The 72,089-nt window shown below is 45.3% G+C and overlaps 2 protein-coding genes and 1 long non-coding RNA gene across 3 annotated transcripts; 1 reads left to right on the top strand and 2 right to left on the bottom strand.

Moving 5' to 3' along the window:
* Nucleotides 1-11,426: 11,426 nt before the first annotated feature.
* Nucleotides 11,427-33,123, bottom strand: LOC132386360 (NACHT, LRR and PYD domains-containing protein 3-like; the record flags this gene model as incomplete). The annotated part of the gene is made up of 8 exons (XM_059958615.1): nt 33,089-33,123; nt 29,809-29,975; nt 24,718-24,889; nt 24,554-24,619; nt 13,230-14,997; nt 12,071-12,169; nt 11,745-11,915; nt 11,427-11,589 (listed from the first exon to the last, which is right to left on the bottom strand). Coding segments are annotated over exons 1-8 (2,616 nt in total), but the record flags the coding sequence as incomplete, so codon positions are not given.
* A 21,535-nt stretch (nt 33,124-54,658) lies between these two features.
* LOC132386361 (uncharacterized) lies at nt 54,659-60,229 on the top strand. The gene is made up of 3 exons (XR_009509500.1): nt 54,659-54,793; nt 57,997-58,263; nt 60,101-60,229. It is a non-coding gene; the product is annotated as an uncharacterized LOC132386361 (long non-coding RNA).
* A 3,065-nt stretch (nt 60,230-63,294) lies between these two features.
* LOC132386362 (zinc finger protein 239-like) lies at nt 63,295-71,198 on the bottom strand. The gene is made up of 2 exons (XM_059958616.1): nt 70,354-71,198; nt 63,295-64,367 (listed from the first exon to the last, which is right to left on the bottom strand). Exon 2 carries the CDS (start codon nt 63,916-63,918, stop codon nt 63,403-63,405), a length of 516 nt encoding a protein of 171 aa, XP_059814599.1. The 5' UTR covers nt 63,919-64,367; nt 70,354-71,198; the 3' UTR covers nt 63,295-63,402.
* Nucleotides 71,199-72,089: the final 891 nt, after the last annotated feature.

Here is a 72,089-nt window from a genome sequence, read left to right as displayed (position 1 = left end):
CAATTTGGAGGCTCGGCCTTTAAGATGAATTCATTTCACGGTCCCAATACAGGTCCGGTCTAACACAGAGTAATTTCAAGTTACTCACTGCTGCCAAACCACTATTGAGCCGTGGGATATTAACCCCGATTTCCTCCACCTGCAGCCGATAATTAGCTCTCTGTTTTTGCTGACGTTCAGTGAGTACTGCTATAGTGGCACCATTCAACCAGATTTTTAATTCCCTTCTTATCTTCCGATTCATCACTACCGATTCGGCCAACAGCAATGGTGCCATCAGCTAACTTAAATATTTCACTGAAACTGTACTTAGCCTCACAGTCACCGGCAGAAATGAGGTAGAGCAGGAGGATAAGCATCAGGGAAAATGAAAATATCCATTAAAATGAAATTATGAAAGTAAATTTATTATCAAAGTACCTATACAACCCTAAGATTTTTTTCTTATCGGAATACACAGTAAAATCCAGAAGCACAATAGAATCATTGAAAGGCCACATCTAAAAGGACAAACAAACAACAAATGTACAAAAAGACAACAAACTGTGCAAATACATAATAATAATAATAATATTATTATTATTATTATTATTATTATTATTATTATTATTAGTTCAGAAACGTATATCGAGAATTTGAGCGTGTCCGTAGTTTGAGGAAACATTTCAATGATGGAGCAAGTGAAGTTGAGTGATGTTATCCTCTTTGGTTCAAGAGCCTGATGTTTGAGAGTATTGATTGTTCCTGAACCTGGGGTGCGTCCTGCTGTTGCTCTCCCTTCTTCCTGATGGTAGCAGCAAGAAGTGAGCATGACCTGGATGGTAAGATCCATGATGATGGAGACTGCTTTCCTGCGAAAACGTTTTGTGTAGACGTATTCAATTGTGGAGAGGGCCTTACCCATGATGAGCTGGACCATATCCACCATATTACGTGTGCATTTCGGTACAAGGGCATTGGTCTATCCGTACCAGGATCTGACGCAGACAGTCAATACACTCTTCACTACACATCTGTAGAAGCTTCTCAACATTTCAGATGTCTTGCTCAATTTTTGCAAACTCGGAAGGAAGTAGAGGTGCTCCCTTGCTTTCTTTGGAATTGCACTTACTTGCTAGGCCCAGAACAGGTTCTCCAAAATGTTAACACTGAGGAGTTTAAAGTTGCTGACTGTTTCCACGTCTGTTCCTCCTATGTAACTGGTTTACGAACCTCTGTATTCCTCCTCCTGAAGTCAATAATCAGCTTCTTAGCCTTCTTGAAATGTAGTAAGAGATTGTTATTTTGGCATCACAATCAGATTTTAAATCTACTTCCCATACGCTTATTCGTCACCATCTCTGATTAGGGCAATGAAAGAGATGTCATCATCAAATGTGAATATGCCATTGCAACTGTGCTTAGTCACTTTGGGATAATTGCAAAGTGAGTGGCTGAGGAGGATGAACAGACATCATTGTGCTGCACCTATACCCATGGAGATTATGGATATGTTGTTGGCAACTGATTGGCCTCTGCAGGTTGGGACATAGAGGATCGAATTCTATAAGGAGGTATTGAGGGCAGGGTCTTCTAGCTTATTGAGGGGATGTTAGTATTCTAGATTTAATAGAATGTTACCTGGGTGCCAGCACTTAAGTTACAGAGAAAGGTTGAACAAGTTAGGTCTTTATTCTTTGGAGCGTAGAAGTTAGAGGGAGGACTTGTTAGAAGTATTTAAAATTATGACGGGGATAGATAGAGTTGACGTGGATAGGCTTTTTTCCACTGAGAGTAGGGGAGATTCAAACAAGAGTACATGAGTTGAGAGTTAGGGGGCAGAAGTTTCGGGTTAACACGGGGGGGGGGCGGGATTTCTTCAGTCAGAGAGTGGTAGCTGTGTGGAACGAGCTACCAGTACAAGTGGTGGAGGCAAGTTCGATTTTGTCATTGAAAGAAAAATTGGATAGGTGTATGGACAGCAAAGGAATGGAGGGTTACGGGCTGAGTGCAGGTCGGTGGGACTAGGCTGTGGAGCTGTTGCTCCGGTAGGCAAATTTGAGTCGATCCAAGTTGCTTTACAGGTAGGAGTTGATATGTTTCATTTCTGACCTTTCAGACCACCTGGTCACTGTGGAAGTAGCGATTAAGATAGGTTACCACACTTTTCTAAGGCACTCGTATAAGTAAAGTTGACTTGAACCAGCTGAGTACCTCAGACCAATGAAGTGGGAGGTCAAAGACCTCCGTTATCACCCCAGTCAACTGATCAGTATAGGTCTTCAGTACTTGGTCAGTTACACCAACTGGTCTCGAAGTTTATTTTCATGGGCCCACCCTCCTGAAGGATGCTCACATTAGAGACGCAAAGACTGAAAATTCACAATTATCGGGGCACATGCAGATCTTCTGAAATAATAACTTTGAGGAATTTAAAGTTACTGCCCTTCCTCTTCATTCTTTCTCTCATTTCTAGGCTGAGGGATGACGGTCTTAAGATTCTTGCATCGCGGATCTTGTCTCTGCTCCCGTGACTAGTCTCTCCTTGAACCAGCGGGACCTGGGTTCGAATTCCCTCACAGACAGATCTGTCCCCGTTCTTAAGAGTTCGGGTGAGGGTTTATACTACATGATCCATGTGCTTTACTTATTGTGGTTTTGTACGTGTTATTAATACTTCAACCCCAGATGTCTGTTACAGACATTTTTATGTAGTCAGTTATTTACTCTTTATTCCTCCATCTTTTACAGGCTGAGGGACAATCCATTTTGTTCCGATGGAAAGAATCAGTTGACATCACTGCAGGGGAGCAGACCCGGATTGCATATGGAGCTATAAACTCATCAGTATATGAAAAGATGGGAATGTTTTGCCCAATTTCCCACCTTCCGCTTTAAACAGACGATGCAGAAAGATTTGGTCAGGTCATCTGCTGCTTGCAATATGCGTTACTAATTTTGATGAAGAATGCAAGTTTTCTGATTGGTATATTTGCAGAGAGCACAGAGTAGATCAAGTTTTGGAAAATGTAGATTCTCAAAGGCCAAAGCAGAATGTACATTATTTGGAAATTTGAGCGGGGAAACTGTATAGATGTCAACTGTAGTGGCACTCGGGGACAGACCCCAGCGTATACTCAGACTGTGTTGGTCTCTGATTCTAGTCATTGTATGTTTCAATGTACACATGCCGGATACAGCTTATGTATAACAATAAAATGTATGGTTTTGCACTTTGTCCCTACCTCACAGTAACCCACGTTCTTTCGCACTATCCATTCCTCGCTCATCTGCCTCTCAGTTTCTCAGCTTGTTCACTCTTAAGATGTCCTATGCTGTGAAATGGCAATATGCAAACACACAAATGATGTTGTCTGTGTGTGTGTGTGTGTGTGTGTGTGTGTGTGTGTGTGTGTGTGTGTGTGTGTGTGTGTTGCGCACACAGATACACGCAACAGCCAAGCACACACAGATGCTGCCGCTTTCACGTCACATGACAGGCATACGAGTGCACACATCCACACTTGCACACGCACCCGTCAGCACCGATTAAAGCGTTTGACTGGAATGCCAGAACACAGCAACACTGCCTTTTGCTGATACCCTGTTGCTGGTGCTTCTGCATGTCTCCCGTTTCGCATCGTCACAGCGGCAGTGACGAAAGTGGTGAGGAAGATCCGTCCTTTAGCAATTGTCTTTTCTTCAGGATCTTCTTCACACATCTCCTCTGGTCTACTCTCATCTAGCTGTGTCTTGCCTTGAATTTCACCCTGTCAAATCGTGATCCCAGGCAAGATAACAATACAGTGGCCTACAGTTACTCTCCTAATTAAGTGCATATGCAACTTCAGATTCAGACCTGTTAACCAAACAAATGAACTATATCCCACCGACCTGCAGTGTGATGTCCCAGTGTTTCACTTCTTAATATCCCACCTCATCCAAATTCTCAGTCACGACACATACATATTACTAATCATGTCCCATGATGATCCTACACTCGTATACCATCTCATCTGTGATAACCTTGACAACATTTTTGTCAGAATAAACAAAAGGAAAGCATTGTAGAGGGAATGACCTCAATGTTTATTTTTCCCTCACCTGTTTCTGGTTGTCTCTATTTCTCACACACGTCATGGTGTCTCCTTCTTCTTCTGAGTCCATTTTCCCCATTGTGCAATTTATCTCCAACACCTTGGATTCCTGTGCTTCTTCTCTCTTTTCTCCCACTCCTCCTCGTCTCTATTCTGTCTCCTCCTCTTCGCCAAGTCTACTGATCCTTTTAGACACTTTCAGCAGGTTTATAAACTTCCACGGCATCGCTCAGTTATGCAGCATTTTGTGCGCACTCTAGCACAGGCTGATCCCTGACCGACGCAATAAGATTTTTAAGCGGTTAGATGGAACACTAGATAAAGAGACTCGCCTATTCACTTCCACTGTGATATCTGGGACTGTGATCCTCACATTTGGACAGTTTGAAGTCCAGTTGTTCCGTCTGTCTCCTAAGCCACGGCACGCATCCTCTGATGAGGTCTCGGCCTTGGTATCCCTGTTTCATCTTTGTTAGTGGACTATTGTTTGACAATCCATTGTGTGTTCAGCATCAAAGTTGATTCTTTCCTTATGCACATGTGTCATACAGGATTCCAGAAAAATGGGTTATGAGCAGTTTAAATAATGCACACAAACTCGGTCAATCGCAATTCCCCGTGTATCCACCTGACCCAGAAGGCGACAGATTTTGTTGTGTCATCAAAGAAGAAGATGAGTCAATACACGAGGAACAGAAAAATGTGATGGATCCTCAGTCCTGATACATGGTTTCGATTCGAAACGCCAACCATTTATTTTCCCTCTACAGATGTTGCTCGACCGATTCTTCCGTGAGGCTGTGTGGTGCTGTGGAAATTTTGGCTGTTGCCTGGCTATCATTGCGTCCAATAGCGGGCCGAGTACTTTAGGAAGTACAAGTAAGGTAACAAACGGTAACCTTTGTGGATATTTGAGAAACGGAGTTTACCCTTAGTGCAGAGACAGCTCGTGATAGATTATACAAATAAGACAAGAAACAGTTGAAATCAGTAAACGAGACGATAAACTGGTGGGGAGCTGGTGGTAGGCGAAGTAGAGATTGATGTTGACTGGAACGGCACGATGTATCTTCTCAAACAATAACTTTATGATTTGGATGGCGCTGCTTGATACTATGATGGAGGAGGGTTCCGCCGGAGGCTTTAAAGGCAACTGCAAACACAGCTGACGGTTGATTTATGTGTAGGTATCAAAACGAGACCGGGAGCACAGTTAGGAAGACCGCTCGTTGAATTGTCAGCATAAAAACGGATGGATCAGGGATCTCCTACACCGTTCACTGGGTGAATTCAATAGACAATAGACAATATGCGCATGAGTAGAACATTCGGCCCTTCAAGCCTGCACCGCCATTCTGAAATCATGGCTGATCATCAACTATCAATACCCGGTTCCTGCCTTGTCTCCTATCCATAAGATACCTATCTAGCTCCTTCTTGAAAGCATCCAGAGAATTGGCCTCCGCTGCCTTCTGAGGCAGTGCATTCCACACCTCGACAAATCTCTGGGAGAAGAAGTTTTTCCTCAATTCTGTCCTAAATGACCTACCCCTTATTCTTAAACCATGCCCTCTGGTACTGGACACTCCCAGCATCTGTAACATATTTCCTGCCTCTATTTTGTTCAATCCCTTAATAATCTTAATGTTGCAATCAGATCCCCTCTTAATCTCCTTAATTACAGCGTGTACAAGCCCAGTCTCTCTAACCTCTCTGCGTAAGACAGTCCGGACATCCCAGGAATTAAACTTGTGAATCTACGCTGCACTTCCTCTACAGCCAGGATGTTCTTCCTTAACCCTGGAGAACAAAACTATACACAATACTCCAGGTGTGGTCACACCAGGGCCCTGTACAAATGCAAAAGGATTTCTTTGCTCTTGTACTCAATTCCCTTTGTAATAAAGGCGAACATTCCATTAGCCTTCTTCACTGCCGGCTGCGCTTGCTCATTCACCTTCACTGACTGATGAACAAGGACTCCTAGATCTCTTTGTATTGCTCCCTTACCTTAGTCTACACCGTTCAGATAATAATCTGCCTTCCTGTTCTTGCTCCCAAAGTCGATAACCTCACACTTATTCACATTAAATGTCATCTGCCAAGTATCTGTTCACTCACCCAACCTATCCAAGTCTCCCTGTATTCTCCTAAGATCAGCATCACATGTCACACTGCCACCCAGCTTAGTATCATCATCAAACCTGCTGATGTTATTCTCAATGCCTTCACCTAAATCGTTGATGTAAATGGTATACAGCTGTGGTCCCAATACCGAGCCCTGTGGCACCCCACTAGTCACATCCTGCCATTCCGAGAAACACCCATTCACCGCTACCCTTTGCTGTCTATCCGCCAACTAGTTTTCTATCCATGTCAATATCTTCCCCCCAATGCCACGAGCTCTGATTTTACCCACCAATCTCCTATGTGGGACCTTGTCAAATGCTTTTTGAAAATCGAGGTACACTATATCCACTGGATCTCCCTTGTCTAACTTCCTCGTTACATACTCGAAAAATTAAGTGTCGGTCAGTGATATTCAACTCCCAAAAAATGACTCTCACACTTGTTAGCACACTTGAAGCAGATGATTGTAGATTTTACTGCCTTTAAACGCCGGCTTCGGCTCCTCCAACTTTTACTGCCGATGGGAAACTTGCAGAGTGTCGTGCGAAGCAGCATCAGCTCAAAAAGAACGAAAGGCATACTCCCAAAGATTCACAGACATCAGACCCGGAGGCTGCAATGTGCGGTCTGTTAGATGAGTGAATGGTGCTGTTGGGATTCTGTGGTTGTTGAGTAGTGCACGTCTACTGAGTGCGAGGAGTAAGGTAGTGGCGGGGGAACGCATGATGTGGATTCATGGGGCATAGGATCGTTAGGAACTGGGTCTAGTGTGGGTTCGGAAATACAGGTGTGCTGTTGGTGGGGAAACAGGAGATCCGTTTCATGGTGTGGACTGAATGGGTGTTGGATCAGTATCAGAGGACTGCCCGTGTGTGGTTCGCTGGGGCGGTTTGGTCGCAGTGTGAGCTGATGGGGATGAATGGATTAAGGGAGAATATGGAACGTGTGGTCATTGGAGTCGTTGGGAAGTGGCGGTCAGTAGAAAGTAATGGAGGGGGGAGTGACCATTGTGGCAATGTAGGCGGTTTACGGTCAGTGGGAGCAGCTGGAGAGTTTTGTGGTCACTGGGGACGTGAACATGTTTGACGTCAGTCGGAAATGGGAGACGAGTTGCGGTATTAGTTGTAACGTGGAGGAAATACTGCGTCAATAGGAGCTAGTGGAAGTCTCGAGGTCTTCTGGGCATGGACAGTAGTAACTGCTGGGGATGTGTGGAGACAATGGGGATGCAGACTGTGTGGAGTAATTCGGAGATTATAGAGGAGTTGTGGTATTAATTGTAACATGGCTGAAGTGCAATGGCAGTGGGAAATGTTGTGGCTTTTGGGTCGCTGGGGACGTGAAGAGGTAAGAGTTCATTGGGAACTGCTGGCGAGATGTGGGTTCATTGGGACTTGGACTTTTGTGAGGCCAGGGAAGTGAGGAAAAGGGACGCGATGTGGCGTTCTATGGAAGCCGGACGAACTATGTTGTCAGAGAGAAGCTACGGGGTGGTGTATGACCAGTCGAGGTGCGTGGAGAGTTGTGGTGTCATTGTCAACAGTCGGTAGGAGTGTGTTTAGTGATCCAACTGGTGCAGCGGTAGGGCTGTTGCAAGTGTGTTAGGTCAGAGAAAGCTGGTGGGGAGGTGGAGGCTGGTGGGAACGTGGGGCCAGTGAGAATCGGTTGCCGCGGGTTAGAGTTAGTGGGAAACTGTATCGGGATAACACACAGAGAATGCAAGAGGAACTCAGCAACTCAGGGAGCATCCGTGGAAAAAGCACAGCCGATGTTTCGGACCGAAACGCTTCGCCTGGACTAGAGAGGAATGAAGCTGAGGAATAAATGTGAAAGGTGTGGCGAGGTCAGAGAGATACTCAAGACGATAGATGAAACTTAGAAGGGGCCAGATGAAGCAAAGAGTTAGGAGGTTGATTGGTAAAAGAGACAGAAGGCCATGGAATAAAGAGAAAAGGGGAGATGGGCGGACAAGGAGATAAGATGAGAGAGGGAAACGCTGGAGGGAAGAGGTGAAAGAAGGGTGGGGTGGCATTACTGGAAGTTGGAAAAATCAATTTTCATTGAAATCAGATTGCAGGCTACCCAAACAGGCCTTATCACGACAGTGGAAGATGCCATGTTTGGACATATCGAAATGCGACTGGGAAGTGGAATCAAACTGGGTAGCCGCTGAGAGATCCCGCTTGTTCTGGCGGACGGAGCGTAGATACTGGTCGAAGCGGTTTCTCTACCTACGTCGGGTCTCACCGATAAACAGGAGGCCGCAACAGGAGCACCGAACACAGTATATGACCCCAACAGACTCACAGGTGATGTGCGCCTCACCTGCAGTGAGTGTTTACGTCGCTGAGTGGTAGTGACGGAGGCTGTGCAGAGGCTGGTATAGCCCTTGCTCCTCTCAGAAGGATAAGCGCCAGGAGGAAGATCAGTGGGGAGGGACGAATGGACAACGGAGGCACGTAGAGAATGATCCCTGCCATAAGCAGAAAGACGGGTAGATGGGGGTGGGGAGACGTGTTTGGTAGTAAGGTCCAGTTGGAGGTGGTGGAAATTTCAGAAAATTGTGTGCGGGATGTGGAGGCCGGTGGGGTTGTACGTGAGGGCAAAATGAACTCTATCCCCGGTAGGAAGGAAAGAGAATAGGGTGAGAGCAGATGTGCGTGAAATGGGAGAGTTGCTGTTAGAGGAAGGGCAGCCCCATTCTTTGCAAACGGAGGACATCTCCTTCGTTCTGGACTGAAAAGTCTCATCCTGAGGGTAGTTGTGGCGGAGACGGAGGATTTGAGAGAAGGGGGATGTGGTTTTTACAAGCAGAAACGTGGGACGAGATATATTCCAGGTAGCTGTGAGAGTCCGTGAGTTTATAATACACATTAGTGGATAACCTGTCTTCGGAGATGAAGCCAAGGGAAATTTCGGAAATAGACGAGTTGAATTTGTGGGCAAGTTGGAAGTTGCAGGCAAAGTGGGTGAAATCGACGAATTCAACACAGGTGCAAGAAGCAGCAACAATGCAGTCGTCAATGTTGAGGAGGAGAAGTGCGGGACGGTAATCGGGATGTGTGTGGGCGGTTAGCGATGGTGTCGCTGAGAGAATTGGTCCATGTAGGGGCTGCTGAGGGTTCGCGGAGTCGGGGATTAATAGGGCAGCGTGGCTACAGCGGTGCATCCTGCTGGGATCTGATGAGATCACTGGAAACATTTCGTGGGAAGGATTAAAGCCATTGCCATATATCGATCGTGAAAAGGTAGGTGCAGAAGGAGGGATCAATGAGGCCATGTGAGGCTTTGCGTGTCTGTAAAACATCACGAGTGTCCATGATTTCAAGGCGAAACCCCTGTGGTGATGGGATGGACAGTGGGTCTTGTTGTGGGAGGTTTTGGGCTCAGTAGGAGGGGCTGTTGGGGAGACATGTGCAACGTTCGCGTTACTTCCACGATATTAAATCTTCTGGGGAACCCAGGACTTTTAGCAATCTGTAACCGTCCCGTTTAATTTGCTTGCTTACCGTCTGCTTCATTGAAGGTTTCTACCGTGTTAGTAAGAATCAATTTGGATTTAACAAACCTGTGCAACGGTTTTTCTACCAATACAGCAATTGTTCAAGTGAATGCACATGTCATCCATTCTCTGCATTTCTGTTCGCTGTATACAATGTGCTTTCAACCTTTGTTAGATTTTTCGAGGCACATTCATTCAATTTTTCCGGTTCCGGCGGTCCACAATGAGATCAGAATCGCTTCATCTCCTTTGCTTCTGCCCATAAAACATGTATATCACCGCGGCAGATTCCGTCACTTTCCCCATATTCCAGGGATAATCGATCCATCCTTCCAAACCTTCCACAGAACTGAAACTCAATAGTTCTCAGCATTTACATTGGAAGCTTCTTGTTTAATTGGCTAGAAAAGTAAACTTAATATAAATAATAATGCTTAATACTGTGATTTATCTTTCTGAAGCAAAATTGAGAGACAGACGTTAGTTCTGACAAAGATAATGTAAAATATAAAAAGAAAAGACATCGTCGTAGCAATAACTGACGTATCACTGCCGGTGTCTGGAATAGCTAGAGTCAGGCTTTTTCCATTCGTCCAATGAGATTACAGGTGATAAGCGCGTCTTGCACAGAAAGATAGAAACGCAGAAAGCCTACAGCACAACGAGTGACCGGTTGAACAATCAGTCCCGTTTCTCACCGTCGTGGAACCGATGATTGTAAAATCACACCAGTGCAACGTCCGAGATCGCTGCAGACCCAGGGTTACTACCAAAGTATTTGTTAACTTAACATCATTATGGACGCAAGACAGCCGAATGTACCGTCCTCAGTCCAAAGTGACAAAAACGATACCCTTCTCGGATAATCCCACCCAGGACACTGGTGTTCCAGAGTGACAATTCCTGCCTGTGTCATTCCCCGGTTCCCCAGGCGAGGCCCAAACCAAGACATCCGGCGGAAGCAGGGCCTCGGCACTGCAGACGGAAACGCTCAGCAGCGGGACTGTTTCTGACGTCAGGGCACGCTCGGCTGAAGTCGGAGTATATTGGAAATAATTCTGGAGCGCGGCCGTTAAAGGTAAAACCGGGAAATCTGCCTGAGTGACCCCATCCCGCGGGCGAAAATGTTCACATATTCCGATGGTCAAATATCACTCTCAGTCCAGCTGTGCGTTCCTGGAGAGACATCAATTCCTTCTCCCCGGTTTGACTAAACCGATTCCCCACCAGCCTGAAACAGAAGGGAGAATAAAGATGAAATAAACAGATTACACAACAGTGTCAGTAACAGGGGACCGGGGTTAATGTTTCAACATCACTCACAGACAAATATCACCAGAAAACCCGCGGATCCGCTGATATTTTATCATATTGAATCCTAACTCTTACACAATCCGCTCCAGAGTCGGGAGTTCTACTATAAGGCGTCGAAGAGCGGGGATAGATCGGTCTGTGAGCCAGTTTGATTCCAGGTTCAGCCGCGTTAGCAATCGCTTTGTAATGATAGCTGAGACGAGATCCTCGACACCAGAATCTGATAGACGGACACGACTCAGCCTGGAGATGAGAGAGATTGAGGGTGAAGGACACCGGGAGACAGGAGACGGTACAAATCCCCAGTGTTTATCAGTAACACAATTACTGATCACATTAATGTTCAGTGTCAGACACCCAGTGACTGTAAACACTCTCCCACAGTCTAGTATTTACCACAGTTTCTGTATTTTACACTCCGGGTTCCTCAGAGCCGCAGACACCAGTTTCACTCCGGAATCTCCCAGTTTATTATCACTCAGGTCCAGATCCGTGAGTGATCGGTTTGTAATGAGATCGGTGGCAAGATCCTCGGCATCAGAATCCGTGAGACCGACGCCACTCAGCCTGGAGATGAGAGAGAGTGAGGGTGAAGGACACAGAGAGACAGGAGACTGTACAAATCCCCAGTGTTTATCAGTAACACAATTGCTGATCACATTAACGTTCAGTGGCAGACACCCAGTGACTGTAAGCACAACCTTCCACAGTCTGGTACTTACCGCAATCTCTGAATTTTACACTCCGGATTCCTGAGAGCCGCAAACACAATACTCACTCCTGAATCTCCCAGTTTATTACCACTCAGGTTCAGACCCGTCAATGATAAGTTTGTACTGAGAGCGGAAACGAGATCCTCGGCACCAGAATCTGTGAGACCGACACCCCTCAGCCTGGACATCAGAGAGAGTGAGAGTGAAGGACACAGAGAGACAGGAGACTGTACAAATCCCCAGTGTTTATCAGTAGCACAATTACTGATGACATTAATGTTCAGTGTCAGACACCCAGTGACTGTCAACACAATCTCCCACAGTCTGGTACTTACCCCAGTATCTGTATTTTACACTCCGGGTTCCTCAGAGCCGCAGACACCAGTTTCACTCCAGAATCTCCCAAATCATTCGTCCCAAGTCTAAACACAAACAGACAGATTCATGAACAAAGTGATTCAAAACCGTGGGTCTGAGGGAATTTCTCTCACTCGGATATTTCAGGAAACATAAAACACTTCAGTAAATCACTGATCGGTGTTCCCATCACCGTCAATGTCCCTCACTGTCCAGCTCCAGGGTATTCACCGAATGTCAGTAATTTAGTCTGTCGGTGTGACACTGTAAACTCCACATATTCTGTCTCTTTTCCCGATGGTTAGAAAAGTGTCCTTGATGTGAGATGGTCGGGAGGGGCAGGGATAAAGGTTGAGAGAAAGTCCCACAGTGAGGAAGATTCGTCAATGGGGAAAAGTCGATAGGAGTCGGTGGAAGAGACCCCACCTGAGGGAAAGGGATAGAAAGACAGAATCTGCAGGAGAAAGTTGATGGGGAAGAGAGATCTCTCAGGAAGAAGGGGATAGGGATGAGAGATCCCACAGGATTAAGGGAATTGGGAAGAGTGGTCTCACAGGAGGCAGGGGGATGGGGATGTCAGTTCCCTCATCAGTATACCGATAGGAGAAGATAATCCAATAAGATAAGATGATCCAAAAATATATTGCAAGGAAGGGTTGGGTCAGAACTGAGGTCCGCAATCGGGGGAGGAGATGCGCCCATGGGGTCTGGGTACCTGGTAGTGAGCACAGTCACACAGGCGGACTGATCGTGATAGTCACAAACAGGGAAGGGCAGGAGAGGACAATCTCACAATGGTATATCTTTCCTTCTCACTGGGACAGTCTGCTGACGGTCTCTTGTCCCTCAACGGGAAGGGGGTGTGAATCTCTGACCCACCTGCTGCAGTCAGTGTCGGTCTGGGTGTCTGTAACAGTGAGAAGGAACATTGTCAATGGACGTGTCACAGGCAGCGAGAAACACGGCCATTCCTGTGACTTGCTGCCATTAAAACAATGGTCGTTTTTCACTAGTCACCGACATCCCACAAAACCTTCATATTCCTGTAGTTATTTGTCACATTATCTGATTTACTACAGTTTTACCAATTTGAAACAACTCAGTTTCACAGTTCAAGAGTGAGAGATAAATCAGTACTTCAACTCCTGGCACTTGTGCAGGCCGGGGACCAGCCGCTGGATTGCTTCACACTGAATGTGGCAGTTCTCCAGGTCGAGGTGTTTTAGTGTATCACAGAGTCCGATGACATGAGACAGGAACGCGCAGTCAATCGGGGTCAGTATCATTCCACTGAAGGAAAGTGTTTCCACAGATCCCAATGAGGCCTGAGCCAGTTCACGATTCTGAGACTCAAACAGGTAGTGCAATGTGTTCAGGAGGCTCCTTTTACCAGCTTCACTCCTCGTGTTTCCACTCCGGCGTCTAACCTCCTTCTTCACCCAGTCAATAACCCGGCAGGTTGCTTCATGAGGAAATGGACCCAGAAATTCCTCCAGGATCCGAGCTGTCATTGGGGAGCAGAGACCAGCAACAAAACGGAGAAATACCTCAAATCGCCCATCGGTCGTGTTGTGGGCTTTAGTGAGGAACTTCAGGATGTCCCCGGGATGTGGATTCAGGAATTGTGCGACTGCGGCTACAAACTCTTGGATGGTGAGGTGTGGGAATGTGTACATCACGCTCCAGGCAGAATCCTCTCTCTCCAAAAGCTCCATCAGGAACCCGGACGGGACCTGGAAAGGCTGCAGATTGTAGTTGATCAAATCTCCATTTGTAAACACAATCTTCTTCTCGGACACTCCTCTGCAGGCCATCTGACCAACCCTGAGTAACACATCACGGGGGTTGTCAATCTCACGGCCGTGGTTTTTCAGGATGTTGTAAATATAGTAGGAGTACAGTTGGGTGATGGTCTTGGGAACTAGCTGCGGGTCCCTGACTCTTAGTGTGAAGAAAGGGCCCAGTACCAGAGCGAGGATCCAGCAGTAGGAGGGGTTGTAGCTCATAGTGTACAGGATCTCGTTCTCCTCCACGTGTTTGTAAACAGCTTCTGCCACCGTCTGATCTTCGAAATGTCTGATGAAATATTCCTTCCGTTCCTCACCAACATATCCCAGGATTTCAGCACAGACACGGATATCAGCCTTTTCCAATAAATGTAACGCAGTGGGCCGGGTGGTCACCAGCACTGAACACCCTGGGAGCAGCTTGCCCTGGATTAAACTGTACACAATGTCAGACACTTCACACCACCACTCAGGATCTGGGCACTGGTGCTTGGGTTCTGTATCTGCCCGACTGTCCGCAAAATCGATTCTGTGCTTGAATTCATCCAAACCATCGAATATAAACAGCAATCCCTCTGGGTTCTTCCAGACCTCTCTCAGGATATTCCCAAAGTAAGGATACTGATCCAGAATCAGTTCCTTCAGGTTTATTCTGCAGTTAATGTTGTTTAAATCCCGGAATTTGAAACAGAGGACAAAGTGGAATTGTTGGTATATTTTCCCTGTTGCCCAGTCATAAACAATCTTTTGTACCATTGTTGTTTTCCCGATCCCCGAGACTCCAGACACTGCTGCCGAACATCCAGAAGTTGATCTTTTGAAGAATCTTTTCATTTTGTCCCGAAAACAATGTGAGTACCTATTCTGAAATAGATGAGCAATGTGGACTTTCTCCAGCTTTTTGCGGAGGTGTTTTTCTCTCGATTCCTCGTGGTCTCTGGCTCTTGCCAGCAGCTCATGTTCCACCAGTGTCCGATCTCGAACAGTAGAAATGACCGTGAGCTCAGCGTATCGATCAACCAGCTGGAAAACCTTCACCTTCTCCCTCATCAGGATCGTGTTCACTCTCAGTGTTTCAGTTTGTGTCCGCAGAGAATCCTTGAGTTTCTGTTGAACATCTGTGGACGGACAGAAATCGGTTGTCAAAGCCTGATCTGATGAACACGGAACACCCACTGATTTCCCCCAATTAAAATAATTGTTAAGGACATTGTTTGGGTGAAATCGGGAGATCAGAAGTAAGCATGTCTGAAAATGAACGACGGACCAGAAATATTTCTGATCTGACTCAGATCCGCTGTTAAAGGCTCCACTCTCCCCTCTGTTGGTAGTTTGCAGATTCTCCGGTGATCCAGCGAGCACCAAGTGCACACGTGATTCTGGAGAGGAGAGTGTTGTGTGGAGCGGGTGGTTTCACTGCTTTCACTGCTCAGCTTCTGCTGAACTGTGCAACCCTGCAGGGGTAACGGTGGTGGGGGGAGTGGGTGGGCAATGGGCAATTTTCATCATTTTTTCTTTTCGCATAACAGACCTGATGTTCTTGATCGTCCTTTAGGTGCATGCTGTGAGTACTGAGCCCAGAGTTTCCCTTTCCAGGCTGGTCCAGTCATGGGGTAACACACCCTGCACTACTCCACTGTCTCTTATTCTAGGAGGAGCTAGTACATGACACATGCAATAACACCCCAACCACACATCTACAGTCTTCTCTGCTCTGAGGAGCTGGTACGTGCACTCCGGCAATAAGACCCCAACCACACATCTACAGTCTTCTCTGCTCTGAAGAGCTGGTACGTGAACTCCGGCAATAACACCCCAACCACACATCTACAGTCTTCTCTGCTCTGAAGAGCTGGTACGTGAACTCCGGCAATAACACCCCAACCACACATCTACAGTCTTCTCTGCTCTGAAGAGCTGGTACGTGAATTCCGGCAATAAGACCCCACCACACTTCTGCAGTCCCCTCTGCTCCAAGGGGCTAGTACAGGAACTCAGGCAATATGTCCCAACCACACCCCTACAGTCTCCTCTGCTCCGAGGAGCTGGTACGTGATCTCAGACAAAACAGCCCTACCACCCCTCTGCAATATCCTCTACACGGGGCAGCTGGTACGTGATCTCAGACAAAACAGCCCTACCACCCCTCTACAATCTCTACACAGAGGATCTGGTACGTGATCTCAGACCATACACCCCTACCACCCCTGTACAATCTCATCTACACAGAGGAGCTGGTACATGAACTGAGACGATGCACCCCTACCACACCTCTGCTCCAGGGAACTTGGACATGGATTCAGGCAATTCCCAGATGTTGTTCGGAAGAACAGGAAGCTGAAGAGGATGTCAGAAATAACAGGGGATTCTATAGTCAGGGGGACATGTGGGCGATTCTACGGACACAAAAAGGAGACACCGATGATGCTTTGTCACTCAGGTGCCAAGGTCCAAAATGTTTCTGGACACGTCCACAATATCCTGATAAGGGAGGGTGAACAGCGAGAAGTCGTGGAACATACTGATACCAATGACATAGGAAGTACAAAGGGAGGAGTTCAGGAAAACAGAATATAGGGAGATAGGAGGGAAGCTGAGAAGCGGGATCTCAAACATAGTAATCTCGGGATTGCTGTCTGTTCCACACGACAGTGAAAATGGGGTGGCAGATAAATCCGTGACTGAAGAATTGCAGCGGGTGTCGGGATTCAGGTTTTTGGATAATTGGGACAACCTCTGGGACAGGCGTGCTCTGTACAAAATGGACGTGTTGCACGAATTCGAGGGGGACAAATATTCCTGTGGGTAGATCTACTGGAGTTGTTGGGACTACTTTACACTAATAAGGCAGGGGATTGGAAACCAGGATGGTAGAGCTTAGGATGAGCCTACAAGCTTACCTTAGATGATAGGTATAACATGAATATCAGGAAGGACAAGCTCATGATTGGGTTCAAACGCAGACGGATTGCACCACAGATGGTGCAATCAAAAGGGCGCAGATGCAGAACTGATGGTGTTCTATTTGATTGCGCGTAGCATTTGGAACAAGGTGACGAGCTCTTGGTGCAATTATATGTAGAGCAGTATGATGTTGTGGGCGTCACTGAGTCATGGCTGTATGAAGGCCATAGTTGGGAACTTAACATCAAAGGATATCATTTGTATCCAAAGGACAGGCAGGACCAATAGATGTTGTGTTGTTATTGATTCGAGATGGAAATACATGATTAGAAAAGAGATTTAGATAGGATCAGAGAATGTTGAATCTTTGTGGGTGAAGATAAGAAATTGCAAGGGTAAAAAAACATAAAGAAAATCATATATAGGTCTCCAAATAGTAGCCAAGAGGAGGGGTTGATACAGAAAAGGGAGCTGGATAAGCACGTAATAAGGGTAATGACATAATTGTAATGGGGGAATTCAAGGAAAATAGGAGAATCAAACATACGTAAGGTGTCGAATCGCAAGAGAGGCAATTTATTGAATGCCCACGAGATAGCTTTGTAGAGCATCTTGTGCTTGAGACTACGCGGGGAGAGGCTATTTTAAATTGGGTATTGTGTAATAACCCAGTTCTTAATAGGGAGCTTAAAGCAAAAGAATCTTTGGAGGCATGAAATGATGGAATTCAAGCTGCAATTTGAGAGGGAGAAGCATAACTTACATGTACTTGTATCGCAATGGAATAAAGGTAATTACAGAGACATGAGAGAGGAGCTTTACGAGGTGGGTTAGAGGGTACTCATAGGAATAACGGCAGAACTTAGGTGGCTGACGATTCTGGATATATTTCATAAGGTGCAGGATAGATATGGCCCACAGAGGAAGTTGCTCTCAAACGGAAGAGGCAGGCAACAGTGATTGACAACGGAAGTTAAGGACAGCATAAAAGCCAAGGAAAGGGCATATAATGTACCAAAAGTGGGTGGAAAAAGTGGATGAATGGAAAGGTTTTAAAATCCAACACAAGGCAACTGGAAAAGCTATGAGAAGGGAAAAGATGAAATATGGGAGCAGTCAAGCCAATAATATAAAGCACGAAAATAAACACTTTTTCAGTTATATAAAGAGTAAAAGGGAGATAAGAGTTGATATTGGAACACTGAAAAGTGATGTTGGTGAGACAGCAATGGGGGACAAAGAAATGGCCGATAAACTTAATAGGTACTTTGCATATGTCTTCACTGTGGAAGACGCTTGCAGTAGAGCACAGGCAAACCAAGTGAGTGCTACTGATATATCACAAGAAAAAGAGCTCGGCATACTGAAAGGGCTTAAGTTGGATAAGTCACCAGGGGCAGCTTGACTACATCCCAGAGACCTGAGAGAGGTTGCTGGAGAGATAACGGATACATTGGCCATGGTCTTTCAAAAATCAGTTGGTTCTGGCATGATCCCGGAGGACTGCAGGACTGCAAATGTCACTTCACTCTTTAAGAAAGGACGAAGGTAAAAAAACAAAAAGAAAATTATGGCCAGTAACCAAACCTCAGTGGTTAGCAAAGTGTATTATGGAAGTCTCTTATGAAAGTTGAGGTTTCGAGGTACTTGGAGACTAATGACAAAATAGGTCAAAGTCAGCATGGTTTCTGTAAAGGGAGATCATGCCTGACCAATCTGTTCTCCGAGGAACTAAGACGCAGGGTCAACAAAGGAGAGGCAGTGGATGTGATTCACTTAGATTTTCAGAAGGCATTTGATTAGGTGCCACATATGAGACTGTTGAACAAGATAAAATTCTTTGGCGTTACAGGAAAGATATTGGCGTGGGTAGCGGAATGGCAGGAGGCCGCAAGTGGGAATAAAAAAGGCCTTTACTGGTTGGCTGCCTTTGACTAATGGTGCTCTGCAGGGGACTTTATTGGTTCTGCTGCCTTTGTGGCAAAGTCTGCGGATGATACACAGATAGGTGGAGGGTAGGTACCAGAATGTACACAAATTGGAAGAATGGGTTAAAAAGTGGCAGATGGAATACAGTGTTGGGAAACGTATGATAATGTATTTTGGGACAAGGAACAATAGTGCGGACCATTATCTAAATGGGAAGAAGGTTCAACCATCACAGGTACAGAGGGACCTAGGAGTCCTCCAGCAAGGTTCCCAGAACTTTAATGTACAGGTTGAGGATCTGGTAAAGAAGGCAAATGCAATGTTGGCATTTATTTCAGGAAGAATCGAACATAAAAGCAAAGAGATAATGCTTAGCCCTTATAAGTATGTAGTCAGGCAGCACGTGAAGTTTTGCCAACAGTTTTGGGGATATACCTCAGAAAAGATGTGTTGCCATTGGAGAGAGTCCAGAGAGATTCAGCAGAATGATTCTGGGAATGAAGGGGTTAACATATGAGGAGCGTTTTGGCAACTTTGGGCCTGTACTCAATGGAATCTACCGAATGCTGAAAGGACCAGACAGGGTGGATGTGGAGAGTGCGTTTTCTATGGTGGGAGTATCCAGAACTGGAGGGCACAGCCTCCAAATAGAGGGGCGATCCTTCTGGAAAGGTAAGGAGGATTTTTTGAGCCAGAGAGCAGTGAATCGCTGGAGTGCCGTGCTGCAGACTGCAGTGGAGGCCGTGTCCATGTGTATATTTAAGGGAAAAGGTCCTGACTGGAAAGGGCATGAAAGAATATGGTGAGAAGGCAGTTGTATGGGATTCAGCGGACCTGGGATCAGTCATGATGGAATGGTGGAGTGGACTCGATGGGCTGAATGGCCTAATTCTGCTCCCATGTCTTGTGGTCTGATGGAGGAATAAAGGCAAATCTCGGCTCCACTTTGGATCTGAAGTGTGAGCCATACCATGCTGGTGTTGGATGTTTCTATTGGAGGTCTGGCTACAGTTTTGACAGTTCTCGGGATATTTGGTGCTAAGAAAGGGAAACACAGAGGATTCTTTGGCAGTTTGAACGGGGCACGACTGCGCATGCGCGTGACGGTCGACCTGTGAGAACAGCGAGAGAGTTGAAAAAGCGAGCAGATTAACGGAGCGGACGACGTAGTAGCCTGTGACGGAGTGAAGGGAGACAGAGTAGGAAGGTTTTGGCTCGAGAGGCTTCGGCCAGAAGAGACTGAGGACAAACTTGCTCTCAATGAGGTAAAGCCGGATAAGCTCCTTTAATTAATCTAATTATCTCAGAATTAAGTAATGGAGACCGCCGTTAGGACAGCCGGGTGCTCCGATTTAGTCCGTAGGAAGTCAGAGCGAGCACAATTGTCCCTGATGACTACACCTGCAAAAGGTGCATCCAGCTGCAGCTCCTGACAAACCGTGTTAGGGAACTGGAGCTGGAGCTGGAGGAACTTCAGATCATTCGTGAGGCAGAGACAAAAATAGACAGGAGTTTCAGGCAGATAGACACCCCTAAAAGTCAGGAGACAGGTCGCTGGGTGACTGTCAGGAGCGGGAAGGGGAATAGACAGGAAGAGCAGAGCAACCCTGTGTACTTTCCCATCAACAATAAGTATACCACTTTGGATAATGTTGGTGTGGACGACCTACCAGGGACAAGTTGCAGTGGTCGCGTCTCTGGCACCGAGACTGGACCCTCAGATCAGAAGTGAAGGAGAGAAAATAGGAGAGCAATAATGATAGGGGATTCGATAGTTAAGGGGACAAATAAGAGGTTCTGTGGGAGAGATCGAGAATCCTGGATGGTCTGTTGCCTCTCTGGTGTCAGGGCCTGCGGTGTCTCGGATCGAGTTTTCAGTATTCTCAAGAGGGAGTGTGAGTAGCCAGATGTCATGGTCCATGTCAATGACGTGGATAGGAAGAAGAAGGAGGTCCTGCAAAGAGAGTTTAGTAATTTAGGTGTAAAGTTGAAGAACAGGACTTCCAGGGTTGCAATCTCAGGATTGCTACCCGTGCCATGTGTAGGGAGATAATCCAGCTAAATACGTGGCTAAGGAGTTGGTGCAGGAGGGAGGGCTTCGTGTTTCTGGAAAATTGGGCCTTGTTCCAGGGAAGGTGGGACCTGTTCCGACGGTCCTGAACTGTTCCTGAACTGGAGGGGGACTATCATCCTTGCGGCAAGGATTGCTAGTGCTACTCCAGGGGGTTTAGACTAGATTTGCAAAGTGGGGGGGGGGGGCAGAGTGTTAGAGCAGATAGTGAGTTGGAGGAGGAACATGATCTTGCGAGAACTGCAAGTATTGTGCATGGGCCAAAGCCAGGTCTGACATATAGAGGTTTTGAGGAAAGAGAAGTAGATAAAGGGTGTAATAGTAGTAAGGTAGATGGGCTAAAGTGCGTGTACTTCAATGCAAGAAGCATCCGGAGCAAAGGTGAATAACTGGGAGCTTGGATACATACATGGAATTATGATGTTGTAGCCATTACAGAGACTTGGCTGGCACCAGGGCAGGAATGGATTCTCAATATTCCCAGATTTCATTGCTTTAAAAGGGATGGGGGCTGGGGGAAGGGGAGGAGGGGTGACATTATTTGTCAGGGATACTATTACAACTATAGAAAGGGTGGGTAATTTGGCAGGATCCTCGTTTGTGTCAGTATGGGTGGAAGTCAGCAAACAGGAAGGGAGCAGTTACTCTGTTGGGAGTATTCTATAAGCCCCTAGTAGCAGCAGAGATACCGAACAGCAGATTGGGAGGCAGATTTTGGAAAGTTTCAAAAATAACAGGGTTGTTAACATGGGTGACTTTAACTTCCCTAATATTGATTGACAGCTGATTAGTTCCAAGGCTTTGGATGGGACAGAATTTGTTAAGTGTGTCCAAGACGGATTCCTGTCACAGTATGTCGACAGGCCGACTAGGGGGAAAGCCATACAGATCTAGTATTAGGTAACGAACCGGGTCAGGTCACAGATCTCTCTGGGAGTGAACATCTAGGGGACAGTGGTCGCCGCTCCCTGGTCTTCAGCATTATCATGGAAAAGGATAGAAATAGAGAGAACAAGAACATTTTTAATTGAGAAAGGATACGTTATGAGGCTATAAGGCTAGAACTTGCGGGTGTGAATTGGGATGTTGTTTTTGCAGCGAAATGTACTATGGACATGTGGTCGATGTTTAAGGATCTCTTGAAGGATGTTAGGGATAAATTTGTCAGGGTGAGGAAGAGAAGGAATGGTAGGGTGAAGGAACCATGGGTGACAAGTGAGGTGGGAAATCTAGTCTGGTGCAAGAAGGCAGCATAATTGAGGTTTAGGAAGCAAGGACCAGATGGGTCCTCTATTCATTGGAGCGTAGAAGGTTGAGGGGGGATTTGATCGAGGTATTTAAAATTTTGAGAGGGATAGATAGAGTTGACGTGAACAGGCTGTTTCCATTGAGAGTAGGGGAGATTCAAACTAGAGGACTTGATTTGAGAGTTAGGGGGCAAAAGTTTAAGGGAAACACGAGGGGGTATTTCTTTACTCAAAGAGTGATAGCAGTGTGGAATGAGCTTCCTGTAGAAGTAGTAGAGGCCAGTTCAGTTGTGTCATTTAAGGTAAAATTGGATAGGTATAAGGACAGGAAAGGAGTGGAGGGTTATGGGCTGAGTGCGGGTAGGTGGGACTAGGTGAGATTAAGGGTTCGGCACGGACTAGGAGGGCCAAGATGGTCAGTTTCCGTGCTGTGATTGTTATATGGTTATATGGGTCTGTTGAAGAATATAGGGTAGCAAGAAAGGAGATTAAGAAGGGGCTGCGAAGAGCAAGACGGGGTCATGAGAAGACCTTTGTGAGTAGGGTAAAGGAAAACCCCAAGGCATTTACAACTATGTGAAGAATAAAAGGATGACAAGAGTGAAGGAAGAACAGATTAGAGATAAAAGTGGGAAGATGTGCCTGGAGGCTGTGGAAGTGAGCGAGGTCCGCAAAGAATACTTCTCTTCGTTATTCAGCAAGGAGAGGTATCTTGCTGACGGTGAGGACAATATGAAAGAGGTTGATGTTCTGGAGCATGTTGATATTAAGGGAGAGGAGGTGTTGGAGTTGTTAAAGTACATCAGGACGGATTAGTCCCCGTGGCCTGATGGAATATTCCCCAGGCTGCTCCACGAGGCGAGCGAAGATATTGCTGAGCGTCTGGCTAGGATCTTTATGTCCTCGGTGTCCACGGGAATGCTACTGGAGGATTGGAGGGAAAGGAATTTTGTGAGTTTTACTAATAACCTGGACGTGGGTGTAGAAGGATGGGTTGGCAAGTTTGCAGACGACACAAAGTTTGAACTCTCCAACTTCCGGTAATTCCCTCCATCTCCCTTCTTACATCCCACTTTCACACTGTCTCATCTTCTAGCTGCCTATCACCTCTCATGACTCCGCCTTCTTCTACTAAACATCGTGCTTTCCCCTTAGATTCTTTTTTCACCCCTCCTGCCTGTCCCCTCCCTGCTTCCCCTCCCCCACCCCTTGATCTTTCCTCTGATTGGTATTCCACCCTCCCCCCACTTCTTTATAGGGCCCCTGCCCCCTCCTACTTTAGTCCTGATGAAGGGTCTCGACCGGAAACGTTGACTGCTCCTTTCAACGGATGTTGCCCGACCCGCTGAGTTCATCCAGCTTGTTTGTACGTGTTTATTTGACCACAGCATCTGCAGTGTATTTTGTGTTTACAATGTTTGCTGGTGTTGTGGATAGTGTAGAGAATTGTTGAAGGATGCAGAGAGGCATTAATAGGATGCAGAAGTGGACTGAGAATTGGCAGATGGAGTTCAACCCGGAGCAGTGTGAGGTGTTACACCTTGGAAGGACAAACTCCAAGGCAGAGTACAAAGTAAATGGCAGGATACTTGGTAGTGTGAAGGAACAGAGGGATCTGGGGGTACATGTCCACAGATTCCTGAAAGTTGCTTCACAGGTAAATAGGGTCGTTAAGAAAGCTTATGGGGAGCTAGCTTTTATAAGTCGAGGGATAGTGTTTTAGAGTCGCGAGGTAATGATGCAGCTCTATAAAACTCTGGTTAGGCCACACTTGGAGTACTGTGTCCAGTTCTGGTCGCCTCACTATAGGAAGGACGTGAAAGCATTGGACAGGGGGCAGAGGGGATTTACGAGGATGCTTCCTAGTTTACAGAATATGCATCAGAGATTAAGAGAGCTAGGTCTTTACTTTTGGAGAGAAGGAGGTTGTGCGAAGACATGATAGAGGAAAAGAAGATATTAAGAGGAATAGATGGAATGGATAGCCAGCGCCTCTTCGTCAGGGCACCACTGCTCAGTACAAGAGGACATAGCTTTAAGGTAAGGTCTGGGAAGTTCAAGGAGGATATTAGAGGAAGGCTTTTTACTCAGAGAGTGGTTGGTGCGTGGAATGTGCTGCCTGTGTCAGTGGCAGAGGCAGATACAATGGTGAAATTTAAGTGACTACTAGACAGTTATATGGAGGAATTTAAGTTGGGGTGTTAAAGTATGGGAAGCAGGGTTTAAGGGTCGACACAACATTGTGGACCGAAGGGCCTGACTGTGGTATACTATTCTATGCCCTACGTTTCTTCTTTCACCGACGGGAATATGCGTTTAGCAAACTCATAGATTTCTCCAGGTGTACAGCCGAAGATCCAGACGGTAAAAAGTGTTCTGAAAAATGCAAGTGGTTACCCGTCCCCCGGACACAGCAACAGAGTGTCTCCCAAACTCTGACAGTCTCGAAACATGCCCGTAAAGACAGGTATTTAGACTCTCGGTGTGAAATACAGACTTTGAGATTTCTGTTCTATCGCTTACCTTTCAGATGCTTGGGCATTTCAGGTAAACTCCGCTTACGGTCCATGTAGACGAACTGCCCGTCACCTGTTCAAACAGGTTAACCTGCATGAAATCTATTCTGTGTAATACTGTAAATTCATCAGCACTTACATCTGTAACACACAGTAAATTGTCCACCGTACCTCGTTCCCGTATTTCATTCAATATTCCGCTCAGCTTCGGTAAATGATGATGTAGTTTCACAAAGGATTCCCACATCACCCTCCGGGCCCCGGAGCCCTTCTCCATCACCAGATCCAGGAGGAGTTTGGAAGCGCCCGCTCGGTTTCCCTTCTCCGCGAGCTCAGTCACGCCCTGTAATGAACAACGGGGAATATATCGAGGAGCGGAAGGATGGGTACAAATCTACTCTGAATATGGACTGACACAGCACATTCTGCTCGCCACAGATCACTAACAGCCATTGAAGTGTTCGTACTGGGGAACGATTTTAAAAGAAGCCAGCGGGGTCAATGTGGAGTTCCTGTACGTCACAGATTGCGGGGTAATAATCAACCTGACGAGTTTTAAGAGGAGCACACATGCGTGAGTGAGCCAGAAATAGAGTGGGGAGTTGAGGCTTTGTGCAAGAAAGGGTTCAGTGAGAAGCGGCGGCGGGTTTAGGTCGTTTTTGAGTAATATTTTACCTCTTTTTCATGACTAGAACAGTGGGCATGCTAGGCAGAATAGTGGAATGCTTTTCCGACAGGGTTAGCAATACAGGGAGACCTCCATTTTCTCCAATAATTACACCGTCAGGAATTTCACCCAGCTGCAACTTCCTACAGACTGTGCTGAGGAATTGGAGCTGGAACTGGATGAACCCGGGATCACTCGGGAGCCTGACAGGTTGTCTGACAGGCTATTCCCAAGGCGCAGGACACAGGTAACCGGCAGCGGGGCGGAGAGGGGAGGGAACAGGCAGCCGCTACAGGAAACTCCTCTATAACAGGTATACGGCTTTCAGTTTCGGGGTATGGCCTCGCAGTGGAAAGCCACGGTGATTATGCCTTTGGATCTGAGTTTTTCTTTGTGACTCGGAAGGGATGAACAGTGCTGAGCTGCACTGACAGAGGGAATTCAATGGTCAGTGGAACAGACTGGAGATACTATTTATGAGAACAAGGCATTTGGATAGCGGCTTGCCAATGCCTGGGATATCTCCCGTTGAGTCTGACACATTATGAAAAGGCAGGATGAACTGTCAGAGGTCGTGGTCCACGTTGTTACCAAGGACAAGAGTAGGAAGTGTGATGAGGTCCTGCAAAATCATGTCATGGAATTAGATGCTACGTTAAAGGGTATGAAGCCGAGAGCTGTGTTGTAGGGATTGCTATCAGTACCACGTGCGAATGAGACCTGAAATAGGACGATAATACAGTCTAACGTGTGGGTGATCAGATGCTGCATTATGGAGGGCTTTAGATGTTTAGATGATTGGGCTCTCTTCCAAGGAAATGGGACATGGAGAGAGGTGAACCTTTTGCACCTGAACTGGAGGGGGACTGACAATCTTGCGGGAAGGGTTGTTAGCGCTGCATTTGGGTTTGGTGATGTGCTAAAATTGAGTTGCGGGGGATGAATAATCAGAGCGGATAATGGAGTGGCTGTGTGGGAAATGTGTTGTTAGGCCAACTTACAGAGTCAGGACTCTAAAAATGATGAAACTAATGTTCTGAGTTGCGTATTGTTTCATTGCAATGAGTATTGTAGGAAAGGCAGATGAGCCCAGAGAATTCATCAGCACATTGAATGGCAGCATTGTAACCATTGATGTGATTTGGTAGGAAGAGGCTGTTCAGCATTCCAGTGTTCCGTTGTGTAAGGCATGATTCATTCGAGCGGGATGAATTATGGAAGGAGAGGTGGCATAACTAGTCAGGAAAAATGTCCCTGCATTGCTCTAACAGGACAAACTGGAGGGATCATCTACTGACTGCATGGGTGAAACTGAACATTAAGAAATGGATAGTCATTGGGCTTTAGAGGATCAAATTTGTAGAAAGATCACAGACAGTCACGATAAACACAAGATTATGATGGTAGGTGACAGACGTGTGCAGGGAAACACTTTGGATCTGGTGCCATTAGCTTAAAGATCATTACGGAACAGGGTACGTCTGGTCTTCGGGTTAAGAATCTAAATTGGAGAAAGGCCAATTTTAATGGACTTAGAAGGGATTTGAGGAAAATGGATTTGGACCGGTTGTTTTCTGGTACAGACGTGCTTAGTAAGTGTGAGGCTTCCGAAACTGAAATTTTGAGAGTACAGAGTTCGAGTGCATAAATGACCACAAGTACAGAGTTTGACTGTTCCTGACGGAATAAAAAGCAACAATAAGATGTTTAAGGAACCTTGGCTTTTGAGGGATATTCAGATCCTAATCACATAGCAAGTACTGTTTCGAAGGATCAAATGAGGTACCCGACGAGTACAAGAAATGCAAGAGTTACTAAAGGAGGAAATCAGGAGAGCTAAAGATCGGCATGAGATTGCTCTAGCAGACAAAGGAAAATAGAATTCCAAACTCGTCATCAAATATATTTCGAACAGAATTATGCCAATGAACAAAATTGGTCCTCTTGAAGTTCAGAGTGGGCCTTTATGCATGAAGCTGAAAATGGTGGGGAGATTTAAATGGACTTTGTTGCGTTTATATTTACTGTTGTATGTTTCACTGCTGTCTTGCCTCACTGTAAAGACCCTGGAGATATGCAGAGTCTTTGGAGTGAGGCAAAGAATCAGTGAAATCATGGACATTATACAGATTATAGAGGAGGAGATATTTGTTGTCTTGAAGCAGATTAGCGTGGATAAATCCTTAGTGCTTTCCTTCTTTTGAGGCTAGTTCAGAGAATGCAGGTGCTCCGCTAAAGGTATTTAAAATGTCAGAGGTGGAAGTATTGGAGGGTAAGTAATGTTGTTCTGTTGTTTATAAAAACTGTAAGAATAAGCCAGGGAATCAAAGGCTGGTGATCCTGACATCAGTGCTAGTAAAGCTAGTGGCAGAATGGCAGGTATTCTAAGGGACTGAATATTAGTATTTGGATGGACAAGGATTGATTAGGGATAGCCAACACTAATTTGTGTCTGGTAAATCTCGTCTAACCAGGCTTACAGCTTCTTGAGGAACTCACCAGGCAAATAATGTAAACCACTCAGTGGATGATATCCACATGAACTTCAGCATGGCCTTTGAGAAGATCCTTCATGAAAGAGCTTGATCAATAAGACTAAGTGGCTTACCATTCATGACATGGTAGTAATTTAGTTTAGATATTGGAAACGCAAGGGTAGTTAAGAGATGACTGGGGGTCTATGACTAGTGGTGTACGGCAGGGATCTGTACTGGGTCTGGTGTTGTCTGTCATATATATCAATGCTCTGGATGATGATGTGGTAAACTGTGTCAGCAAATCTGTGGATGACACCAAGGTAGTGACAGCGAGGAAGGTTATCTGAGCTTACAGCGGGACATGGAACAACTAGAAAAAGGTGGAATGGAGATTCGGAGATAGAATTTAATGAGACACATGTCAGGTGTTGCATTTTTTAAGGACAAACCACCAGAATACTAAGACATTGAGCGGTAGGACATTAAGCAGTGCAGTAAAACTAAGATATCTGGGAATACAGATCCATGGGCTTTCATAAATCAAAATATTGAAAACAGAAGTCGGGATATTAAGTCGAAATTGATGTTGCAAAGGCTATTTTGAAACAATGGGTGCACCTCCCTCTCGGAAGGTTATCAATAAGAGCGTAGAGAAATATTACAGATTGTTGCCAGGACTTGAGGACCTGAGATATAGGGAAAGTGTGAATAGGTTAGGATATTATTCCATAGAGTGTAGGAGGACCAGGACAGATGTGACAGAGGTATACAAGCTTATGAAAGGTATAGATAGAGTTAGTGTGAAAAGGCATTTACTACTGAGGTTAGGTGAGACAGGAATTAGAGATCATTGGGTAACAATGACAGGTGAAAGGCAAGATGACGGGAACTTGTTCACTCGGAGTGTAAAGTGCAGCCATCGGAATTAGTTGATGTACATTCGATTTGAACGTTTAAGATCAGTTTGGATAAGTTAATTCAATGGGGGTTTATGGATGTCTCCAGTCTGGGTTCAGTTCAATGGGACTAAGCAAACAATAGGTCGGTGTGGACTAGATGGGCAGAAGAGCCTGTTGCTGTACTGTTGAGTTTGATGACTACGGCTAGCTCAAACTAAGGCAGGGTCACTGTTGATTTTCCCTGAGGTACTTGCTGGTGAACCGCAGCAGGTTCACCCTTCACTGTCAGTTTCCATGTGGGGTCCAGTTTCAGCCAATAGCTGGGAACTGGCAGTGAGGAGCAGCTAGTAAATACACGACTATTGTGCATGTGTGTCAGACCGAAGCCAAATGCTGGTGATGTTGAGTAAGAAGTTTGGATTGAAATTGTCAGCTGCCTCACGTGGAATGTAGTGTTCGGTATCGTGTGTGGCTCTTCACTAAAATTCAGTCTGCGTGGCAATAAGTGAACGCACTCCAGTAGCACGAGGACCATTGGAAAGCTGCTTCTTTGTAATTCTATGTTAGCTGTAGATGTTTGGAATATTTTCAGTGATAGTAATATTGCACTTCCCGGTGTTAACAGCATATGCCGTGGTAACAACAAACTCAAATTGTAACAATCACAAGGAACAAAAGATAACAGAAACATGAGGTATGCTGTGAAAATCGATTTTAAAAAAGTCAGCAGTTCAAATGAGAGACGATAGTCATTGTTGCCTGGTGAGTTGAAAATGGGTTTGAAGATGGACTCGAGAAATGAGCTGAGAAATATGTCACTATATATCTGATTTTGGGAAACCCGTGGGTCAGCAGGAGAACACAGATTAGTGAAAGGCCATTAAGGTCGAACATTGGGAACATGATGTGATGTCAGTCTGAGTGATGTCAAGTGGTTCTCTGTCCACCTGCAATGTCCGTCAAGCGTCATATTAGTAAAGTCACCTGTCAATCATTGCCTGTATCCTAACCTGTCTAAAAATGAACGTGGTCAGATAACTGGAAAGGGGATTGTATTGGTAAATAAAGGTTCAGGGTATCCGCAGATTAAAATTCTTTTCTTGATGTTCACCAGAAGCATTACATGATTTTCATAGCCCGGAGGCACCGTTACACCGGTTCTGTCGGTCTGTAACAGATTCAGTAGAATCTACAATCAGTCTATGTTCCTCCCACTTACGTGATACTCTCGCCCGGTGAAGTGATCCTCGCCCATTAACATGGAGCCGACTCCCTCCAGACCCTCCTCAATCGCCTGCTCCAGTCGCTCCATGTAGAATCTCGTCAACCGGAACAGGTGGTGATCCTCACATTTTGACAGGAAGGCGGAGATTGTGGAGTTCAGATCTGTAGTCAAGCATGGAACATAAAATAGTAGATGTACCATGCGTATGCGGACACGATGCCAATTGAAACCAATCCCATCTTTAGGAACACGGTCAATGTCCCTCCGTTCCCAGCCTACTCATGAATTCAAACGCCTCTCAGATGCTGCTGAGTATCTGTTTCCAGTCCCTCCCTCGGCAGCACATTCCAGACACCGATCACTCTCTGTGGAAAACATACATCCTAAATCCCCTTTAAACTTTACCCTCTAACCTTAAACCTATTCCCTCTGGGATTTGTGGTGAAACTCGTCTGCACCCTCTCCGGACCCTTCACATCATTCTCGTGATGTGGTTACCAGATTTCTGCACAATACTGAAATTGTCTCTTAACCAAAGTTCATCTAGTTATCGCCCAACTTTAACAAATACCTCAACTCATCGTTAGCACGCTACCAACTGTGTTACCTCTTTCATGAGAGCTATCCATATCCAAGACCCGTCTGTACAACAAACTTATTAAGGGTCCCAGATTTCAGTGTGCACATCGCTAGCGAACTTGACCTCCCAAAGTGCAACTTCTCATATTTGCCAGAATTAACTCTGCCTGGTGACAGTCTGTTCATATTTCTAATTCGATGCTGAGCACTTTGAAAACAGTCCCAAATTTACTCAACACTGTCAACTGTGTAAATCGACTAATGAGTGCGCCCACGTGGTGTTACAAAGTATATCATTTTGAGTGATGCATAGTTTATTATGAATTTATTTAAATCACACACGACGCATGGCGAACCAGTGATCTTTGAGGACACTATTGGTCACACATCTTCAGCCAGAATAACGCTCCTCCTGTCCTGATTCTTGAAGCATTTCCAGGAGATCTTGGTGTCTGACAGTGTCAAAAGCTTTTGTATAGTCGATTAAACATAGGTAGATGTCTTTTTTTACCTGGATGGCTCGTTCACAGATCATTCGTAGCATGAAAATTGCATTTCTGGTTCCAGTGTTTTCCACAAAGCTCCATTGTTCTTTAATGGATTCTGGTTTTAAAAGCGTCTTGCTCTCATTCTGATTACTCTGAGAATAATTGTTCCCACCTGGTTCCTCAGGCTTATTGTACGATGTAACTCACATTCTGTTGCTCCCTCTTTCTTTGGAAGTGCGACGAACACTGATTTACTTAAATCATCAGGTATCTCCCCATGATCACAGATTTCATTTGCTATTTCTGTTATTTTCTCTATTCCAAATTCTGCTAAGGCCGGTATCATTTCAACAGCGATGTTGACTGGACGAGTTGCTCTGTTACGTTTTGTTTTATTTATGGCTGCTCGAATCTCTGATTTTAGAATGTTAGGTCCTTCAAGATTCTTCTTTATGTTCGGCTAGACTCGGACCAGACAGCATCCATTAGAATAGAAGGAGAAGTGAGTGAGTATGAAAATACCATGACAGGCAAGGTTGTGTCTTTTCACCTGACTTCTTCAACCTGTATAGTAAAAATGTCTTGAGAAGTATCAAAGACATCAAAGGACTCACAAATTGGAGGCCAGAATATAAATAACATCCGATATGCTGATGACATCGTACTAATAGCTGACTCGGAAACAGAATTTAAAGAACTACTCACTATAGTGGCAGCACAAAGAAATTGAAGAGGCCTCTAAATCAACACTAAGTGGACAGAAAGCATGGGCATCTCCAGAAAGACAAACATCCCACAATGTGTGATCAAGATCGGAAATACAAACATCAAACAAGTCAACAAATTCAGATATCTTGGCAGCCAAATAGCAAGCGATGGCAGGTGCGACACAGATATCAAATACAGATTAGCAATGGCGAAATAGGCTTTCCTGAAAATGAAGACCATATTAACAGACAGAAAGATGAGTCTGTACACTAAAAACAGAATACTGCAGTGCTACATTTATTCTATCCTGACTTATGGAAGTGAATGCTGGACTATTTGCCCAGCAATGGAAAAGAGACTAGAAGCAGCTGAATTATGATTATCAAGAGAATGTTAGAATATTAAAATATCATGGGCTACACACAGGTCAAATGAAGAAGTTCTCAGAAGAGCACAAGCAGTTAGATCACTCATAACAACAGTAAGAGAAAGACAACTCAGATTCCTAGGACACATCATGCGGAAAGATGAACTACAAGAACTTATACTGTCTGGAAAGATCGACAGGAGCAAACTCAGGTGGCTGCATATCGGGGAAATGAAGTCATCCAAAGAGCGAGGGATAGATCCATGTGGAAAGCAATGGTCACCCACACCCGCATCGGACATGGTACCTAGACAGACAATCCTATTCTATTCGATGTGCCCAAAACAACTTTTAAATCAATGTACAAATTCTCTAATTAAGATTCCTTAATTCCTTAAGATTCCTTAACCTGAAACGTTGATACTTAATTTCTCTTTATAGATGCTAGCTGACCTGCTGAGTTCCTCCAGCATTTTGTGCGTTGCCTTCTCTACTTATCATTTTGTTTTACTTTAATCTTATTCGCCAAGGACATTTCATTGCTTCGGTAGCCCTCCCCCCCCCCCAGATTCCCTGTTTAAAATTGCTCCTGTTCACTGCATCCCGCATCCAGTCGGTTCTCCCTCAATATAACGTTCTTTAGCTCGGCCACAAAAGACAGACAGCGGGAATCTCCGCTCAGCTCCATTGTGCAACAACCCGGAAATCCGGGGAGAATTCACCATTGTCCTTCCAAACGAGAAAACAACATCTGTTTTTCACACTGGCTGTTGGAGGCATTTTCCACATCAGTTTGTACCAAATATTCTGTCTGTTCCCTGGATTGTTGCATTGCCCGCTGCTGTATTCCTGAGCTTCATCTACTTATTCAGAAGCTCCTTCTCCTTTCACTCAGGTGAAGATTTGCCTGGTGAGCGGAGCGATTCGACCATTCCCCTTGTTAGGTCCTTGTGCTGGAGCTGCTGAATTGTTCCAGTGCTCAAAGTCGCTTTACCAGTAGGATCAATGACCCCGTTTGATGGTACTTTTTCCCTGCCCCTTTATCGCCTAAGTTTATTCCACTGAACTATTGATGACTTGACTACACGTCTAACATAAGGACAGGGTTTTAATAAGAGCACAGTGAGCATACCTGTGTCCATTCTGACTCTGACTGAAGTTAGTTGATTGTTGTCTTCTTGACTGCCGTCCGAGTGGAAGAAAGCCCCACCTGCTGGCAATGACCTGAATTACACAAATAAAAGAGAGAATCAGTGACTCTGAACTTCATGATTTTAACCACTTTTGTAAGGTCACTGCTCACTCTCCGACATTCCTGGGAGTAAATGGAGATTGGAACAAAGACCTCCAACTGAACACAAATTTCAAAAAGATAGCAAGGAAATATAAGGAAACGTTTTTAAAGGAGTGATGCATTGAAGCTGAAGAAGCCAACAGAATTGGACAATGAAACTAGATATCTGTTGCGGAAGATTAGAGAAATCAAAGGAACACTTCATGTAAAATGCATATAGGAAAATGAGTACAGGGAAGGACCTTACAGAAGCAGAAGACATCAAAGGGAATTGGCAGGAACACACAGAAGAATTGCAGACAGATCCAACAGCGAAGACACCTGCAATGACTCCCTCAGCGATCCAGAGCCAGACATTCTGGAAAGTGAAGTCGAACGGGAGATAGAAAACATTGCCAATAATAAAGCTGCAGGATATGACGGGAGTCCAGTTGAATTGTTTAAAACTAAAAAAATTTGATGCTGTACTGAAAACAAAAACAACAATGAACTTAAGGCTGGATATAGATCCGTTTTTATCTCAATTCCCAATAAAGGAATGTTGAAATTACCAAACTATTTCACATGGTAGCAAGTTAATGCCAAAGATCATTCAAGCAAGACTCCAGCAATATATAGATCGAGAACTGCCAGAGGTGAAAGTTGGTTTTAGAAGAGGCAGAGGCACCAGAGACCAAATTGCTAACCTACGCCGGATAATGGAGAAATCGGGGTAATTCCAATAAGGTATTTATCTATGTTTAATTGACTGCTCTAAAGCCTTCGATAGTGTGGACAATAATAAACGATGGCAAATTCTTAAAGAAGTGGACATATAATCTGCCTTGTGTGAAACGAAGATCAAAAAGCAACAGTCAGAACTGAACACAGAACAACAAACTGATTCAACATTGGGAAAGGAGTGCGACAAGGCTGCTTACTGTCACCATACTTATGTAATCTATATGCTGAACACATCATGGGGAATGTTGGTCTCGCGGACTCAAAGTTGCCAGATGAAAAACTAACAACCTCAGATTCTACTGTAATGGCTGAAAGTGAGGAGGATCTGAGGAAGCTTCTGATGAAAGTGAAAGAAGAAAGTGGAAAGCTGCCCTCTTGATCAATATTAAGAATACCGGCCAGTCCTATCAGCTCCGTGGTAATAAGTGGAAAGGAATTGGAAATAGGAACAGATTTTGTCGGTTCAACGCCTTTTATAGATGGCAAATGTAGCCACGAAATTAAACATCTCATGTTTCTGGGGAGGGCAGCAATGGGAAATTTATATAAAATATGATGAAGTGCAGAGACGTAACAATGCCTACGAAGGACCGTAGAGTCAAGTCTATGGTATTTCCAGTTGTGATATATGGCTGTGAGAGCTGGACTATTGGTAAAGCTTAAATGCAAAAGGAGCAACGCCTTTGAACTTGGATGCTGGAGGAAAGTGTTAAGCGTTTGTTGGACAGCAAGTAGATCCAACAAGACTATACTTGGTAAGATACAGCCAGAATGCTCACTAGATCCAACAAGACTATACTTGGTAAGATACAGCCAGAATGCTCACTAGATCCAACAAGACTATACTTGGTAAGAAACAGCCAGAATGCTCACTAGATCCAACAAGACTATACTTGGTAAGATACAGCCAGAATGCTCACTAGATCCAACAAGACTATACTTGGTAAGATACAGCCAGAATGCTCACTAGATCCAACAAGACTATACTTGGTAAGATACAGCCAGAATGCTCACTAGATCCAACAAGACTATACTTGGTAAGATACAGCCAGAATGCTCACTAGATCCAACAAGACTATACTTGGTAAGATACAGCCAGAATGCTCACTAGATCCAACAAGACTATACTTGGTAAGATACAGCCAGAATGCTCACTAGATCCAACAAGACTATACTTGGTAAGATACAGCCAGAATGCTCACTGGAAGGCTTGAAAAGCTCAAATATTTTGGCCACATCATGAGAAGACGGAATTACTTGGAGAAGAATCCAAGGTAAAATAGAAGGCAAAAGAAGGAGAGGATGACAGAGACTATGATGGATAGATAATATTATTCAGGAAATGGGTTTGACCTTGGGGGATCTTAGAGAGACAGTTTCTTATAAGAAGGCTTCGTGTGCAGAAACACTGTTTTATTTGGCTGAATTCATGGATTTTCATTTATGTTTGAATGACTATTGAATTTGAACATAAGTTGGACAATGATTGTATCATAAACAAAATACAGAATAAATATAAATGTTTTCGGTCAATAACAGACTTGTAATTGTTGCAATTTGTTCTTCAGATAAGTTGATAGTGCAGACAGGGAACAACTAAGCACCAAGTATCTGACCCACAGCATCTAATACCACAGTCTGCTGGCCCGATGTGGCTCTGTTTACTCTGTTATTTAAACCCAGACACCTGAAACAAAGACCAACCACAGGGTTCCTCTAGCTCAAGGTGCCATACAGTAAGATCATCCCTTGCCCTCAAAATCACCCCAGCACCGCAATTGCCGGTCAACACTTCACCAGTGTCCCCCACAATATACTGAATCCTTTTTCGTCCTCGCTAGTTCAGAGGATATTAACCCCTGTTTTCCCACTTCAATCCGTCGCCTTTACAGCTCCGCAAACTCCTTGTCGAAGATGAGTGACATTTAAAAGAAAAGAGCTTATTGGATTTTTCCCATGAGTCAGGATACTAAACAAGTAATGGGGTCTACGGGAAGGGACTCCTTAATGGTGAAGCCCATTGGCTGCTGTGCTAAAGTAACATTTGCTGCCATTAATAGGAGATAAGATAAATCCCGTCACTTCACGGCAGTTATCTGAGAAACGCCAGGCACGCGCAGCGTGAACAAATCGTCTCAACCTCAGCCCGGGAGCGCGCGGGTGACGATGCTCCGCGCGAGGGCGCGCGTGGGCGGTGGGCGGGGCGGTGAGCTGGTGCGTACAGTAGATGTGGAGACGGTAGAGTCAGGGACAGGGAACGGGGAGCGCGGTCTTCGGTCCCGTACTGTGCTGGCCAGCTCACCGAATGAGTCAAAAGTTATACCCACTAATGCAGCGGGGGCATACAATTAATGCACAAAGCTGAACGCAAATCATTTAATCAAGCAAACGGCTTGTGTTCAGCTCAACTATTCTAAGTAAAATCATATCTCCTTCCACATACGAGTAAGCTTACATTAATTAAGTTGTCAGAATTTTTCCAGTCAACACAACAAAACACAGAAGTGGACCACCCGGCCCCTCGAAACTGCTGTGCAGATAATGAGATCACGACCCAACTGATCTAAAATTTCATTACATATTCTCTCTTGTCCATCCCTGTAACACTTCAATCCCGCTGTTTATCAAAAATATAGGCCTTCAACAGAATCACAGTCTTTGCCTCCACTGGCCATTGAGCAGAGGAGCTCAAAACACCCACAATCGACACAGGATCAGTCGATGCACTCGTCTGAAATCGTAAATTCTGGAAAAGGAACAGGTGTTCACTGTAAATCTCTCACACCCTTGCTTCGAATCAGATGGCCGTCGTTCTTAATCTTTACCTAAACTGTGGAAAATGTCAAGCATGCAAACAGGAAACAGTAGGAACACATAAATCACCACCACCAGAAGTGGCTTAAAAAAAAACAAATATCTTCTTGATCGCTGATCCAATGCACAAACAACTGATTGTTTCGAAATAAAGGTCCGAAATAAATATCAGAAGATGAATTATTCTCACCTCAATTCCCGAACGATATTCTGACAGTATGGATACTGTGAATCGTTACTTACAAATAACCCCTCCCACTGCCCGACACGGATCTCTCATAACCATGGCAACACAGACAATGATGGAGGATCTCAATAGGTCAGGCAGTATCTCTGGATGAGTGTAAACTGTCGACGTTGCGGATCGAGTCCCTCCATCAGGACTGGACTGGAAAGGGGAAGAGGGCAGATGATTGACTGATTTGGAAGGTCCGGCTTGTTGTTCTGTGAGACTCGGGCTTCAGGGTCTACGAGCAAGCGGCTGCCTGTCCGGTCACATTCCTCAGAACAGGGAGCGGCCGTTCCGCTGAAATCAATTCCAAACCGGTTCGACTAGAGACTGTTGTTCAAATGTGAAGGAAGTTTAATATTGTATTTACCCTTTCTGCTACATGGCGCGATGTAAAGAACATGACCTATAGCCTTCAAGGTAACAGTATCTTGTTCCATAGATGCTGCCTAGCCTGCAGATTTGCTCCTGCATTTTGTGTGTGTTGCTCCGATTTCCCGCATCTACTGTTTTCTTTAGTTTGAGAAAGATCGGTGGCGGGTCACTGCCCTGTGAGATATTTCATATGTCACTACCGGGGTGAAAGATGCCTTCTGCTCGCACTCAGTAGAAACCACCCTGAGGAGTATTTGTGGTTGACGGCAAAGTCTTCGTTTCTCTTAACGATTTGGACAATGATCGACTCGTTACCAAGAACATATCAAGACACCGCTCTCCCACAAAATTCACTCGCGATCACGACCAAAGCCAAGCCTCACAGTAAACGCTGTATAATTGTACAGAATCATAGACAACACTTACCTCTGATATTTAACCGGACGGCGTTCAGTGTGGTCCCGGGAAATCACAGTCTGACTACCCGGGTGATCGACAATGGTCCTGCACTGGTGTGCTTGCCCTGTACGGAGAGTTGAGTCTGAGCTGCTGCACTAACCTGTCCGTCCGGATTTCCGTGTAGATCTCTCATTTTTCTTTCACCGCTGCAGTGGGGTGGAGTTTCTCTGTTTAACTCAGCGAGTCCCAGGCTGCGGATTTGATCCAGTCCGAGTTCTGGGAGGGTCTGAGCTCCTCCCCGTGTGTAAACAGGACTGCCCGGCGTAGGTACCGTTTCAGTTCAAATGTCTCTCACCTGTTTAGGTGTTAAGTCCAAGGAGACAACTTTCTGCTGAAATTAAACCAAAGTGTTCTGCTATATATAGATAGATAGATAGATAGATAGATAGATAGATTGATAGATAGAAAGATACGTCTATATATATATATATATATATATATATATATATACCAAAAATCATTAATTAACACTATCATTGAGATGTTATTGCATTTCCACCCGGATTACTATTGTCACAAGAGTCCCACTCGCCCACAGTTAACGAGGGGATCATTTCACAAACAGTCTTTGTTGATCCACACCCCGCCGGAAATACTTATTGAATTTGTTTCTCATAAAATGTCATATGTTCTAAATGGCCAGAAGTTTTACTGAGAGGGCTGGGGAGGGATGGGCTGATTGAAAATGGGCGTTACTGAGAGGGTGATGCAAAAACTTAAGTAAAACAGTTGTCAGAATGGCCGCCTTGGAGGGGGTAACGTATTATTTGAAAATCAGCGCCAGGGAGGGAATCGTGTGCTTGTTTAAAATGGAAAACTCACTCCCCACTATACCTTGATCTACTTCTTACTCTCCCTATCCCTCTAACCCATCTAGCACATCTATACCCCTCATGATTTTGTAGACCTCCGTCAATTTTCTCCCAAAATCTTCTGCGTTTCAATGAACAAGTCGTAAACTACTCAAACTTCCCCTCTAACTCAGGTCCTCTAATCGCAGCAACATCCTTGTCAATTTTCACTCTACCCTGTTAACCTTATTTAAATCTTTCCTGTTGGTACGTGACGCAAACTGCACTCAACACTCCAAACTGGACCTGATAAATCTCTAATGCAATTTTAACATAACATCTACTGCTCAACCTTCCTCAATGTGTTTAGTCACATCCACAAAAAATTCAACCAGGCTCGTAAGACACAACCTGCCTTTGACAAAACCATGCTGACTATTCCTAATCATATTATGCCTCTCCAAATGTTCATAAATCCTGCCACTCAGGATCATTTCCATCAACTTACCAACCACTGAAGTAAGATTCACTGGTCTATAATTTCCTGGGCTATCTCTACTCCCATTCTTGAATAAGGGAACAACATCTAGACACTAGACACTAGAATACTACAGCACAGTACAGGCCCTTCAGCCCTCGATGTTGTGCCAACCCATTTATTCCTTTAAAAAAAGTACTAAACCCACTCTACCCCGTAACCCTCTATTTTTCTTTCATCCATGTGCCTGTCCAGGAGGCTCTTAAATACCTCTAATGTTTTAGCCTCCACCACCATCACTGTGAAGTCATTCCAGGCACCCACAACCACTGAGTTGCTTCCTGTACTGAATAATTTATGAAGGCCAATGTGCCAAAAGATTTTTTTATTACTGTATCAAGGTGTGCCGCCACTTTCAATGACTTATGTACTTGTCTTCCAGACGGCTTTGCTCGACCGCACTCCTCAGTACCCTACGGTTCACTGTGTAAGACCTACCCTGGTTGATCATACAGAACAGGAACACCTCAGACTTGTCTGCATTAAATTCTGTCTGCCATTTCCAGTCCACTTTTCCAGCTGGTCCGGATTCCACTGCACGCTAATAGTCTTCTTCGGTGTTAACTAGACCCCCAATCTTGGTGTCATCCGCAAACGTGCTGATTCAATTAACCGTTTTGTCATCCACATCATTGATATACATGACAACAGCATCGGACCAGCAGCGATATCTTCGGTATTCCTCTAGTCACAGGTCTACACAGGAGAGGCAAACATCTATTACCGCTCTCTACCTTCTCCCACAATGCCAATATCTACTCTAATTTATTACCTCACTCTGAATGTCAGGCAAATGACTTTCCTCGGTCAGCCACTCACGTGAGAACTTGTCAAATGCAAAGTAGACTGCATCGACTGCCTCCTATTGTGGATGTAACAGGTATGATTGATCGGATAGGTTGTGTGTATATTTTAATATTAGGAGCGTTATGGGGAAAGGTGATTAACTTAGAGCATGGATCAGAACATGAAACTACGATGTTGTAGCCATGACTGAGACTTGGTTGAGAGAGGGGCTGGAATGAGTGATTAATGTACCAGATTTTCGAAGTTGTAGAAAAGATACAGGAGGCGGTGGAAGTGGCGGGAGGGAGTTGCACGACTAACCAGGGACAATTTCACAGCTGTACTCGGGGAGATATAATGGATGGGTCAGACAGAGTCCATTTGTGGGAATTGAGGGAGAGGCAGAGTATAATCAAACTGATGTTATTGTACTACAGACGCCCTAATAGCCACCGGGACATTGAGGCAAAGATATGTAATCAGTTTAAGGAAATGTGTAAAACATATATTTGTTGTCATGGTGGATTTCAACGTCCCTAATATAAACAGGGCCTTTTTTAGTGTCGGGGTTTAGTTTGGGGCAGAATTTCTTAAATGCATACAGGAAGGTTTCTTAAAGTAATATGTGGACGGTCCAATGAGAGGATGGGCCATATTGGACCTGGTTTTGGATAACGAGTTTCACCTTTCAGTGGGTGAACAGTCAGGGAACATTGAAAATAAATCCTTAACTTTCAGGATAATGATGGTTAAGGAGAGGCATAGTTACAGTGGAAGTGTTTTAAATTGAAGTAGGACAAACTTCGAGTGTATTAGACAGGAACTAAGAAGCGGTAATTGGGAACATATTACATCAGATATGTACAGGGTGTTTAAAGTTTAATTGATGAGAACAGGAAAGGTGTGTTTCTGTTAAAAGAAAAGACGGGGTTGGAAAGACAAGAGAAAGTCAGATGTCCGCGACGTAATAAATTTAGTCAAAAAGGAAAGGGAAACCTATTTTAAGATTCAGAAGTTAGGATGAAAACACATGATGAGGTGTTGGGCCTCCTAATGAGTATTAAGACTATAGGACCGTAAGACGTAGGAGTAGAATTAGGCCATCTGGCCCATCAAGTTCGCTTCGCCATTTAATCGTGTCTGATCGTTTCTTTTTACCTCTCAGACCTGCTCCCTGCTGCTCCCCATAAAATCTGATAGGTGGATAGATTCCCAGAGCTTGATGGGGTTTACTCCATTTCATTGAAGGAGGCAAGACATGAGATTGCTGGGACCTTGCCCAGTATATTTCTGTCCTCTCTAGCACCGGCGAGGACCAGGAGAACAGGCAATCCGATAATTTTCCAACTGTCTTTATGAAAGGAGTGAGGGACAAATCCTGGGAACTGTAGACCGGTAGGTCTCACCTCAGGTGGAGTGAAGCTGCTGAAAGAAATTATTCGGGTTCGGATTTTTGAGCATTGGGAAACCATGGCCTAATTAGGGAGAGCCAGCTTGGCTATGTGTTTGTTAGGTCGTGTCATACCAAATTGATTGAGCGTTTTGACAAGACGATGAGAGAGATTGATGAGGGTGGGGCACTGGATGTTGTCTACATGGATTTTGGTAAGCCATTTGGCAGTCCTTCGTGGATGGCTAATCCAGAAGTGGAGTATTCATGGGATCCGCAGTGAATTCGCTGTTTGAATTCAGAACTGGTTTGTGTATAGACGGCAGGTGGTAGCGGCTGAAGAGACTAATTCGAGCTGGTGGTCTGGAATTAGTGGAGCTTCGCAGCATCTGCATCGGGACATCTGCTGTGTGTGCTGTGTATAAATGATCCGCATGAAAATGCAAAGGGGTCGGTCAGTACATTTGTGGATCATACTAAGACGGGTGGAATTGTCTATCGTGTAGAAGACTGGCAATAAATACAACGTGATATAGAATAGTCACAGATGTGGCTGAGAAATAGCAGACGGAGTTTTTACCCAGATAAATATGAGGTGCAGCACTTCGGTAGGGCAATATGCAAGGAGACAGTACACTCTTAGGAACAAGATCCTTAACAGTTTTGCTGAGCAGAGAGATCTGTGATCCAGGTTCATAGCTCAATTAAAATGGCTACACAGGTCGATAAGGTGGTTAAGGAGGCTTATGGAATGTTTGTCTATATCAGTCGAGGCATTGAGCTGAAAAGTTAGGAGACTGTACTGCAACTTTATAAAACTCTAGTAAGGCCACATCTGGAGAACTGGTACATTTGTGGTCACTCCACTATGGAAAGGATGTCGAGGCTTTGGAGAGGGTGCAGAAGAGGCTTACACGGATGCTGCCCTGCACAGAGGGTATGAGTTATCATGCGAAGCTGGATAGATGAGCTGATCACTGGAGTACAAAGCTGAGCAGAGATCTGATAGAGTTTTAAAACATTATGAGAGGTTTAAATGGAGTGGACAGGGGTTATCGGTTTCCCGGGGTTGCAATGTCTGATACCAGAGTGCATGCATTGAAGGCAGGAGGGGGTAGCTTCAAGGGGGATGTGAGGGGTGAGCTTCTTTATTCAGAGTCGTGTTCAGAGAATGTGCTGCCTGGTATGAGGGAGAGGCCAAGACATCAGTGGTTTTTAAGAGACGTTTGGATAGGCACATTGAAGTAAGGAAGACTGGGGATATGGACATGGTGTTGGTGGGAGGGATTAGTGTCTGTGTGCTTTGATTTGCCTCTGAGGTGCTTCAGCACTACATTGAGAGCCGCATGGTCTGTTCCTGCGATGTGCTGTTCTGTGGAAGAGTTTTCCAGTCCGTCCTGACTGAGCAATGACAGAACATTTTCCCTGACTAGTAACGCCGCAACCCCCCTTTAATCCCTCCCACTCTCGTGCGTCGAAAACAACGGAACCCCGAAATTCTGAGCTGCCAGGCCTGCCGTCCTGTAAACAAGTCTAATGGCTACAGTAGCTGATCTGCCTATCCTTCAATAATTATTACACGGAATTATTAGTTATACCATTAGGACATGATGAAGTCGTACTTAACCTTTTGATTCCTCACTCTCTCTCCACTCCTTACTCCCTCACCTTTCCACCTTTCTCTCCTATCCAAGTCACACGCTCTCTACCTCTCACTCACCCTCTCATAATCCTTCAGACCCTTGCCCTCACGGTCTCCTCCTCAAACACCCTCTCTCCCCTCGCTGTCCTCCGCTCTCTCCCTCTCCTCACCCCTCACTCTCTCCTCTCTCTCCATCTCTCTCCCTAGCTCGCTCTCTCGCTCCCCCTTCTCACTCCCTCTATCTGCCCCAAATAGTGAAACATCTTCAATTTTCCCCTCTCCAATTTCCACACCCACACCCTGCCCTTCCCCTGCCCTGCTCACCCCCTGACTATTCCCGTGTACCTTTTGCTCTCTCTCACATGTACACCAAACCCATTTAAAAGTTTACTGGTAACTGTGACCGGGACTGAACCAGGTTCCTGATACTTGATAATGTTCTTTATATTGTGCAATGTCAAGGATGGGTATGCCAAGGGTTGAATTATTTAAAGGGATCTTGAAAAAATAGTTTTTAAAACAGCAGCAGATTCTGTGAGTCTCAGGAGAACATAAAATACTTAAAATCGCAGCAAACGGGGAAGCAACTGTAACTGCTGACGTGGCGGGTTCACGACTCCAAGCAATTTACTATATATCACTTGTTGTTTTATCGCATTATCCTGCAGCGGAAATGATTAAATACATTATTGAAGTGACTTTTTTCACACCCGCATGAGGGTGAATTGTCAAAGTGGTCCGATTTGATTTCAGCAAAAAGGCCCTTCCCTGTTCTGCGGAATGCGCCCGGAGTCAAACAGAACAACAACCCATATCTTCCAAATCAATGATCTGGCCTCTTCCTCATTCCTTTCCATTCCACTGACGGGTCTTGGTGCGAAACATCGACTAATGGTTCACTTCCATGGATGCTACCAGACCTGCTGAGTTACTGCAGCATCTTCAGTGTTACCATGGTTACGAAAAATCGGCGCGTGGAAGCGTGTGGGCCAGTGGGCGAGGCAGTATGAAACTACTTCAAACCACATCCACGCTGTTGAATTGTATTGGGGGGGGGGAGATTAGTTGTGAATAATTCAACTTCTGATATTTATTTTGGACTATCATTTAATCACCCCATTGTCTGCATTATGGATCGGACATCAGGGAGTCATAGAATCAGAGAAAAGTATAGCACAGAAATAGACGCTTCGGCCGAGGAATTTAAACTGCCTAATCTCATCGACCTGCGCTGGGGCCATAGCCCACCATCTAAATTATTAATCCCACCGACCTGCGCTCGGGCCATAGCTCGCCATACCCCCACCATCTAAATTATTAATCCCACCGACCTGCGCTGGGGCCATGGCTCGCCATACCCCCACCATCTAAATTATTAATCCCACCGACCTGCGCTGGGGCCATAGCTCACCATACCCCCACCATCTAAATTATTAATCCCACCGACCTGCGCTGGGGCCATAGCTCGCCATACCCCCCACCATCTAAATTATTGATCCCACCGACCTGCGCTGGGGCCATAGCTCGCCATACCCCCACCATCCGAATGATTAACCTCATCGACCTGCGCCGGGTCTAGTGCCCTACCATCCAATCGATCAGTTAGACAGTGATATGGTGTTCTCATGCACTACTCTTGCTGGCCGCTAATTCCAGGATCCTCTGAGTCAAGAAGTTTCCACTCACGTTCCTCTTAAACTTATCATCTTTCACTCTTCACCCATGACTTTTTGTTGTAGTCCCACTCACCATCAGAGGAAAAAGATTCTTTAGACTTACCCTATATGTATCATAATTTCGTATACCTCGATCAAATTTCCTCTCAATTCTATTGAATCTGTCCTATACCTCACGTCATCCTGACCCGGCAACATCATTGTAAAATGTTTCAGTATCCTATAACCGTATTCACATCTTTACTGCAGGTCGGTGACCAAACTTTCACACTGTTCTCCAAAGTCTTATACAAATTCAACATAACATCGCATCTCCTGTACTCAATACATAGATTTATGAAGGCGATTGTTTGAAAATGTATTCTTTACGACCCTATCTAACTGTCACGCTACATTCAATGAATTATGGAACTGTAACCCCAAGTCCCTTCGTTCCTCCACACTCCTCAGTACCCTATCTTTCACTGCTTCAGTCCTACCCTGGCTTTTCCTACCTAAGAACAACACCTCACACTTGTCCGCGTTAAATTACCTTTGACGGTTTTAGCCCATTTTTACAGCTGGTCCAATTCCCTCTGCAAGTCATAATAACCTTCCTCGCTTTCGACTACACCCCTAACCTTGGCGTTCTCTGCAAATTTGCTGACCTAGATAACTACATTGTCATGTAGATTGTTGTTTTCGATGACAAAGAACAACCGAGCCAGCGCTGATCTCTGCAGCTTTCCAGTCAGAGAGGTAACCATCTACAGCTACTTTCTGGTTTCTCCCACCAGGACAATATCTTATCCAGCTTATTGAATGCCGAGTGACTGGACCGACTTGGCTATCCTCCCATGCGAGACTTTGGCAATCCCCTTCTAAAGTCCATGAAGACTATATCCACTGCCTTGTTTTCATTAACTTTCGTGGTAACACCCTCAAAAATATCGATAAGATTGCTGAGACAAGGCCAACCACGTACGACTCCATGTTGACTGTCCATAATCAGTCGATGTCTGTCAAATAATTTATATATCCTATCCCTTAGAATAGCTCCCGATATCCTTCCCGCTGTTGATATCAGACTCACCTGCCTAAAACATTCTCACAGAGCTGTTGATCCTCTCTAATCCACAGAGGATCCAGGACCTCAGTACGTATACAGACTCTGTATCCATCTCCTCAGTAAGTTCAGGTGCAGAATATCCATCTCTTCCATCTCTTCATCTCCCCATCTCCTTTGGCTCCATGTATGGTTTACCGTTCTGATCTTTCAGAGGCCCTTGCAATCCTTTTGGTCTAATCTGTATAATCCGTTAGCACTGGCCTTCACCCAAAGCATTCATTTAGCACACTTGATTTCTTTCCAAGAATTACCTTGCATTTCGTATACTCAATAACAACCGACCTGCCTACATCTAGTATGGAACTCCTTTTATCTCGTAACCAGAGCCTCAACATCTCTCCAAAAAAACAAGGATCACTAAACTAGTTTTCCTTGTCTTTTATTCTGATAGGCACATACATACTTTATACTGTCAACATTTCACATCTGAAGGTCTCCCGATTATTAGAACGCCTTTGCCGGAGAACAGCCTGTCCCATTCCATAGTGGCCAGTTCATTTCTGATACCAAAAAAAATTGTCCTTTCCAAATTTTAATCTCAACCTATGCAGATACCCCTTTCCATTTTTCCTCTCAATCTGGTGGTATTGTGATCACGAGATGCAAAGAGTAGCCCTCCACTCCCCTCTCTCCTTGCTGCCCACCTCACTCATTCCTCTCTCCTATGCTTCCCGGTCACTCACCCTCCTTACTCACTGCACTTTTCTCTCACCCCTCCCACTCGCCTCCTCCTGCACACTCCTTCCTCTCTCTCAATGAGCCCTCCTCGCATCCCTCTCCATCATCGCCTCTCCCATTCTGCTGAACCCTCTTCCTCCACTCTCTCCCTTCTCCTCATTTCTCACCTTCCTCACTCTTATCCCGTTCCGCTCCTTACCCGTGACTCACCCTCTCTCCAACTCTTTCTCTTATCTCCCAGGCGCGCTCGCTACCACTCTCACTTACCCTCTCCTAATGCCTCATACCCTTTCTCTCAAACTCTCCCTCTCTCTCCCACTCTATCTGTCCCTTTCTCTCCCCTTTCCCTCCATCTGTTTCACTGTTCCCTCTTCCTCCATCTCCTCATTCTCTCTCGCCCTCTCCATGTCTCCCATCTCTTTAACTCTCTCCCACTCTTCCTGCTCCTGACAGAAATTCATCTTCCCCCTCATCAACTTCCACACACTCATCCTGCCCCTCCTCCGCCTGCTCACCCCTTCAAACTCCCCTCCTCCTTTCCAGCAGCCTCTCCCTCCCCCTCACTCTCGCGGATACAGCAAACATTTGAAGGTTACTGGCAGCGGTAACAGGGAACATTGCCAAGTTAATGTTGCGGTTATGAACGCCACGGCCAGATTATTTGAAGAAATCATAAAAATACTTGTAGAATAATTGCTGATGATGCGAGACCGAAGGAACATAAAATGCTGGAAACTCGCAGAAATCACTCCCAGCCCTGTAACGGGTTATTTTGCGGGTTCGAGACCCCAGGTAAATTTCTTAAAGACACATTAATGGTTCAATCGGTCTTCCCTGCAGCAGACATGGTTAAATACATTATAAAATTGAATGATTTCACACCTGAATGACAGTGAATTGTCGAACCGGTCGGATTTGATTCCAGCAGAAAGGCCGTTCCCTGTTCCGAGGAATGTGGGGTCCAGCCGATACTTCCACACAGACCCTGAGCTCCGAGTTTCACAGAACAACCACCCGCATCCATGGTCTGCCCTCTTTACCCTTCCTTTCCAGTTCCACTGAAGGGTCTTGGCCCGAAAGCTCGACTTATTTCTCCGTTCCAAAGATTTTGCCGGTCCTGCTGGGTTCCTCCAGCATTTTGTGTGTTACCATGGTTACGAAAGATCAGCGTGTGGGTCAGAGAGAAGGGGCAGCTTGAAAAGTCTTCAGAACATATCCTCCTTGTTAGAATATTCCTGGTGAATTAAGCTGTGAAAAATTAAGATTCTGAAAATTATTTCTGATCTCTGGTTAGTTAACCCGTTCTCTGTTATGAATCAGAGATCAAGGTGATATAGAAACGTACAACACAAAAACAGGCCTTTCGGCTGAGCCATTTAAACTGCCTAATCCCTTCGAGCTGTACCGGGGCCAAAGCCCTTCACGCCCCTCCCATCCAGACTGTCTCTTAATGGTTGAAATCGAACTGGCTTGTAACATGTGTATCCAGCAGAACGTTCCGCACTCTCTGGACCTTCTGAGTGAAGATGAGTCCCCTCATGATACCCTGAAACTTTTCATCTTCAACCCTTCACCCATGACCTCTGGTTGTAGCTCCACCCAACCTCAGTGGAAAACGACTGATTGCGTTTACCCTCTCAAGCCCTCTCATAATTTTGTTTATCTCTATCATATCTCCTCTCGATCCACTTCGTTCAATGGAATAAACTTCGAACTTTTCAATCTTTCCTTACAACTTAATTTTTCTAAAATTTGTTTTCTTTATATATTTAAAAAGGTATTTTAGAAACTGCAGATGACGCGAGTCCGGAGTAAAAATAAAATGCTGGAAACTCTCTGCGAACGGGGTAGAGTGACTGGTAAAGCTGCGTGTTTGAGACCCCAGGTAGTTTTCTTTGAATCACGTTAAAGATCCTATCACTCTTCCCTGCAGCAGAAATGGTTAAACACAATATTAAAGTGTTGTTGTTCACACCTGAATGAGAGTGAATCGTCGAACCGGTAGGATCTGATTTCAGCAGAAAGGCCGCTCCCTGTTCTGAGGAATGTGGGCGGACAGGCCGCTGCTGTCACACAGACCTGAGCCCCAAGTCTCTCAGAACAACAACCCGAACCTTCCGAATCAATCAGTAACCCGGTTTCTTCCCAGACTGGCGAGATGGAGCAATTGATGTATTGGGCGGGGCAGTTTTAACGACCTCAAAACAGATCCAAGAACATACTTGGGGAATGTAGGAGTGAACAATACAACTTCTGATTTTTACTTCGGATCTTTGTGTAATCAACCCGTGGACTGTTGTGAATCAGCGACAAAGGAGTCAGAGAGTCACAGAGTTAAAGTGACAGAGAAAAGTACAGCACAGGAAAAGGTCTGTCAAAACTGCCTGCTCCATCGACCTGCACCGGAGAGGTATCTACCATAGCCCTACCTTCAAAACTATTTCCTAAACGTTGCAATCCAGTTCGCATGCCCCACTAGTGCTGGCAGCTCGTTCCACGCTCTCAGGACCCACTGAGTCAGAATGTTTTACCTCATGTCCCTTTTAATTTCTTGACCTTTCACCCTTCACCCATCAGCTCCGGTTGTGGTTCTACCAACATTAGTTGAAAATCCTGCTTGTATATACCTTATCTATACCCCTCATAACGTTGTATACCACCGTAAAATCTCCTCTCGAATCTTCTATATTCTAAGGAACCAGTTTTAATCTATTCAATCTTATAAAGCAGGTTTTCCAGAGCCAGCCAAATCCTTGTAAACTCGTCTTGCCCTCTTTCAACCTGAGTTCATTTTCCCTGTGGGGAGCTGACCAAAGCTGTGCTCAACCTTTCAGATTAGACACCGACAGAGTCCTGTACAACCTCAGCTTACCATCCCGTCCCGTGTACTCGGCACTTTGGCCTGTGTGCCGGCAGCTTGCTTCTGATCTGTGACGTCATTTTGCCAGCTGGCCCACGTTCCGCTGCAAGCCGCTGTCGTATTCCCGCCGCCGAACGCACTTCTACGTCTGGCGTCATCCGAAACTGTCCAGATGCGTTTCACCACATAATCATTCAGATCGCTAATATCGATGAAAACAGCTGGGGACGATCCCTGATTTATCCTCCTAGTTTGCCTCAAGTCAGCAAACAAAACCTCGGTAATTTGTATAGTCCATGGTGTTGATGCCGTTTTGCCTTCCCTCCATAGACTCTCTCCGTACCCCAAGTAAATACAGATGCCAATTAAATGCATTCCTTCGGCTGCAGACTCGGTTTACTACTCTGATCTCCCAGAGGACCAAGTCAGTCTCTAGCTTTCCCTTAGCTCTTAGCATAGCAGCATCACCCCGAGGAATCTTCTTCAGATTTTCTGCTACGGCATCACCGTGCCTTCTTTTGAGCCTTCTGCTTTCTGTCGTAAGCGTTCTCTTGCATTTCTTACGGTCCTCGTTGCACGATGGGTTTCCGGCGGTTCTCCATCTCCTGGTCTCTGGCACCCTTCCCCACGTCAGCACACCGGTCACTCCTGCGCCATCTGCTGGTGACTAAAAGGTGCCCGACGGTTAATCCATTCGTCAGAACCATCAGGAATGGGATTTACAGAGGTGAGGATGCAATTAAATAAGTTCATTGACATCGCGAAAGATAGGGACAAACAGTATACAGAAGGTAAACAAATAAATGGAGTGAACATCATTGTATAATACTGTGAGAAATGAAAATACCAGTAAATGTTTCTTAACCAGCTAACCACTGTCACTGTCCGCAGATGCATTGCCGTGATTTTCGAGATGCAATATTGGGTTTTATTATTTTTTTGGCAACAAATGTCCACAGATCGATCAAAAGTGAAGGAGACGATGTACCAGATCGAAAAAGGAGGAACAACCTGGACATTAAACACCGGTGTACACTCAGACCAGAAGAAAATTCCGATTGGCATGTAACTATTCGGAATCCTACTCAATATCTGGTCCAGGACAACGATCAGTGGATCCGCCGCTTCCAATGCAACCAGTTAGCGAGTGACAACTCCGGGGAGAATTCAAAATGCAGAGCTGCAAATGGGACTTGGGGTTGTGCAGGATACCCTAAAGTTTAATCTCCAAGGTTGGGTCGGTGGGGAAGTAGGCGAGTGCAACTTTGGCGTTCGTTTCTAGTGATATAGAATACAAGAGCAAAATGATGTGACTGTGAGACTCTGTCAGGGCTCGTCAGGGGGATCTCATAGAAACTTTCCGAATGTTGAAAGGCTTGAAAAGATTTGATATGGCAAAGTTATTTCCCATGGTAGGGGAGTCTAGGACAAGAGGGCACGACTTCAGGTTGAAGGACGTCCATTTAGAACAGAGATGCGGAGTCGTTACTCTAGTCAGAGTGTGGTAAATCTGTGGAATTTATTGCCAAGTCGTTGGAAGTATTTAAGGTAGAGGAAGATATTCTCTTGATTAGCCAGGTCATCAAGGGGTATGGGGTAAAAGCAGATGAGTGGGGATTACCGTATGAACTGGATCAGCCCATGATTGAATGGCGGGACAGACGCAATAGACCGAATAGCCTTCTTCAGCTCCTATATCTTATGGTCTTATGCACATATGGAGCCACACTTAAATCAGCGCGAGATTAAAATCGTCACGAGGTCATTGCGAAGAGCATAAAAAAAACTTAATGGTTACACATCAGTTTAATTTCATGAGGCACAGTGTACAAGAGCAGAGACATGTTATTACAAATGTACTTGGCTCGTTTCAGCTTCGATTGAAGCGCTATTCGCAGCTTTCGACAACGCACGATCGGGAGAAAGATCCCCAGCGTCTAACAAGCATGTTCCTGAACGGAAAGTTCCATAACAGGGACACCCAGAGAGATTCAGTTTCACACCTACAGGAGCACATTATGACCCTGATCAGACCACAGAAAACTGGAGAGCTCTGGAACCATAATCAAAGGCCGACCGACGCCGCTAATTCCCTTTCTCCCACCACCCTCACCGCCACCATCCATCGGGCCGATGATACAAAACCATTAAAGCCCCGGCACCAGGTTCAGCAAAAAATTCTGTCATTTCTGATAAGAGAACTAAGTTGTTCCATAGGCCAATCAGATTAAATCTTCGCCACACAATCTCCCTCCTTATGGACTTGCACCTCTTTGTTTACATACACATTACCTGCTCTGTTAATGTTACACTTTATTATTGTTATTTATTTATCTTGTTTTAACCAATAACGGACAAGATTCGGCTGTTATTAACAGACTCCGCATTGTATAAAACCTGATAACGTCCACTCTTGAAATTCAGCATATACAAGGCACGAGGGTGAGGCCGGGGAACTATAGCTGGAAAAGACAAATAAAGGTGAAACAGCTGTGAAAACACCTCTTCCCTTAACCATCAGCAGGGCCTTCAAATAGCCGTGCCGTGTGAGACACTCCGTCACATGCAAATCCCGAGACATCCTGCCCTTGGTGTCCCTTCAGGCCAAATTGAGGCAAAACAATCCTAAAGCAACTGCAACCTATATTCTGGATTGGCATTCTCATATCCACAACACGAACATCGAATTTGCAACCCGTTCATACTGAGATTGCAAGGTGCTTCTGGAATCCTTAATATAGTCACAGCGATACCCGGGACAACAGCTTGTGTCCGGTTTTCATCTGTGAATTAGTTAGCAGTGAATAACTGTGATTAAAATCACTGATGATTAGGCAATTTCGTAAGTGGTGAGGGAAAAGTGGTCTGTGGTACGTCAAATACGAACACCGCCGAACATAAATTCCATTAAATATCAGAATCAGAATCCGGTTTATTAACACCGGCATGAGTCGTGAAATTTGTTAACTTAGCAGTAGCAGTTCAATGCAATAGATAATATAGAACAAAAAGTGAAATAAAATTCAATAAATAAGTAAATTACTTACAGTATATGGGTATTGAATAGATAAAAATGTGCAAAAACAGAAATAACATATTTTTAAAAATGAGATAGTTTCATGGGTTTAATTTCCATCTCGGAATCCGTCGGCAGGGTGGTAGACGTGCCCGTAACAGTGATCACAGTAAGATCGAGTTCACTTTGAAATTTGAGAAGCAGAAACTAAATGACAATGTGTCGTTACTTCAGAGGAATAAATGAAATTTCAGTGGCATGAGAGGGAAACTGGCCGAGATGGACTGGAAAGGGACACTAGCAGGAAGGACAGCAGTGGAGATTCCGCGAAAAATGAGGAAAGTGTAAGTCAGATATAGTCCAAATAAGAAGACATTTTCGAATGGAAGAAGGACAGTACCGTGGCTGACAAGTAAATTCAGAGATAAAACAAAAGCAAAAGAGAGGGCATACAAGGAAGCCAAATCCAGTGGAAGATAGTCAATTGGGAAACTTTAAAACTTGTAGATGGAAACCAAAAATGTCGTTAGAAGGAAAAGATGAATTATGAAAGGAAGCTGGTGACTAATATCAAAGAAGAGATGAAAACCTTTTTAACTATATAAAGAAGAAAAGTGAATTGAGGGTAGATAGAGGACTAATAGAACATGACGCTGGAGGTATTGTGACGAGAGACGGAGAGATGGCAAAGGAACTGAATACGAATTTTGTATCAGTCTTCACAATGGAAGACGTATGCAGTACACCGGACATTGAATAGTATCAGGGAGGTGAAGTATGTGCAGTGGAAATTACGACAGAGAAGGTGCTCAGGGTGCATAATGGGAGTGAGCATAATGCTCAGGGGAGTGACGATGACAGGAAGAATTGGATCAGCCGATGATTGAAAGGTGGAGCAGACTCGATGTTGAATGGCCTACTATTGCTCCTATAATCTTGTGGTTTTACGACTTTCTACCTTACTGTTAACAGCGCTACCAATTCAGTTCATCTGCAAAACAGTTGTCATTGCTGGTACAAATGTAATGAATGCAGATACTCTGTCAGTTTAAGCAGTCACACCAATTTGAGGGCGATTGAATTATTTGCATCATATCGGTACAAACATTGCGTGTTCCTGGTTTACCAAGTGATGGTCTGCAATCAATGTTATACTGACACAAAATATTGGAGGAATTCACCAGGTCAGGCAGCATGTATCAAAATGAATAAACAGTTGACTTTTCAGGCTGCGACCCAGTTTCGGGATGGCGTAAAAAGGGGGAAAATGCCAAAATAAGAACGTTGGGAGTATCTGGAAAGAAAACAAGCTAGAAGCTAATAGGTGAAGCCAGACAGGTTGGATATGGGGCGAAATGTGGCTGGGGCTGATAATGGGAAAAAGCAAAGAGCTGGAGAAGAAGGAATCTGATAGGACAGAGTGGATCACGGGAGAAAGGGAAGTAGCGGGGGACCGGAGAGAGGTGACTGGCAGGTGAGGAGAAGAGCAGGAGGCCAGAGTGGTGAAATGAAGAGGGACGGGGGGAGGGGGGGGGGGGTAAACACAGGAAGTTTCAGATGTATGTGTTCATGTCATAAGATTGGAGGTTCCACAGAGAGAATAGATTTGCAGGTTACTCCTCCAACCTGAGGGTGGGCATGGGCCGACATTTCGGACTAGGGATGGGGATTAGAATTGAAATGGTTGGCCACTGGGAAATTCGGCTTTTTGTTGTTGGAGCTGAGGTGCTCGACGAAGAGTTAATTAATTTGAAGAAGGCGTCTCGGCATGAAAAGTCGACCCTTTATTCATCTCCATAGATGCTGCCTTATCTGTTGAGTTCTTCCAGCTTTTTGTACGTGTTGTGATTATTGTGATTAACAGTTTGCGTGCGTTCCCTGCCTCGTAAGCCTGGATGCGATATCAGCTTATTGCTGTTCACTATATTACAGGAAAGCACAAACAATATATTCGTTTGTATATTTCTATTGAAACATCTATAACGGAGACAATTTCCAGAGTGGAACAGAGCAACCCAGTGTCAGTATAGAATTGGTCTATGACGACAAAGTCTATGGAGTCTGGGAATGGACAAGATCAACAATGAGAATCATGAAACAGAGAGGCGAGCCTGAGAGTGACTCACAACAACATTCACTGACTTCTCCAATCGTCATTTCTTCATCTGTGAGATTTTGCAATTTCCTGTGAAGCTCTCCATACCTCATCACATTTGGGATTTTATTTGAATGAAATCATGCTTATTTTTACCCCAGCTGTTGAAAACACGTCAGCCTAGTATATTTAGCGTTCTGGAGCGGGTATAAATGAATGGCCGTGGAGATTCATTAGCTCAGAGTATCTGAAGCGTGATCGCGGGCAGCTGGAATACAGGCTGAGTCTCACACAACATGCTTGAAATTATTTACCGCGTGAGGAAGATATATTACTTGATTGTTGCCGTTATTGGTGTCCCTGGTAAGAACAGACGCGAACGAACATTTGCTGTTCAATGCGCGCGGGAAAAAAAACAACAAAAGAAAAGATTGAAACAGATTTAGAGTGTAAGATCGGGGCGATGGATATATATCGTGGGTCCATGGCAAGCTGTTTTGATTTATCAATAGAAACACGCGTTCGAAGTAAACTCCGATAATTCAGCGCGCTCGGCACCTTTAAGGACTACTTGATTTTTTTCAGCATTAATAGTTCAAGATGCTTTAATTTAAAATTTAAGGGATTTGTTTGAAAAAAAAATACTGCGAGTTTGAAGGGAACGCGGTAAGCGAAACCCAGGTGAGATTCACTTGTGTGTTCGATCTCGGAAGATCGTGAGTTTCGAAAATTCAAATAGTGTCGGTGTGCGTTTCAGTTTACAAGGGTTTGTTTCCACGCCATATTATCAGTGAAGTGGGGATTAGCCAACCCAGAGCAGTCTGTTAGATGGCTGACGGTGTAAAGTAAATGGGATACTCCGCTCTGGAACAATGGACATCGATCCATTTGGAATAATGCTTCTGTAATTTGGAGCAGGTCAGGAAGAATATGCAAAACAAAAAATGAAAATGGGAACTTCCAGATCCGATCCTATCAGAGAGTGTGAAGGAACTGCGGCCAATGGTAGCTGCGGAATTTAACAAAAGCGAGCCAGGCTGGGCCCGTGCGGACGGGTGACAAACGGGAAGTCGAGGAAGAGATGAATGCCTGCGAACAGAGGAAGTAAATCTGCTTCGAACTTTGAACATTGTAAATGGACAAAGTCAGGCAGCGGGGCTGGGTGATATGCCAAGACAGCCAAAAGATAGATGATGGGATCGCGGGAATCACAATGGCCGTGAAAGTTGCCAAAGTATTCAAACTTTACATATCGGCCGAAAAGAGCCCTTTGCGATTAGTTGACAATGCCTCCTTCCCAAATCCTGCTTCTCTTTCGATACCGAGTGCCGTGACCTTTCTCCCTGCTTGAGGCGTCTGCAAAATCCGATTTACAACTTTTTAAACCCCAGTAATGAGCACCCGCAAAGTTTGATTTTTCTCTCTTTTCAGCTTATATCGGCACAAAGACCCAGCGAGAGTAATTCATTCAATCTTTCTGCTTTCCTTCTCCCCCACCTCCCCCTCCCCCAGTGAATTTAGTGGCAATAGTGATTCTGTCCCGGGGAAAGTGCGGTCTATCCACCTGCACCACTCGCTACCTGGTGGCCATGGCAACTGCGGATCTACTGACCATTGTGTTTGCGGTGATATTGTGGCGGGTCAGTTATTATTACTTCCCCGGGACTTTCCTGGACATCACCCCCGTGTGCAGTACGATCTCTGTCCTGGGAGAGGCAGCCACAGACTGTTCTGTCTGGTTCACCGTCAGCTTTACGTTTGATCGGTTTGTCGCCATCTGTTGTCAGAATTGGAGAGCAAAGTATTGCACCGGGAAAACTGCGTCTGTGGTTCTGACAACAACCGGTGTTGTGTTGTGTTTGAATAATGTGCCCTACTTCTTCATATTGCAACCTGTGAAAGTGATTGACAATATACCCTGGGACTGTATTCCAAAGCCGAGCTACTTTACGGATGCCGGGTGGTTGGGATATGACTGTTTTACTACTGCTCTATCGCCATTACTCCCGTTCGTGTTAATACTCCTGCTCAACGCTCTGACAGTCAGACACATTGTCGTGACCAGTCGCGTCCGTAAGGGGCTGAGGGGTCAGAGCAAGACGGAGAACCGCAGTGACCCGGAGATGGAGAGCAGGAGGAGGTCTGTGATCTTACTTCTCACCATCTCCGGAAGCTTCATCACCCTGTGGTCGGTAAAAGTTTCTGAATCCCTTTCTGGATTGGATAATTACAATGAGTCGGAATACATTTTTCAACATACCGGATACATGCTGATGTTATTAAGTTGCTGCACAAACACGTTTATTTATGGGGTAACTCAGTCCAAGTTCAGAGAGCAGTTCATCAGCGCAGCGAAATATCCACTCTCGTCAATTATTCATCTAATCAATAAACAAAGCATCTAAGCTCTTCTCAGAGGGGGTTATGGTGATTTCATCTTAACACTGCAGAACTAACATCGGAGAACATGGCAGCGGGGAGAATAAAACTGGTTTAGTGCCGAGAGAGGCACAACACTGGAAAATACACATTCACACCTTCAGCCCGCGACGTCCACCTCCTGTCAATTACTGAACTCACCCTATCTTTTATGTTTATTCCCCACCATATTCCGGCTCCTGTCACCGCCACACCCCTTTCGGTAATGATGGAGCGGGAGAGGATCCGGGGGCATTCAAGTCCTAATCGGCAAAATTGCATCTCATTTGTTACGTTAGCCTTTTGCATCAGAATGAAATGAGAAAGCGAGTCAACAGTCTGCACGAACTCACAGTAAACCTTGCACTTGTCCTTAATTTTAGATAAACCTGTCATGGAGAAATGATTAACGCTACAGAGCTCCTGGATTTGGTCCATAATTGTGCGAATTTCCATGGAGTAACCAAACGTCTATTTTGCCTCCCTTTCTCTCAGTTAAAACGGGTAAAACGTGAGGTCTGGACATAGACAAAAATCTAATTTCTCAATTGCGACGGATTTTCGGCCTGTTCTAGCGGTGTTTATTATTGTCCTGCAGCTCTAATTGTCTAATGTTTCAGTGTACTGACTTTGGGATTATACCTGTTGTATATATTACAATTGGGACAATATCGCAGACTTTCATTTTCCTTTTCAAGTCGGCATATTTCATATGTTATTCACACTGACGTTTGTGTGTTGTATGTGTCGGAATGACTATACCAATCAAGTAAATTATCTTTGCATGCTTATCCTGTGATATTATATCCTGACGGGGTATCATGTACTTACTGCTTGCCAAACAATGGATCGATCATAATATAATCGTCAGACTCCGCCTTAAAACGGCATTACGCGCATACTTATACTAATCTATAGGATCTTGCCAAAATCTGCATCTTCAAGCGAGATTCTGGTGAATGATGCTTCCCACTGTGTAAGGAAACAGATTGAAGTAAATCGTTCTTGCATCATGTAATGCGTTGGATAGTTTGAAACAGCATACTGTATTCTGCTTTACAGCCCGAGAGAGGCACAACACAGGAAAATACACTTTGTCTTGAATTTGTCAGATCTTTTAATGAGCATTTCTGTTACCTTTTTTTCAGCTACCTGGTCCTGTATCGCCACAAGGAACAACTCAGTTTCTGGGAAGAGATCTCCAACTTTTAGCCTGGCGTCAGACGCTTCTAGTTGACACCTGGTCTGCTCAGGTGGTGGGGATCTCATCCCTGGACAATTATGCTCATCCAGGTTAACTCTTTCTTCTACAGCAGTGTTACCCAACCTATTCTAGACCTTTTCGTGCCGCGAAACAAGTGGAAATATCGAACACCCTGGTTGCTAATTTATGCATCCCCAACAACGTCTGTTAGGTTAGTAAGATTGCCGAGTGTCAGACGCGTTGTGATGACGAATGTTCAAGGCTGCAGTGCTTGGCTTCTTAACGCGTCCCAGTGCCACGTCTTTCTTTGGTTAGAGGCAGCTTACCGCCCCACCAAGAATACTGAACGCCCCCCCCCCACCCCCGGCGAGTGTTGTTGTTTCTAAAGCCATCTGAGGAAACGTCACTGCCCCCAGAGGGCATCTCTGTTCCATTGCGATATTTTCTTCATCTTTCTGGGTTAGGCTTTCATTTCAGTTCAAAATAGCACATGCTCGCAGCGTGTTGAATCCGGTTTTCGTTGATGCAAATACAGCAACGTAAAAAATAATATTTTAAAAAAGTAAAATAAAGTATAAAGTAAATCCTTAGAAGAGTTTCTGTGAGTGGGACCCAGGTAATGGAAGTCCCCCAACACTGAGTGTGTGCAGCTCCCTCAAAATCTTGCTCCCTCCTCTCTCCACAGTGCGCTCACAAGATCTGTCACTCCCTTTCTCCCCACCCTTCACCCTCCTCACTCCTCAAAACACTGCTTCTCTTTCCTCCATCTTCTCACTCTCCCTTTCCTCCTCTCCCCTCTTATCCTAATACGCCCTCTCCCACTTCCTCGCCTCCCTCTCTTATTCTGCTCAACCCAACTTTGTCTCACTCTCACCTCTCTTCTCCCCTTTCTGTCTACAAACCACACCCCCACCCCGACACTGAATCTCAGCCCGTGTTCACTCCAGGATAGCATCCCGTCCGTTTCAATGTGCGACGGTGACATCGACAAGATAAGTAGCCTTGGTGTTGTTTGCACATCGGAACTTGCTGGCATTTAGAGTTGGAGGAAGCAGAAGAGGGAAAGAGACAGAAACATAGAGGAAGAGGGAGAAGGAGAGAAGGGAAGTGGGAGACAGAGGGGGTGGGAGAGAGAGACAGAGAGAGAACAGGCTTAGTGGTATTGAGAGAGACACACTGAGTTAGAGAGAGCAACAAGAGGCTGCTGGAGTGTTACCGAGACAGACTGAGGGAAGTGGCGGAGGCAAGAAACAGAGGGGAGAGACGGGTGGCGACAATCAGTGAGGGATGGCGGAAAATGAGATGGACGTGGGTGAGAAATAAACGGGGAGCGAGTGAGGGGGCATAAAGAGGCGTGGGAGAGAACGACAGTGGAGAAAGATTGGAGGGAATGGGGAGGGAAGAGAGATGGGGAGTCAAACTGGGAAAGAAACCAGGGATTGAGATGGGGGAGATATACGAGGGAAAGTGCTGGGCTCTTTGATATCTCTGTTGATCAGTGAGAGAGAAACGGACAGGGATCGAAAAGGGCCACTCATTTTAAATGGAGACATATAGAAATTTCTAAAATTCTAAATCTTCCAAGTAAATTCCTTCAGGATCAGCAAAGTGTCTATCTACCTATCTATATATCTGAGTGCAGGCGGGTGGGTGGGTACATTTGAGGTGGAGGTAGACGGGGATGGGAACAGAAGCATAGATCAGACAAGGCCGTGTTGAATAAACATAATATCATAAGTTCCTCCTCATCTCTCTTCTGAATTGATTTCCCTGTAGTCTTGAGGGTTTACCCCTGGTCCTGGGCTCCGCATTATGGGAAACATCCTCTCCATAACCTCCATACCTCGGCTTTTCAGTATTCGGGAAGCCCACCCCGCGACACCAACACCCCCCCCCCCCATAATTCTAAACTCCAGCGGGAACAGGCACAGAGACATCAAATACCATGAGCTGTGGTCTTGTTAAGCAGCTTCAGCTGCAGTACCTGGTTCAAGACCATCTGAAAATCCGAACAAACAACACCCACCGCCTTTCTTATTTCACCAAAGGATTCCAACAGATTTGTCTGGGAAGATTTCTACTGAGGAAAACCATGCCGACTTTGGCCGTACAGGGGAGGATTCAAAAGAACTGTCATGGTGGGGAATAAGATGGCGGCACAACGCAGCGCACACGGCCTCTCTGGAGAATGATAACTGTTACTTGTTAAGTACAGATTTGTATCTGTACATTAAGTATAATATTGTTGTGTAATAAGTACCCTGATTTGATGGAGACAGACGTGAGAGCTTGCAGGAACATCAGGAGAAACTTCTGAAATGCCCGTTTCGCTGCCGCTGCGGTCCGGAATCTTCGGAGGAGAAGGCCTCTGAGACCTCGGCTTTGCTTGTTTCGGTGGCCAGGACGAAGGCGCTCGGCAGAGGATGGCACTCGGGAGACTGTATCGCAGGCTCAAAGTTTTCGGAAGGACTCAGAGTCTGCTGTGGTCGAATGCTTCCAAGGCATCAGTTTGTCGGTGCCTGGGAGTTTATGGCAGGGAGAGTTTCTCCCTTTTGCTGCCTGATATCGGGACTATTAGAGTCAATCGGGACTTGAGACTTTCTCTTAAACCGTGCCCATGGTCTACTTTTATCAAATTATGGTATTGCTTTGCACTGCTGTAACGATATGTTATAATTATGTGTTTTTTTTTGTCAGTGTGACTCTTTGGTTTGTCCTGTTTTTTGTGTGATACCACTCTGGAGGAACATTGTATTATTTCATAATGCCCGCATGCATTTATAAATGACAATAAATGAGGACTGAGTGTCCTCATAATCTAATGGAACAGAATCACTGGCAGGGTCCGGCTAGCCAGTGTTGACTCTCTACTGTACACTAGCTGTGTTACAAATTCACTTAAGTACCAAAGACAGAGTTTAAAATAAACTGATTTATTTGTCTCAGATCCAGAATATTAAACTCCAGTCCCGTTAAAGGTGAAAGTGCAGCAGAAGAAACTCCTCCCATGCCCAGAGACCAGTGTGCAGAACTGGATGTGGTGAGCAATAGTAATTCAGCTCCAACAGTAACTCTCGAAATTGCATTCAGCAACAGTGATATTCAGCAACAAATATCCAGCATGCAGCTTATTGAAACTTTCTCCCCAGTATGAACAAGGCAGTGTGTGACAAGTATAATATGCTGTAAGGTTTCACTGCTGATGTAATGGTTTCTCTGTAGCAGCAATGCTTGGTTAAGACCAGAGAAAACAGGGTTTTGTAGTGCAGGGCTATCCAATGAGAGAAACCTTCTTTCTTGTGAGTCTGGAAGAGAGATTTTGTAGTCTTTTGCTGGGGAGAGATGAGAAGACGTGAATGGAGAGAGTGGGCCCTTTTCCTTTTTGCTTGTTTGTTTACTTTACTAACCCTATCGTCAAAGTAAGAATTATAAAGCTCAATTGGTTAATCACATATTGTGTACTGTTTGTAATTTCAGGGTACTGATTTGTAACAGGGGACACATCACACAGCATCCACCCAAACGAGATTTCTTAAGTTTGACCGGGCTGGGGTCTATCAACTCCAAAGTTAAGCTGCCAGCCAAAATGAGTTACCATAAGGTTAGCTGGCTGAGTGAATCGCTTCCCACATTAACAGCAAGTGAACAGCCTCTCCCCAGTGTGAACTCAATGATGCGCATTTGGTTGATCTGGCTGAGAGAATCTCTTCCCAAAGTCCGAGCAGGTGAACAGACTCTACCCAGTGTGAACTCGCTGGTGTCTCCGTAGTTGAGATGACCGAGTGAAACCCTTCCCACAGTCTGAGCAGGTGAACGGCCTCTCCTGAGTGTGAACTCGCTGATGTATCTTCAGTTGAGATGACCGAGTGAATCCCTTCCCACAGTCTGAGCAGGTGAATTGCCTCTCTCCAGTGTGAACTCGCTGATGTATCTTCAGTTGAGATGACCGAGTGAATCCTTTCCCAAAGATGGAGCAGTTGTATGGCCACTCCCTAGTGTGAACTGCCTGGTGTGCCATTAGGGTGGATGATTGAGTGAATCCCTTCCCGCATTCTGAACAGGTGAGTGACCTTTCTCCAGTGTGAACGCTCTGATGTACCTTCAGTTTAGATGACAGAGTGAATCCTTTCCCACAGATGGAGCAGTTGTACGGCCACTCCCCAGTGTGAACTGCCTGGTGTGACATTAGGGTGGATGATTGAGTGAATCCCTTCCCACAGTCTGAACAGGTGAATGGCCTCTCTCCAGTGTGAACTCGCTGATGTATCTTCAGTTGAAATGACCGAGTGAATCCCTTCCCACATTCCAAGCAGGTGAACGGCCTCTTCCCAGTGTGAACTCGCTGATGTATCTTCAGTTGAAATGACCGAGTGAATCCCTTCCCACATTCCAAGCAGGTGAACGGCCGCTCTCCAGTGTGAACTCGCTGGTGTGCAATTAGGGAGGATGACTGTGTGAATCCTTTCCCACAGTCTGAGCAGGTGAACGGCCTCTCTCCAGTGTGAACTCTCTGATGTACCTTCAGTTTAGATGACCGAGTGAATCCTTTCCCACAGTCTGAGCAGGTGAATGGCCTTTCTCCAGTGTGAACTCTCTGGTGTATCTTCAGTTGAGATGACCGAGTGAATCCCTTCCCACAGACTGAGCAGGTGAACGGCCTCTCCCTAGTGTGAACTTGCTGATGTCCCTTTAACTCAGATGACCAAGTGAATAATTCCCCACAGTCTGAGCAGGTAAACGGCCTCTCCCCAGTGTGAACTCGCTGATGTATCTTCAGTTGAAATGACCGAGTGAATCCCTTCCCACATTCCAAGCAGGTGAACGGCCGCTCTCCAGTGTGAACTCGCTGGTGTGCAATTAGGGAGGATGACTGTGTGAATCCTTTCCCACAGTCTGAGCAGGTGAACGGCCTCTCTCCAGTGTGAACTCTCTGATGTACCTTCAGTTTAGATGACCGAGTGAATCCTTTCCCACAGTCTGAGCAGGTGAATGGCCTTTCTCCAGTGTGAACTCTCTGGTGTATCTTCAGTTGAGATGACCGAGTGAATCCCTTCCCACAGACTGAGCAGGTGAACGGCCTCTCCCTAGTGTGAACTTGCTGATGTCCCTTTAACTCAGATGACCAAGTGAATAATTCCCCACAGTCTGAGCAGGTAAACGGCCTCTCCCCAGTGTGAACTCGCAGGTGAGACATTACGTCGGATGACTGAGTGAATGCTTTCCCACAGTCTGTGCACGTGAATGGCCTCTCTCCAGTGTGAACACGCTGATGTACCTTCAGTTTAGATGAGCAAGTGAATCCCTTCCCACAGTCCAAGCAGGTGAACGGCCACTCCCCAGTGTGAACTCGCTAGTGTACCTTCAGTTTAAATGAGCAACTGAATCCCTTCCCGCAGTTTGAGCAGGTGAACGGCCGCTCCCCACTGTGAACTCGCTGGTGTACCTTCAGTGCTGATGACTGAGTGAATCCTTTCGCACAGTCCAAGCAGGTGAAAGGCCTCTCCCCAGTGTGAACTTGCTGATGTGCTTGTAGGTTGGATGACTGAGTAAATCTCTTCCCACAGTCCAAGCAGGTGAATGGCTTCTCCCCAGTGTGAACTCGCTGATGACTCTGTAGGTGGGATGACTGAGTGAATCTCTTCCCACAGACTGAGCAAGTGAACGGCCTCTCTCCAGTGTGAACTCGCTGATGTATCTTAAGTTGAGATGATGAAGTGAATCTTTTCCCACAGTCCGAGCAGGTGAATGGCCTCTCCCCAGTGTGTAATGACTGGTGTGCCTGCAGATGAGCTGACAACGTGAATCCCTTCCCACAGGCTGAGCAGGTGAACGGCTGCTCCCCGGTGTCCACTTGCTTTTGAGCCATTATGTCAGATGATCGAGTGAATCTTTCCCCACAAATTCAACAGATGAGCAACTTCTGCCCAGTGTGAACTGACTGGTGTGTCCACAGGTGGGTACACTGACTAAATCCCTTCTCACACACAGAATAGGTGAATGGCCTTGTCCTAGTGTGAACTTGCTGATGCACCTTCAGTTGAAATGTCCGCATGAATCCATTCCCACTGTCTGAGCAGATGAATGGCATCTACCCTGTGCAAAATGACGGGCATGCCAGTTGGTCAGATGATTGAGTGAATCCCTCCCGACAGTCTGAGCAGGAAGGATGACCGAGTGAATCCCTCCCCACAGTCTGAGCAGGAAGGATGATCGATTGAATCCCTTGCTCCACTTCTTAAATATCTGGATAGAGACAGCAAAACTGGTATGTTCTGTTTGAGATTCCTGTAGACAAATTCCTTGTCATTTTCTAACCTGTAAAAAGATTTACAAAATCCATCAAAGGGTGTAGAACATTTCAGATGAAATTACATGAGTTGGCAAGATGTGATCTGGAATCACACAGTTACAGTGAAGTTCAACCCAAGTTGGAGAGAGAAATCATCTTCTAACTGGGCACAGTGCTGGAATGACCATCAAACACTCTGATGCTCTACCTGTCTTTAAAAGAATGGGGCATTTCTGCCACCTCCAATCTGTGACCTGCCTCAGTTTGACTCTCTCTCCATTGTTATTATTCCCTGTTCCCACTGAGCTGATGGGTTCCTGGCCCCACAGTAACTGAAACACTCTCACACAAATAGCCGGCAGTGTATTGCACGAACCCACCACTGCCTGTGTAAAAAACTTACCCCTGGCATCCCCTCAGTATTTATTTCCAAGCACCTTAAATCTATGCCCCCTCGTGTTAGCCATTTCAGTCCTGGGAATAAAACCTCTGGCTATCTACACGATCAATGCCCCTCATATTCTTATACACCTAAAAAATGCACTAAACATAAACAAGGTGATTAAACATTGCTTTGAAGATTTGTTGGAAGTATACAGAATTATGAGGGTATAGATAGGGTAAATGCAAGCAGCTTTTTCCACTGAGGTGGTGTGGGATGACAACTAGAGGGCATGGGTAAGCGGGGAAGGTGAACATTTAAAGGGAGCACGTGGAAAAGCTCTTCACTGAATCGGTCGTGAGAGCGTGGCATGAGATGTCAGCACAAGGGGTACTTGTGAGCTCAGTTTCACCATTTGAAAGAAGTTTGGATGGGAGCCTGGATGGTAGGGGTATGGAGGGCGATGGTCCCAGTCAGGTAGTTGCAATAGATACCTTAAATGTTTTTTTAGCATTGACTAGCTGGGCCAAATAGCCTGTTTCCGTACTGAAATCCCCCATGTTTCTGTGACAGAGAAGCAGGCCAAACTTGTTTGAAAGGGAAAGATAGGAGTGACAACAGAGCAGCAATGGCTGGAGTTTCTGGGAGCAATTCAGGAGCTGAGTGATCGATATGTGTGGTCTGAACAACATCTGACTGGTGTCAAGAAACCAAACTCTCCCTCGTTGTCACAAAAACAAAGGAGCTGATTCTGAACTACAGGAGGAATGGAGACAGGCTAACCCCATGGAAAGGGCTCTCCAGCAACCTGTAAACATGACTAAAGTACCTGAATGCAAGACTAACCCTGGGGAATCAGGACCAGACTATTGGGAGTGATTTGTGGCCTGCTATGGCACTTTCACAGGAGACCAAGCCTTTTAATAATGGGAATCTGTATCCCCAGTTTAATGTCCTACTGCTCCAAAACTTACCAACTAAGCCAACATGATTAAAACAGATAATATGGATTGGCCTGACAATGACCGAAATCGAATGCGACGAGCTTTGACATATTATTGGAACTTGATTTTCGATTCCTGATCAACCCCGAAAGGAACTAATATTTAAAGTGAACATGTTCAGCGGGAAGAAGGATGCGAGCAGGTTATATTTTGGGATCAGAAATGGGATCAAAAACCTACCTAGGGACAGGTGGGGACAACAACCGTTTAGAAATTGACAAGCAAAGATGTTTCCTACTGTGAGATTCATCCCTCAGGAAGAGCCCAGTGTAATATTGACAGTTGCTGGAATTTCAATTCCGTTTATGATTGATATGGGGCAACCAAAACCACTCTCGATCAGGAAATACTATCAAAAGGGATTCCAGCTATCAGACGCTACAATCACTCTGTCTGGGTTCGAAGGCACGGAACGTACGTATTCACGTACCCAGCCACTGCAGGTGGAATTCCAGGGGAACCAGTGTGAGGTTTCATTTACAGTCATCACCAGACGGGGGGTGAAATCTCGTAGGGAGAGACTTGCTCTGTCCGTTGGAAGTCGAGATTCTATACACGGACAAGGATATTATGCCGGAACTGCAAACAACTGATAGCTTCCTCTGACCACCCAGTGGTGGGCACTTTATCTGGACTCCAGTACCTTTAAACCCCTTCTGCCGGTGGCCAGCTCTCATGTGACTCTGTGCTATGACCCTACGTCGTGCTCACCTGAGGAAACCCCTCGAGGGACAGAAGTTCCCAGTCATGGTGATTGGAGAGGATAAAGGAAGAGACGGCACTGCATTTCTGGCCGAAGTTCCAGATTTCTTTTGGCGACAGACAGGACTGGTGGTTCCCAATACCACCGTTAGGGTTTGCCCTGGGTTCAAGCCAAAGAGCCGAGGGCTCCTTGCCTACACCCTGACGAAACAAGCCTCCAGCACCGAGGGAGACTGGCAAGACTTGGCCGCGGGCCAACTCCGGTACTGGAAGGAGTCTGTGGTGAAGACGGGACATCTGGTAAGACATTCTTTTAATAGTGACTGAACCCAAGACGTTGTACCCCATCTCTGGGCAATTTCAGTCCATGAAGTCAGACCTCCTGTCTGGATCACAGTGAAAGAAGGACAGACTCTCCCATCCATTCTGCAATACCCCCTCTAGCCCATCCGGATCACTGTGAAAGGACAGACTCTCACATCCATTCTACAATACCCCCTCTGGCCCGTCTGGATCACTGTGAAAGGACAGACTCTCCCATCCATTCTGCAATATCCCCACTAGCCCATCCGGATCACTGTGAAAGGACAGACTCTCCCATCCATTCTGCAATACCCCCTCTAGCCCATCCGGATCACTGGGAAAGAAGGACAGACTCTCCCAGCCATTCTGCAATACCACCTCTAGCCCGTCTGGATCACAGTGAAAGAAAGACAGACTCTCCCATCCATTCTGCAATACCCCCTCTAGCCCGTCCGGATCACTGTGAAGGAAGGTCAGACTCTCCCATCCATTCTGCAATACCCCCTCTAGCCCATCTGGATCACTGTGAAAGAAGGACAGACTCTCCCATCCATTCTGCAATACCCCCTGTAGCCTGAGGCAACGTTTTATGAGGATGGAATGTCTTTTGTGGATCCAGCAGGAAAACGATGTTCTGGCTATGCGATATTGACGGACAGTGACATAATTGAACATGCCTCTTTTGAAGCAGCTGTCTCCGCGCAGAAGGCTGAGCTGTTTGCTTTGACTCGTGCCTGTATACCAGCAACAGACTAAAGTGGGAACGTTTACACAGACTCCCGTTATGCGTTTGGAATGGTACATGACTACGGGGCTCTCTGGGAACATGGGGATTCCTGACGTCCTCTGGCCACCCCATTAGTAATGCCACCTTTGCAAACAACTTACTCACCGTTCTACAGCTACCTCGAGTTTTGTTCTTCTGAGGGGGCTGCCTCTGAGGAGGAGTGAAAACTGTGGTCCCAGATGGGGTGCCAGAAAGTTCCCGGCCTAAGGTTTCTGATCACCTAGTGGGACAAGTTTGTGTTCCTACACAATTTTTACCAATATTGGTCGATCATATACATGATTTGACACCCCTGGGAAAGGAGGGAATGGTTGGTAACCTGTACCCTGCACACCGTGTACGACTCCTTTGACAGGTGGATCTTTCTGGTGTCTACAAGTTGCTTTTTTTGAATTGCCTAAAGTACAATGCTATAGATACTGCTTAGTTATTATAGATGTGTTTAGTAGATGGATTGAAGCTATTCCAACTACCATTAATACAGTTATGACTGTTGTGAAGGTATTATTACGGGAAATAATTCCCAGGTACAGCCTGCCAAAGATGCTGAGCTCTGACAATGGCCCACACTTTGTGGTGAAAATAAATGAAGGGATGTGTAACAAACTAGCTATCAAGCAACAATTCCACTGTGTACACCACCCACGGGCCGCTGGCAGAGTGGAAAGAGCCAATGGCACTCTGAAGAGTAAACTAGCCAGACTAACAGTGGAGACTGGACTCACTTGGTTGAAGGTCCGACCATTAGCCCGATTCCATATGAGGGCTACCCCACAGGGGAAAACAGGGTTGTCACCAGCTGAAATCATTTCTGGACAGCCCATGAGGACACCCTGGGAACAAAGTCTCAGGATTAAAGGCAAAGTGAATAAGAATAAGGAAACTTGGTTCTTGAGGGATATTGGAACTCTGATAAAGAAGAGAGAGATGTATGACATGTATAAGAAACAGGGAGCAAATAAGGTACTAGAGGAGTATAAAAAGTGTAAGAAATTATTCAAGAGAGAAATCAGGAGGGCTAAAAGACGACATGTGTTTGCTTTGGCTGTCAGGGTGAAGGATAATCCAAAGAGCTTCTCCAGGTATGTTAAGAGCAAAAGGATAGTAAGGGATAAAATTGGTCCTCTTGAAGATCAGAGTGGTCGGCTGTGTATGGAACCAAAAGAAATGGGGGAGATCTTAAATGTTTTTTTTCCCGACTGTATTTACTAAGTAAACTGGCATGGAGTCAATGGAAAGAAGGCAAACAAGGACTTATTTGTCCCTGGGACCAATAAGGCAAACAGGGAACTCTGTATTGACGTCATGGAACCTATACAGATAGAAGAGGAGGAGGTGCTTGCTATCTTGAGGTGAGTAGATAAATCCTCAGGACCTGACAGGGTATTCTCTCGGACCTTGAAGGAGACTATTGTTGAAATTGCAGGGGCCCTGGCAGATATATTTAAAATGTTGTTACCTACGGTGCCGGAGGATTGGAGGATAGCTCATATTGTTCCGTTGTTTAAAAAAGGTTCTAGAAGTAATTCTCGAAATTATTGGCAGGTAAGTTTGATGTCGGTAGTGGGTAAATCATTGGAGGAGTATTATGAGATAGGATTGACAATTATTTAGATAGACAGGGTCTTATTAGGGAGAGTCAACACGGCTTTGTGTGTGGTAGGTCATGTTTAACAAATCTATTAGAGTGTTTCGAGGAGGTTACAAGGAAAGTGGATGAAGGGAAGGCAGTGGATGTTGTCTACATGGACTTCAGTAAGGCCTTTGACAAGGTCTGCATGGGAGGTTAGTTAGGAAGATTCAGTCGCTAGGTATACATGGTGAGGTAGTAAATTGGATTAGACATTGGCTCAATGGGAGAAGCCAGAGAGTGGTAGTGGAGGATTGTTTCTCTGAGTGGAGGCCTTTGACTAGTGGTGTGCCACAGGGATCAGTGCTGGGTCCATTGTTACTTGACAACTATATCAATGATCTGGATGATAATTTGGTAAATTGGATCAGCAAATTTGCTGATGATACAAAGATTGGAGGTGTAGTGGACAGTGAGGAAGGTTTTCAAACCTTGCAAAGGGATCTGGACCAGCTACAAAAATGTGCTGAAAAATGGCAGATGGAGTTTAATACAGACAAGTGTGAGGTGTTGCACTTCGGAAGGAAAAAATAATGTAGAACATATAAGGTAGATGGTGGGGCACTGAGGAGTGCAGTAGAACAGAGGGATCTAGGAATACTGATACAAAACTCCCTAAACGTGGCGACACGTGTAGATAGGGTAGTAAAGAGAGCTTTTGATACATTGGCCTTTATGAATCAAAGTGCTGAGTATAAGAATTGGAATGTTATGGTGAGGTTGTATAAGGCATTGGTGAGGCCGAATTTAGAGTATTGTATGCAGCCCTGGTTACCGAATTACAGGAAGGATATTAATAAGGCTGAAAGTGTGCAGAGAAAGTTTATGAGGATGTTGCCGGGACTTGAGAAACTGCGATACAGAGAAAGGTTGAATAATTTAGGACTTCATTCCTAGGAGTGCAGAAGATGAGTGTAGACTTGATAGAGGTATATAAAATTATGATGGGCACAGATAGAGTGAATGCAAGCAGGCTCTATCCACTGAGACTAGGGGAGAAAAAAAAAACAGAGGACATGGGTTAAGGGTGAAGGGCGAAAAGTTTAAAGTGAACATTAGGGGGAGGGCTGCTTCACAACTGGGTCTGACAGAGGTATCACTGGTTCTTCTGGGCACATTCTGTCTCACTCCCAACTATTTCCTACCTTCCTTTGTGCAGGTACGTAATGTCTAAAGGACCAGTGTTTGTGTAAATGAGACTCACCAAACTTTCTCCTGACTGAATCACTGGAATCTCCGAGTCAGATGGGTTCTCTCCGGTCGGTGCTCTCAATCCTCGGGCTGGTTCACTTGTTGCTGTTCCCTCGTCTTCAATCGTGGTTTTTCTTCCAATAAATCTCTCACCGCAAGTCTAACTTTAACATGAAAGATAATGAAGCACGTTCACAATGAAAAGGAGGACCAAACATTTCTGCTTAATGTTACTAGGAACAAAACTCACTGAAATTTAAACGTTGAAAGCAAATATAATGATCTCAGTGAACAATCTTTTATTGTCCTTCAAATGTCACAAAGCGATATGGGATAAGAAGGAGCCATCATTCAGTGATGGTAAGACATACGACACAGGAACAGAATTAGATGATTCGATCTATCTGGTCTGCCACACCATTCAACCATGGCTGATTTTTATTCCAACACCATATTCCCGTTCCTCCTGTAACCCTGAAGCTAATTAGCAATCCTGAATATATTAATCTCTGTCATAAATATACCCAAATGGCAGCCTCAGCCAACCTCTGCGGTAACAAATTCCACAGATCAGACATCTTTTGGCCAAAAAATTTTCTCTTCTGAGTTTTAAAGGGAAGCATCTTTATTCTGAGACTGTATTGTCAGATCACAGACTCTCCATGTCTAATGGAAACATCCTCTCCATGTCCACTGTATCCAGGCGCTTCAGCATTCGGTAGGTTTACTTAACCATACATTCCTCCACCACCCACACTGTCCCTCTGAACTCCAGGTCCAGAACCATCTCTATCGCTCCTGAGATTATTCATGTGAACCTCATTAGCAACAACTGTACTGAACACATTTCCAGGAATAACAGACAAACTGGTACCAGGATAATTGACAGGGAAAAGTTGTGCTCCCTTTACTGATCTACTATCACAGATGAGTGATTTCCATTTCCAGGTTAAATCAGGTCCATTTCAGGAAATATAAACCAGTCCAGGGTGAATGTAATAAAAAGAAGCTGGAATTACCAGAAACGCTCAGCAGGTAAGGAACAGCTGCGGGGAGAGGAAAAAACCTTACATGTCAGGTTAAAGACGTTTTGTCAGAATGACTTCAAACATTTAGTTTTTAGTGCACATCTCCAGCAACTTGAGATTCTGCTTGATTTTCACCGAATGACAGTGAGGGGTGGGGGAATTTCCAAACACAGTTTGAACGCCAGACTCACGGGTCTAATCCTACTGTTGTAAACACGAAAAAGCCGTTCCGGAGACGTCAGAACACACCAGAGCTACTGAATGAATGATGCACACTACTGTAGAAAAAATTCAAAAATGACAAAGTTAGAAGAAACAACAAGAACTTTGTCATATATACTTTGACCCTCACCAAATTTTTATCAACACACCATAGAAAGATTCCCATACGGACGCCTCAAGCTTTGCATGGTAACTGCTCCGCCCGTGACTGTGAGAAACGGCAGCGACATTTGGATACAGATCAGCACATCACAGACACCATTCTCACCCCGAGACTTCCCAGTCCCTCGGTAAAGCAGGCAGTGAAATCAAAGATCCCCACAACCTGGGACGTTCTCTTTTCTCACCCACCCCAGTCCGGGAGAACATACAACAGCCATAAAGCTCCAGGACAAATGTGAGGAGCCTCAGGAAGCGAGGCGAGTTCGGGGAAGTTAATGGAACTCGGTGGCCAAAATCACATCACGTGATCTGGCATCACAAAGCGGAGGGCGGGGCG

This window comes from Hypanus sabinus, unplaced genomic scaffold (assembly GCF_030144855.1).
Source record: "Hypanus sabinus isolate sHypSab1 unplaced genomic scaffold, sHypSab1.hap1 scaffold_1119, whole genome shotgun sequence".
NCBI lineage: Eukaryota > Metazoa > Chordata > Chondrichthyes > Myliobatiformes > Dasyatidae > Hypanus > Hypanus sabinus.
The sequence above is the reverse complement of the archived record's forward strand: the minus strand, read 5'-3'. Positions and strand labels throughout refer to the sequence as shown.

Coding starts and splice junctions, on each gene's coding strand:
- LOC132386362 (XM_059958616.1), bottom strand. CDS start 63,918: ATGGCTCAAAAGCAAGTGGACACCGGGGAGCAGCCGTTCACCTGCTCA.